The following is a 72089-nucleotide window of genomic DNA, read 5'->3' as shown; positions in this document are numbered from 1 at the left end:
AAAGCTCGGCGCGGGCCCCAGGCGAATAACTGGAGTGCACGCAGGCGCAGGAGGGTAGGGTGAGCCCATTGAGGCCCCCCGGCCAACCCCTTTGTGCCCTGCGAGGGCAGCTCGTCGCTGGAAATTGGGCTCTGTTGCGCCCTCGCGTTCCTGCGTGCTGGGTGACACCTCACGTATATGTGTTACAGGTATCCGGGAACCGCCGGGACCTCTTAACGTCACAGCCCGGCCCGTACGTCCGATGATACACTCGAGTATTTACGAACATGTTGAGGAGATCCGTTCTTCTTACGCATAACTTTATTCTGGGATGTAGACGGGGTCATCTTGTAAAATGTACCAACCTTTCTGTCAATATTGGATGTCGCCTTCGTGCTACTGTAGTATTTACACTACTGACCATTAAAATTGCTACACCACGAAGATGACGTGCTACAGACGCGAAATTTAACCGACAGGAAGAAGATGCTGTGATATGCAAATGATTATCTTTTCAGAGCATTCACACAAGGTTGGCGCAGGTGCCGACACCTACAACGTGCTAACATGAGGAAAGTTTCCAACCGATTTCTCATAACCAAACAGCAGTTGACCGGCGTTGCCGGAAATGTTGTTGTGGTGCCTCTTATAAGGAGGAGAAATGCGTACCATCACGTTTCCGACTTTGATAAAGGTCGGATTGTAGCCTATCGCGATTGCGGTTTATCGTATCGCGACACTGCTGCTGGCGTTGGTCTAGATCCAATCACTGTTAGCAGAATATGGAATCGGTGGGTTCAGGAGGGTGATACGGAACGCCGTGTTGGATCCCAACGGCCTCGTATCACTAGCAGTCGAGATGACAGGCATCTTATCCGCATGGCTGTAACGGATCGTGCAGCCACATCTCGATCCCTGAGTCAACAGATGGGGACATTTGCAAGACAACAACCATCTGCACGAACAGTTCGACGACGTTTGCAGCAACATGGACTATCAGTTCGGAGACCGTGACTGCGGTTACCCTTGACGCTGCATCACAGACAGGAGCGCCTGCGGTGGTGTACTCTACGACGAACCTGTGTGCACGAATGGCAAAACGTCTTTTTTTCGGATGAATCCAGGTTCTGTTTACAGCATCATGATGGTCGAATCCGTGTTCGGCGACATCGCGGTAAACGCACATTGTAAGCGTGTATTCGTCATCGCCATACTGGCGTATCACCCGGCGTGATGGTATGAGGTGTCATTGGTTACACGTCTCGGTCACCTCTTGTTCGCATTGACGGCATTTTGAACAGTGGACGTTACATTTCAGATGTGTTACGACTCGTGGCTCTACCCTTCATTCGACCCCTGCGAAACCCTACAGTTCAGCAGGATACTGCACGACCGCATGTTGCAGGTCCTGTACGGGCCTTTGTGGATACAGAAAATGTTCGACTGGTGCCTAGCCAGCACATTCTCCAGATTACTAACCAATTGAAAACGTCTGGTCAATGGTGGCCGAGCAACTGGATCGTCACAATATCCCAGTCACTACTCTTGATGAACTGTGGTGTCGTGTTGAAGCTGCATGTGCAGCTGTACCTGTACGCGCCATCCAAGCTCTCTTTGACTCAATGCCCAGGCGTATAAAGGCCGTTATTACGGCCAGAGGTGGTTGTTCTGGGTGCTGATTTCTCAGGATCTATGCATCCAAACTGCGTGAAAATGTAATCACATGCCGGCCTGTGTGGCCGAGCGTTTCTAGTTCCGTCATTCTGGAACCGAGCGACCGCTACGGTCGCATTTTCGAATCCTTCCTCGGGAATGGATGTGTGTGATGTCCTTAGGTTAGTTAGGTTTAAGTAGTTCTAAGTTCTAGGGGACTGATGACTTCAGATGTTAAGTCCCATAGTGCTCAGAGCCTTTTGTAATCACATGTCAGTTGTAGTAAAATATATTTGTCCAATCAATACCCGTTTTATTATCTGCATTTCTTCTTGGTGTAGCAATTTTAATGGCCAGTAGTGTACGTCGCTGTGTTGATTCAGCCAATAACGATAACAAGAAGAACATGTGCGAATACGTACCAGGCTACTCACAGCTTCGAACAGTAAAAAAATTTTTATTCGAGTCAGAGATACATGAAGTACGTGGTAATTACCATTAGATGAGGAAGAATTATCCAGTTACACTACTCTTCACCAAAATCTTGCAACTTCAGCTGCACACGGAGACCCAAGCAAACAAGCTTCTGTGCAAGCGCAGGGAGTAAATGAAAAATCCTGTAGGTCTTCCCTCGCCTGTGCTTCTCCGCATTCACAGTTGGTTCTATCTAAGGTCCAGAAATCCACAACTGTTTCCTTAATATAGCTGCTGCTGGTGGATTCGAGGACACTATTTCTGGACCTCAACCATGGTGCTGGTTGGACGTACTAATGTACTGGATGGCTTTCGCGATGAGTTTGATTTATTCTTTCCGTATTCGGAGTTGCTTCACGATGAAAATTTAGTGGTGCTACTCCTGGGAGCTGTGTTGTTTTAGAAGTGGCATATCTTTCAGATAACCTGTCATGAGACTGTGTTTCGTTTAGCACCTTTGCAACTATGCGTATATTGGTAGATTTGTAGCAGATTGGTCACGCATAATCTGTAGCACTTTAAATTATTGTCATCTGTCGTTTCGACAATTTGTGGTCGAGACTCTTGCGGAGGATGTTACTTCTAGCTTCCACTTTCACTCTCGTAGTGCGGCTTGTACGTTGGCAAACGATTCAGAGTGACTCTAAGTAATTTTGGGAGAGCCGTATTTACTAATTGTTTTCCTTGCTATGTGATTTTAAGTTTGCGACGTGCCTGATTGTGCATAAGATGAAACGTATATAGCTGAAAATGGATTGTATGTTATCAAGTGTTTGCGTTGATCATGAAGTAGGCTCCTCTTTGTCAGTCCTTTTCTTTGGAGAAGTAGCATCAGGTCATCATCTACTGGTTTATGGAGAGTAACGTAGGGGTATGGGGGTAAAAGCTGTGCAGGGGGACCGAGGGAGAATACAGTAAGCAGCTTCAAATGGATGTATTTTGCAGTAGCTTCGAAGAGATGAAGAGGCTTGCTCAGGAGGGACTAGAGTACAGTGCTGTATGAAACCAGTCGTCGGAATGAAGACAGCAATAACAACAACAACAACAACGTCCCTGCGGTGTCGTATACACTATGCCACTGAATGGCATCTACTGACTTTGAGGGGTTTTTGACGCTGTCTTGAGAAACAAATTGCGGATAGTTAACCTTGTTCGGAAATGTCATTCAGGGAGGCTAAAGAGCGTAGAAAATTCAAGGGCTAACGTCAGCCGCTGGGGCATTTCTTAGAGGCAAACGTAATTTAGTACGCTGTCGGTCCGAAAGCGGAACTTTTCCTTGTGGGCCTGATAGCTTTCGGGATGTTACGTCCTGCCGAAGGTATCCACCTGTCACAACTTTATGGAACGTACAATCACTTGTTTATTGCCCAAAGAGCGGCCTAGCGACAGACATTAGCTCCCGTAAATTTGATACTCAGTGGTCTCATAGGATTACGTTTCAGACTCGGTCCCTTCGCCCACTTCGTTCCTTAAAACATCCTATTTCATGTATTCAGCCTTAACTGTATCGTTCTGTTACACACTACTTTCCATCAAAATGAACTGCAGTTCCGTTGTGTCGTAACTACAAGTCCTGAATAAAATAGGAATAATATTTACTGCATCCTAAATATTAATACAGCCTTAATGTTAATGACTTCGACACACATATAGACATTGCCATTTGGCAGGAAAAAATGCAGTTTGAAGGAACTTTGAGACTGTTTTTCTGAAGTTTCGACTTAACACTCTGTGACCAGTATCACGCCCACTGTAGACTCTAACGAAACTATCAGTTCTTCTTTGAATATCGTGCAATTCTCTCGTTAATCCAACTTCCTTAAGAATTCCACACCGTAGAATAATACTCAAGCACTGTTCGAACAACGATGTGATCTCTTTCGTGAGTCGATCACACATTCTTAGAATTCGTATTATAACCCCATCTGGTATCCATGTTGCACTTCCATGTTTTTTTCTTTTCTTTTTTTTTTTTTTTTTTTTTTTTTACATCATCTAGTCACTTTTCTTGAAGTTTTCTTGGTCTGTTGATGTCTCTTGCAAGCTTAATAAATAACGACACGGTCACAAAGCCGGAAACGCTTTACTGAAGATAACATGCGCCGCGAAAGTCTACGCTCGCACGCTGTTAACCTTAATCTCGTACAACACGACAGCTGTAAATTGTAATTATGGTGGCCTACGATTTCCTAGATGCGCGTTCGTTAATTATATCGAACATGGCTTAACAGCCAGCTGCTAACATTAATGGGTCGTAAAAAATTATCCTTCGGAACACTCGCTGCATAAGTTGAGTGTTACATGAAGAAGTAGTTAAATTGGAGTCGAAGGGCACAAATATAAATAAGTCAGTTGCAAAACAACATCTTAGTTTACTGCGTCTGTGTCAGGAACTCTGTCTTCAGTGCTTCCCATGTGCTTCTTTCCTTCGTGAATGAAGCAGAGGCTTGTGCGTCTCAGTGACCTGGTGCAAGTCTTTCAATTGGAAGCCAATTCGGCGTGTCCCTGAGTTGCCCCGGTAATCTAACCTATAGCGTAAAGAGGCATCCGAACTACATGTCATTTTTGGCGAATCTGTACACCATTGAGAGGTGAATGCTAGGTTCAAAGACTGAAAAATTCGTGGTTCCACCAGGAATCGGCCCCAATCCTATCGGTCTCCAGGAATGCGTTTACCGTTTCTTTATATAGTTACTTGACTTGCCATAATAAGGTGTAAATTTCCTTCTGAAGTTCAAAATGGTTCAAATGGCTCTGAGCACCATGGGACTTAACTTCTGAGGTCATCAGGCCCCTAGAACTTAGAACTACTTAAACCTAAGTAACCTAAGGACATCACACACATCCATGCCCGAGGCAGGATTCGAACCTGCGACCGTAGCGGTCGCGCGGTTCTAGACTGTAGCGCCTAGAACCGCTCGGCCACCCCGGCCGGCCCTTCTGAAGTCCTCTCATATATACGTCGGGGACCACCACGCACGACCATTCGTGACTACTATTAAGTTGTTAACATAGAACATGTAAATGCGTCGAGTAATGCTTAGGGCGACGAACCATGCAATCGTCAGAACAGGGGCATGGTTTAACTTGAAGCCATTTTGACTATTGTTCGACCGTGGCAGTCTCAAGAAATATGTAAAGGTTTTTTAAATTACCGCTACCGGTCACAAACTTTGTCAACTATTGTATTACTTATTTATTTAGCGACATGTTTCGAGGGAATACCTCATCTTCAGATTAAATGGCATTACAAAAAAAACTTTACAATGAGGTCATACTGATGTTACATGGTCTTTTCGTAAATGCTGCGGTCATCTTTGTTCTTCTGTCGTGGCAGTCCCGCTGTGATGCGTTGAGGTGTTTCCAATTCCGTGAGTCTCTTGGTCACTGTTACAAATTGTCACTAACATACCAGAAATTTGGAAACACGATCACAAATCTGTAGTGTAGTGGACAAGATGGCGGTCGAAATACAGCTGGTTTCGATTTAACTATCGATTTGTCGATCTATGTGGTGTCAGATGTTTACCTGTCTTCTGCACGTCTTGTTATCGTATTACAGATATAGGTTGACGAAATACATTACTAATTGAGCAACTGTTACAGTATTATTGAACACATCATGATGTAAACTATTTATTTTACATATTTCTAAGCTATTGCAGGCGCTAGAGTCGAACGACTGTCATGTTAGGTATCTTTTATTCTAGGAGTACTGTAGTGACATTAGAAACGAAAGCCGGCCGCGGTGGTCTAGCGGTTCTAGGCGCTCAGTCCGGAGCCGCGCGACTGCTACGGTCGCAGGGTCGAATCCTGCCTCGGGCATGGATGTGTGTGATGTCCTTAGGTTAGTTAGGTTTAAGTAGTTGTAAGTTCTAGGGGACTGATACCCATAGAGGTTAAGTCCCATAGTGCTCATAGCCATTCGAACCATTTTTTAGAAAAGAAATGTGAATTTCTGTGCTCTGTTTAAGAAGGCTCTCAATGAAGCTTATTTATGTGAGTTGGGATGTGAGGAAGATTTATTAATGACTGTGTCTGTGTATGTTGGTTTTCTGTGTACATTGATATTTAGGGTTTGTCTGTGTTACTTATTGTCATGTTTAGAAAATTAATTTTGTTATCTTTCTCATGTTCTGTGGTGAACTGGATGTTGTTGTGAAAACTATTGAATCTGTTTAATAGAGTTTATATTTCTTCATCAGTTTCACTGTATACAATGAATGTGTCATCAACATATCTGCAGTAGTGTACTATTTTCTGAGTTATTATGTCTTTGTTGTTGAGAAGTTTATTTTAGAGGTGGTTAATGAAAATTCTGCAGATGATGACAGTTTCAGTTGTCGAAAGCGGCCGTCGCTAATAAATAATAATTAATGCGTTCTCCGCTATAAAAAGTTTTTTCACGTTATACATCGCTCATTCCATTTTCTCAATATGAGAAATTTCAATAATGCTGACCAACGCTGGGAATGTGATGAACTACAAGATCCATGCTACTTGCTAATCTACAGAACATGTGATGAATCGCGTGTCTTAGATAACTTGATTACAGCAAATAACATGGCTATTAAGGCTGTTATTTTCTGGAATAATTTTGGAATACCTTTGCGGACACCATTTTCATTACTACATGACATATTGTTTAAGATGTTGTAATGTGTTGGTTCGGTTGTGTTAACTAAGTGTGTTTTAATACTGCAAATTATTATTTTACTTAATAATTTTATTGTTCGTATTGTATATTGTCTTGAACAGAAGTTAATAAACAGAGTGATATATGCTTGTGAAGTGGTTTTCCTGTTGATCGCTCGTAGCACCAGAAGAAATCCCAATGTGGTAGCACAGAGTGAATTTTTAGTGATGTTGTACATTGGTGTCGTTCACACTAAAGCATCAGATCATCCGTCTGAAAAATTCTGCTTTGACATTTCGCAGAAAATCTAGCGAAACATTCTTAAAGCTTTGCCACACTGTTCTGTCCCTATGCTTCAGCATTAATTTAAACTCAATATCTTTAAAAATCTCCCTGAATGGTTTACGGATAAACACACCTGCTTTCTTTTTATCAGAACTGAGCTTGAGGAACTGTCGACGTAAGTGAACGCAGAGCCATTTACTTTTAAAACTGTTAAAACTTCCTTCACAAGACCGACTTTTATATTAGCCCCTTGCTTGACTCTATTAATGGTCCCCGCACAGCATTTTTCACCCCAGGAATTAATGACTGTCTCTTCACATAACATTACTTTGAATAGTGTTCTTCCGAACTCAGATATCCTACTGCAACGAGAAGCAACAGTACTTGGTGTAGTCTGATTGTAGTCTTCATAATATGACAGCAACTCAATGCCTGCAACGTATCCACTGGTATTTCGTGCATAATCTGGATGTCTCTCACATTTACACATATCTGGTTTGTATACAGTTCTCATTAAAGCACTTCGATAAGCGTAAAACTGGTAGCAACTGAAAATCCTTACCCTGCCACATCGCTGTTTGATCACGTGATGAACACATGCAGAGAGCATGTAAACTATTACGTGACGATAGTAGGGAATGAGTATTACGAAACGCTAAAGCATGGCAACAACTGCTTATGTGAGGAGGGGGAGGGGGAGGGGGGGGGGGGTGCTCTATTTGGCAAAAGACAATGTAATTACAGGTATAGACTGCAATTCCAAAACTAGAGCTGACATGCGAATTTTTACTTCAGTTTCGTGAGCAGTGGGACAGATTAACAAAGTTTAGCTCATTTAAATCTTTTTACATAGTTATTGAAGATATACAGCATAAGGTCTCAGACGCGAATGATTTTCTCAGATCGTTCATTTACAGTCACCGTTACTGAGTAACAACTGTGTTCAAAATTTTTAAGTTGTCAGATGTGTTAGTGAGTCGAAGACTTTTTAAGAAACAGAACCCAGTATGTTGTCCCGAACGACTAGTGTTCATCGGAGGCAGCTGTAACGTCAAAAGTGTCCCACGGTAGTGACAGGACCTCTCTTACTCTGTGAAGGTTAGGTGAGCTTTTCGCCGACGACGCTGTAGTCTACGACAAGTGATTTGTTTGGGCGACTTTAGGAGGATACATGAGAACTTGCACGTAGCAAAGCGACATATTTGAAACGATTACATATTAGTAACTTCGGTCCACTTCAATTTATAGGGTGTATTGTAGGAAGGTGTAGCTCATGTATAAATCAGACCGCATACAGAACAATGGGTGAGAGCTATTATTGAGAACTTCTGGAGATCTCCACCATGTCTGATCGAAAGAGTTCAGTGACGTGCTGCTAGATTTGTAACCGGTAGGTTCGATCAACAAGCGAATGTTATCGTTATACATGGCGAATTCGAATGGGTAGTCTGCAGTTCGTGGTCTCGCGGCCGCGTTTTCGCTTCCCGAGCACGGGGTCCCGAGTTCGATTCCCGGTGGGGTCAGGGATTTTCACCTGCCTCGAGATGAGTGGGTGTTTGTGCTGTCTTCATCATCATTCATGAAAGTGGCGAGAATGGACTGAGCAAGGGTTGGGAATTTGTACGGGTGCTGATAACCGCGCAGTTGAGCGCCCCAGGAACCAAACATCATCATCATTGAGTGGGTATCCCTGGTGGGAAGAGGAAGAACGTCTTTTCGTGACACGCTATTGAAAAGCTGAAGAGAACAGGAGTCTGTGACAAACTGTAAAACGATGACATAGCAACCAACACGCGTCATGCGTAAGAACTGCGAAGACATGATGGAAACCGCAGCTCCTACGAAAGCGGATAGACCGTCAGTTTTTCCTTAGTTCCGTTTACGAGCGGGACAGGAAAGGGCTTCTAAACAAACTGAGTGCCTACAGTGTATCGTCACAGTTGTGCGATTGAATTCGTGATCTCCTGTCAGAAAGGACAGAGTCCAAAGTAAATGGTGAAAGTCATCGAGTAAAACAGAAGTGATATCTGGCGTTCCCCAAGGTAGTTTTACAGGCTCTCTGCCGTTCCCAGTCCATGCAAATGATTTAGCAGACAATCTGAGCAGCCTTCTGAGATTGTTCGCAGACAACGCTGTCATTTATCATCTGGTAAAGTCGTGGTCTTGTGATATCTTTCTCGCTTCCCGCGCATGGGGTCCCGGCTTCGATTCCCGACAGGGTCAGGGATTTTTCCCTGCCTCGAGATGACCGGGTGTTGTTGTGTCGTCTTCATCATCATCATCATCATCATCATCATCCCCATTACGGTCGGAGGAAGGCAATGGCAAACCACCTCCGCTAGGACCTTGCCTAGTCGGCGGTGCGGTTTTCCCGCATCGTCCCCTGCGCTCCTCCGAGTATGGGACCTCATCATCATCATGAACGTCATGGGAAAGTCAAAATCAGATGCAAAAAAGTAGGAAAGATATCGGTATGGTTTAAAAAATGGCAATTGACCCTAAATAATGAAAAGTCTGAGGTCATCTTCATGAAACTAAAAAGAATCGCACAAACCTAAAGAGTGTCAAATCAAGTAAATACCTAGGGATTATATTTACGAACAACTTAAATTGCAACGATTACGCAGATAATGTCGTGGATAAACTGGCCCAAAGGCTCCATTTTATTTGCAGAACATTTAGAAAATGCAATAGGCTTACCAAAGGGACTCCTATACGACGCTTTTCCGTCTTCTGCTAGATTACTGCTTACCTGATAGGATTGACGGAGGACATCGAATAAGTTTAAAGAAGGGCAGCTCGTTTTTTACTATCGCGAAACAGGAAGGAGTGTGACAGATTTGATATGCGAGCTGGGGTGGCAGTCATTAAAAACAAAAGCGTTGCGACAAGATGTTTCACGAAATTTCAGTTACCATCCTTCTCCTCCAAACGTGTAAATATTCTGATGACTCTCATTTTGATAGAGAGAAATGGTCATCGTAATAAAATAAGAGAAATCAGGGCTTGCACAAGTGTTCGTTTCTCCCGCTTGTTCTTTCCGAGTAGAGCGGTGTAGAAATAGTGTGAAACTGGTACGGTGAAGCCTATGGTGATCTTTTAAGTGTGAATTTTGCAATAGTTATGTAGATGCAGATTTATATGATTTGCAGTGGTATAAGTTCCCCTCCATGTGGTATCATTGAGAGTTCATGGTCCCACGCCAAATTCGGCAACACGTTTTTATACTACAGACGTTCGTGAGATCTCGCTGCAATCCGGAACCACGTATGGTAGGCGCTCTTGAAGACCACGTCTCCCTTTCAGCACAACAGCGCCCTCGCACCGGAAGTCAATATAGAGCCGAGCATGGAAGCTCTCTGCCCCAATATTTGATCTCAGCTGAACTAGTGTCTCAAAATTTAAGATGGACTTGTACTTTTGAAAATGTGGTACACTGTATGTCAGTTAATAGTGCATCAAGTGATGTCTTAACAGTCAACGACAGTCGCAAATTATGAAGCACTCCTGTAGCAAAGAACTATGTCAAGTTAAGTAAATATTTTTATCAACTACGTAAATGGTGACAAAAGTCATGGGATACCTACTAATGTGTTGGAACTCCTTTTGCCTGGCGCAGTGCAACTCCTCGATGTGGTGTGGACTCAAGGAGTCATTGGAAGTCACCTGCAGAGATACTGAGCCATGCTGCCTCTATAGGCGTCTATAGTTACGAAAGTGTTGCCAATGCGGGATGATGTGCACAAACTGACCTGTAGATAATGTCCCACTGATGTACGAGGGGATTCGTGTCGGACAATCTGGGTAGCCAAACCATTCATTCTAACTGTCCAGAATGTTCTTCAAGCCAATCGCGAACAATCGTGGCCCAGTGAGATGACGGATTGTCGTCCATGAAAAATCCACCGTTGTTTGAGAACATGGCGTTCTTGAATGGCCTCAAAGGTCTCAAAGTAGCGGAACATCTAGAAGACCCAGTCCATTTCATGTAGACACAGCCCACACCATTATGGAGCCACCACCAGCTTGCACAGTACCTTGTTGACAACTTGGATCCATGGCTTCGCGGAGTCTGCACCACATTCGAATCCAACCATCAGCTCTTACCAACTGAAATCGGGACCATCTGACCAGGCCACGGTTTTCCAGTCGTCTAGGGTCCAACCGACATTGCCATAAGCCCAGGAGAGGCGCTGCAGGCGATATCCTGCTGTTAGCAAAGGCACTCGTGTCGGTCGTCCGCTGCCATAGCCCACTAACGCCAGATTTCCCCGCATTGTTCTAACGGATACGTCCGCGGTACGTCCCACATTAATTTCAGCAGTTATTTCACGCAGTGTTGCTTTTCTGTTGGCACTGACAAGTCTACGCAAACGACGTTGCTGTCGGTCGTTAAGTAAAAGCTTTCGGCTACTGCGTTGCGACACTGTGGATCTCGGAATATAGAATTCCCTAACGATTTCCGAAGTGGAATGTCCATGTGTCTAGCACCAACTAATATTCTGCGTTCAATTACCGTCGTGCGGCCATAACCACGTCGGGACCCTTTTCATATGACTCACTTGAGCACAAATGACAGCTCCACCAATGCTCTTCCCTTTTATTCCTTGTGTACGTGACACTACGGCCATCTGTATATGTGCATGTGGCCATCCAATAAAGTTTGTCTGCTGAGTCCAGTTCCTGTATGCCACCTTACCAAACAATCAAAAAACCCACCGTTATGGCCAGGCGATAGTTGTTTCATCAGGTCACAGTACTCCACGATACACCGTGGGATGTGCATCTGGTTGGAGCTGTAGATGTAGGTATAGATATACAGGGCGGTCCATTGATCGTGACCGGACCAAATATCTCACAAAATAAGCGTCAAACGAAAAAACTACAAAGAACGAAACTTGTCTAGCTTGAAGGGGGAAACCAGATGGCGCTATGGTTGGCCCGCTAGGTGGCGCTGTCATAGGTCAAACGGATATCAATAGGGCTTTTTTAAATAGGAACCCCCATTTTTATTACATATTCGTGTAGTATGTAAAGAAATATGAATGTTTTAGTTGGACCATTTTTTCGCTTTGTGATAGATGGAGCTGTAATAGTCACAAACATATGGCTCACAGTTTTAGACGAACAGTTGGTAACAGGAAGGTTTTTTAAATTAAAATACAGAACGTAGGTACGTTTGAACATTTTATTTCGATTGTTCCAATTTGATACATGTACCTTTGTGAACTTATCATTTCTGAGAACGCATGCTGTTACAGCGTGATTACCTGTAAATACCACGTTAATGCAATAAATCATGTCCATCAAACTCAATGCATTTGGCAATACGTGTAACGACATTCCTCTCAACAGCGAGTAGTTCGCCTTCGCTAATGTTCGCACATGCATTGACAATACGTTGACGCATGTTGTCAGGCGTTGTCGGTGGATCACGATGGCAAATATCCTTCAACTTTCCCCACAGAAAGAAATCCGGGGACGTCAGATTCGGTGAACGTGCGGGCTGTGGTATGGTGCTTCGACGATCAATTTACATGTCATGAAATATGCTATTCAACACCGCTTCAACCACACGCGAGCTATGTGCCGGACATCGATCATGTTGGAAGTACATCGCCATTCTGTTATGCAGTGACACATCTTGTAGTGACATCGGTAGAACATTACGTAGGAAATCAGTATACACTGCACCATTTAGATTGCCATCGATAAAAGGGGGGCCAATTATCCTTCCTCCCATAATGCCGCACCATACGTTAACCCGCCAAGGTCGCTGATGTTCCGCTTGTCTCAGCCATCGTGGATTTTCCGTTGCCCAATAGTGCATATTATGCCGGTTTACGTTACCGCTGTTGGTGAATGACGCTTCGTCGCTAAATAGAACGCTTGCAAAACATCTGACATCGTACCGTAATTTCTCTTGTGCCCAGTGGCAGAACTGTACACGACGTTCAAAGTCGTCGCCATGCAATTCCTGGTGCACAGAAATATGGTACGGGTGCAATCGATGTTGATGTAGCAATCTCAACACCGACATTTTTGAGATGCCCGATTCTCGCGCAATTTGTCTGCTACTGATGTGCGGATTAGCCGCGACAGCAGCTAGAACACCTACTTGGGCATCATCATTTGAGACGTTCGGTCGTAAAACATGGTAACCAACAAAATGAAAACTTACGGGAAATCGGCTGTTAAGTTTTGCGGAAAATATCAAATAGTTAGCTCTAACAAAACTCACATAATTATGTTGCGCAGATACTCTATGTGTACTGAAAAGTAAAATTCGTCTTAGCAGCTCCTCATAACATTTTGTTTGCGAATATAAGAACTAAAATCAGAGGAAAGATGTCCGTAGATACCATATTTTTCATTTACGTATGAGACATTGCTACCTTGTTATCTGCCAGATACCATGTTTCACAACAACTGACGTTAAATGTTACTTCTGATACGTGGCAGTTACCACATAGATGGAACCTTACCAGGATGTTTACAGCGCAGTGGTGTAACATGATAATCACATTGGAAATAAAATAAAGTAGCCAAAAGTTGCATTACCAATTGTTTTATTAGTAGTTTTTAGGTACAATAATTTTACATTTAATGCTCAGGAACTAAGCTCGTGTAATATCCGTGATATGCCTTTGGAATATACTTGAACAGGCTGAGGACATCGCGCAATTTTTCCTTATTGACTGGTATTAGTGTATTATACAGCAGTGGAAGAGGGGCGTTAAATTTCCCCAGAAAATCTTCTGTAAGAGGACGACCTTTCAGCTTCAATGATATTTCTTCACCAGATCCGAAATATGATTTATAAACAGTCAGAGAATCTGTTTCTTCGCGGACCAACAGAAGTTTGACAGAAGCAGCAACTACATTCTTGGGTGCTCTAAACAATGCCTTCAGTGAAGAAACTTGAAAGAAATCTCCCTGCTGCATTTGTACACAGTAAAGGGAGGTGAGCGTTGGGCGTTTTTCAAGATCTGTCCCCATTCCTCCGGGCAGTACACATACTGAATGTGACACCTCACATACTGCTCTACTCGGCCGAACTCTCTATCTGATGGCAACGTAGTATGTCCAACTACTGGAAAAACATGCTCAACACGTTTTACACGGCCACTTGCCAATAATTTAAGCCAGAGAGCGACTATTGTCCAGTTTTTATTTTGACCACAGCAGTTATCTGATATTACTATCAGTTTCTTGCACTGTATGTCATTCACGGTGAAGTGTTTCAATATGAAACTTGCAATTTCATCACTTCCTCTCGTAGCAGTAGCCTCGCCCCAGTAATAAATGTACCCTACGTTATTGGAGCAATCATGAATGCTGAGGTTGTAGCAAAACAATTTTCTTTTGTAAAATGCAGGTCCAGTGGATAATTTTGGAATGGGTAACGGCTGCTGGAGATCAAATGTTAGAACAAGGGCTTCTTTGTCCTCTGGGGCAACTTGCAAAAATTTTTGGCCGGTAGCGGCATTTAGGTGGTGTTTTTCGATTTTGTGTCCAATTTCTTGGACTTTAGCGTCACTTTTATCGTTTTCGGCTCGTTGCAGTTCAATTCTCATTGAGTCGCAGTCCTTACATGTGTATGTCTTAGGAGACTTGAATCCTATATTAAATTCTTCCGTAAATATTCTTCTGAACTTGTCTGAAGATACAGGACTGCTACCACCTTCTGAACAGAACTGAGTATATTCTTCAAAACAACGTTTAACTGTGTATTCCATAGACATAAACATCTTACAATGATTTTTGTGCCTGGTGTAGTGACTTTCGTATTTGGTAAGTTTTGATATAAAAGTATGCACATTTTCTATATCGTCTTCTGAATACTTTTTCTTGTAGTGCCAATGTGCACCTCTTTTATCTGATGGTGGAGTATAAGCGCCATTGTTTTTTTTTTAAACCAAAATTTCGACTCTCTCCCCAACTTTTTGCAGTCCGTGGATGTTGAGGAAATCAGTTTTACATACTTCTACTTTTTGCCCTTCAACCAAGATATTGTAAGTAATGGTAAATTTTCTTCGAGAGGGACTTCCACTCTTTTTCTTACTTCTGGCAGTTTTCTTAACATCTATTAGACCACATAGATAAGCGTTTTGGATGTTGTAGTTTCCCATTCTATTGAACTCTTCAAACACCGAGTGTCGTTCGTCAGCATCAATCTTTGAAAAACAGTTTTTCTTACAAAGGCAATCTGGGCCTGCTTCTCGAGGTGCTTGTGGATTTCCTTTTCCTCGGTAAGACAAATAGCTTTTACCTAAATTTCTTAATTTTTTATTTTTTTCCTCTTGGTTTACCCCACATTTCCTTTTTCTACCTTTTTTGTTTGATTATTCCTGATCATCTACAGTATCCTTTTGTTCAAGAGGTACCGACGATCCTGCATAACGGACTCTACTAGGAGCATTAGATTTTCCAGAAGAAGTAGGTGACCTTACATCCGCATTGTTTTCATCATGACTGTTGGTTGTAGACCTACTGGTACATGGTTCCGATTCACAATCCTCGTTGATATTGGGCGCGGTCGATTTCTGAAACAAAACAAGGAATACTTGTAACGAAAAGCTCATTACCCTTCTTTCTAAAAAAAGAAAAAGTGCAAGGGATAATAATAAAAATCTCGTATGCCTCCCGATTCTGTTGCTAGTCTATCAACTTGAAGCCACTTGGGAGGTTCCCGTATCCCCAACCTGCAAGAGAAGGGATCTACAGTTCATCGCGGAAGCCGAACCGCGGCTGTATCTGGCGTAATTCGTATCTTATTGAAAACGATCGGTCCGAAGATTAACTGAAAACGCTTCGTGATCCGACCAGGATTCAATCTCGTGACCTTTGGCTTGGTAGTCAAGCGCTTAAGTCGCTACACTACAGGACGTAAGGTAAAAGTGTTGTGTTTACGTTTCAGGTAGACATTTCTTCTGAAGAGCTGAGTTACACCACGATAATAGAAAAGCTCCTGAGTGATTTAACGTAGTGGGTGTAAAACATGGCAACTCTAGCAGATACCGTGGTCACCTTCGCACATATTTATAATTTGCGAGTCAAAATGAAACCTATTTCGGTTATTTCTATATAATGCATTGTGTTTATGTTTTGCGAAGTTTGGCTACCACGTACGCAGTACATATTTGATGAAAGGGACGTTCAGAATTTCCGTTTTTGAAAAGTTTCAATACGGAACAGGCAGTAAAACTTGGTAAGTGCAGTACATACCATCTTTTACTTCAAACAGATTAAGAAATAAAGGCATCTGTTCTTACCTTTTTAAGGAGTAATTTGCATCCGATTTGTTTGCACTCATAAACAGGATAATACTCTGGGCTTTTATCTCCGTCATTACTGGAAGAACTGTGGTCAGAATTATCGTTAGCGCTCGAAACTTTCGATTCAAGTTCCTCATTACTACAGAACAGACTGTGTCGGGCCGCCATGTTCGTTACTTACAATGTTTTACCTTCAGTCAGGTGTCACTTACCATAACATAGGACCAACATAATTTCTTACAACGTACACATCTCTCACAGATTCCTTCACCAACCTATGAAATCAGTTGTAAGGAGTCCGACGTTGCCAAAAACGCCAATTGGCAAAAATTGTTAGATACCATGTTTTACGACCGAGTGCCTCATTTGTGGTTGACATGTGGCTGAACTCTTTCTGTTTCTCCTTAAATAACGTAACTATCCGGCGAACTGTCCGGACACTTGGATGATGTCGTCCAGGATATCGAGCAGCATACATAGCACACGCCCGTTGGGCATTTTGATCACAACAGCCAGTCATCAACACGATATTGACCTTTTCCGCAATTGGTAAACGGTCCATTTTAACACGGGTAATGTATCACGAAGCAAATACCGTCCGCACAGGCGGAATGTTACGTGATAACACGTACTTATATGTTTGTGACTATTACAGCGCCATCTATTACAAAGCAAAAAAAAGTGGTCCAACTAAAACATTCATATTTCTTCACGTACTACACGAAGATGTAATAAAAAATGGGGGGTTCCTATTTTAAAAAAACGCAGTTGATATCCGTTTGACCTATGGCAGCGCTATCTAGCGGGCCAACCATAGCGCCATCTGGTTTCCCCCTTCAAGCTAGACGAGTTTCGTTCTTTGTAGTTTTTTCGTTTGATGCTTATTTCAGCCGGCCGGTGTGGCCGAGCCGTTCTAAGCGCTACAGTAGTTCTAAGTTCTAGGGGACTGATGACCTCAGAAGTTAAGTCCCATAGTGCTCAGAGCCATTTGAATCATTTTTTGATACTTATTTCGTGAGATATTTGGCCCGGTCACTATCAATGGACCACCCTGTAGATGTAATTTTCGGACATGATGAGTATTGAATATTGCTATCAGCCTGCGTCGTCACTGGCGGTAGGAGACTCTGTACCCTCCCAATGGGCGCCGTTTGGTGGCGAGGGGTTCAGACACATGTCGCCGGAGCGCGCCAGGAATATTTGCGGGCGCCCAAGGCCAGCGCGGCCGCGTTTAGCGAGGAACGCCGGCCGTGGCGCTGGCGGCCCGGGAATCCGCCAGATAACAAAACGATAAAGCGGCCGTGCGAGTGGGCAGCCGAGCCAGCCAGCGCTGCCCGTCTGCCGCTAACGACCGACCGCCGCCGCCACGAAAAACGGCGCCACTTTTTACTGCAGCCGCAGCGCCACGCCGCGCCGCTCTCAAGACACGGCCGAGCTGGTTGCAGCAGCTCCACTGGCGCCAGAGCGTAGGCTCCTGTCCTGGACGCCACTGGCCATTTGCGCACCTACGGGGGTTCTCTGTAATGTTGCCGGACGTGTCCGAAAGAACAGATACCACCCATTCATATGACTGATTAGCCTCGAAGGACAATGAATACATCACCTTTAGTGCCGATGCACAGTTATGTTCGACCTCGTGCGAAAATCTCAAATTAACGAGAGTGGAGGACACGGGCTGGGACTACGGTAAGGTGGCGCTAGGGGGATGTGCGAGTTGGTCAGGAGACATACCGAGGTAGTCAGTGCAGTTGCGATAAATACTGTGCCCAGGTTGCAAAGTAGTTAACAGAACTGCCTAATATGCAGCAGATCCCAGGTTCGAATCCCAGTCTGGCACACATTATCACTCGTCGCTGCTGATTCTGCATAAAGTACCAATGCAGCTGACATCAATAGTTCTACATTTACATCTACATCTACATCTACATCCATATTCCGCAAGCCACCTGACGGTGTGTGGCGGAAGGTACCTTGAGTACCTGTATCGGTTCTCCCTTCTATTCCAGTCTCTTATTGTTCGTGGAAAGAAGGACTGTCGGTATGCTTTTGTGTGGGCTCTAATCTCTCTGATTTTATTCTCATGGTCTCTTCGCGAGGTATACGTAGGAGGGAGCAATATACTGCTTGACTCCTCAGTGAAGGTATGTTCTCGAAACTTCAACGAAATCCCGTACCGAGCTACTGAGCGTCTCTCCTGCAGAGTCTTCCACTGGAGTTTATCTATCATCTCCGTAACGCTTTCGCGATTACGAAATGATCCTGTAACGAAGCGCGCTGCTCTCCGTTGGATCTTCTCTATCTCTTCTATCAACCCTATCTGGTACGGATCCCACACTGCTGAGCAGTATTCAAGCAGTGGGCGAACAAGCGTACTGTAACCTACTTCCTTTGTTTTCGGAGTGCGTTTCCTTAGGACTCTTCCAATGAATCTCAGTCTGGCATCTGCTTTACCGACGATCAACTTTATATGATCATTCCATTTTAAATCACTCCTAATGCGTACCCCCATATAATTTATGGAATTAACTGCTTCCAGTTGCTGACCTGCTATATTGTAGTTAAATGATAAGGGATGAATCCTTCTATGTATTCGCAGCACAATACACATGTGTACATTGAGATTAAACTGCCATTCCCTGCACTATGCTTCAATTCGCTGCAGTTCCTCCTGCATTTCGGTACAATTTTCGATTGTTACAACCTCTCGATATACCACAGCATCATCCGAAAAAAGCCTCAGTGAACTTCCGATGTCATCCACAAGGCCATTTACGTATATTGTGAATAGCAACGGTCCTACGACACTCCCCTGCGGCACACCTGAAATCACTCTTACTTCGGAAGACTCCTCTCCATTGAGAATGACATGCTGCGTTCTGTTATCTAGGAACTCTTCAATCCAGTCACACAATTGGCCTGATAGTCCATATGCTCTTACTTTGTTCATTAAACGACTGTGGGGAACTGTATCGAACGCCTTGCGGAAGTCAAGAAACACGGTATCTACCTGGAAACCCTTCCTTTCCTTTCCTCAAACCTTCAGCTAGTTTGCCACATAATAATCTCCTCTTTCCATTGAATGCCTCCTTCACCTTCGCTATAGCAATACGAGTTTTCACCTCCTGATGGCATTTCAAGTCTTCAACAACCGTGATGATGATGGTGAAGTCCCATACTCCTTGCAGAGCGTAGAGGACGATGCGGGAGACCCGCACCGCTGTACTAGGCAAGGTCCTAGCGGAGGTGGTTTGCCATTGCCTTCCTCCGACCGTAATGGGGATCAATGATAGTGATGGAGACGTCACAACAACACCCAGTCATTTCGAAGCAGGTGAAAATCCCTGACCCCGCCGGGTATCGAACCCGGGACACCGTTGTCGGGAAGCGAGAACGCTATGGTGAGACCGCGAGCTGCGGACTTCCAAGATATTTAAATGTCTAACAATAACTTGTTTTGTCTCAGTCTTTTCCCATCTAAGGCTTTCACAAAAATCTCTTCCCGGTATAAGTTGACCAATAAAGGGGAGAGGCAATATTATTGTCTAAAGCCCGTTCCTATGCTGCTTCCTTCAGACATTTCATTTCCATTCCTTATTCTTACTTTTCTTTTGTAAATGTACGTTTTGTACCAATCGTCTCTCCCTCCAATTTTCTCCTTTCGTCTTCAAAATACCCATCAGCTTGTTTCATAGTGCAATTTACTAATTAATGAAAAGAGCATAAATTTCTCTGCTTTCCACAGTAAATTTTCTCCTACGATTCTTAACAGACTGCTATCTTCTGTTTTCCTTTTTCTCTCATAAATCCGAATTGTTCCTGTTGTGACTTGGCAAGACAGCCAAGCCACTATGAGATAGCCGAAAGGCACGTGTTGAAGCTCACGCAGGCTAACGTGAGGTCTGGGACAGTTAAAGGAGTTGTGTCTAGTAAAAAAAGTATGTAGCTTCTGGAATACTTAACTTTAATCCATAACTGGTGAACATCGGTCTGATGGTACATGCATCACAAGATAAATAGCAAATGATAATGGCGCCTTGCTAGGTCGTAGCAAATGACGTAGCTGAAGGCTATGCTAACTATCGTCTCGGCAAATGAGAACGTAATTTGTCAGTGAACCATCGCTAGCAAAGTCGGCTGTACAACTGGGGCGAGTGCTAGGACGTCTCTCTAGACCTGCCGTGTGGCGGCGCTCGGTCTGCAGTCACTGACAGTGGCAACACGCGGGTCCGACGTATACTAACGGACCGCGGCCGATTTAAAGGCTACCACCTAGCAAGTGTGGTGTCTGGCGGTGACACCACATTCCTCCCCCGCAAATCGGCGGACGGTTGTGGCATAAGGCTTCCGCCCGCCGTGGAGAGGACCCCATGTTGACGTATGCGACGAGGTGGGGAGCCTAACAACAGGCGAGGCTGTGCCACCCGCACCCTGCCATTCGGTCCGAGTGGAGCTAGGAAACGCCTGAAAACCTAGTCCAGGGTGCACGCCAACATGCGGTGTATGCGCCCGCAGAGAGACAGGAGGGGCCGAAGGGTCGACCTCCATCGGGTCGGGGCACCCGACGGGCGAAGACGACATATGGTCCGGAGCGGGCAAGAAGTCCATGGCGGAGGACAACTGGTTACGGGAAGCGATCGGTGGCGCGTGACCCATGGAGGCGCCCGGCGGTTGCAGCGACGCGTCCACTGCGGGCGTCGCCGGCTAGAGAACAGGCGGCAGCGGCGGCGCGTCGCCATGGGGCAAAATGGAAGGCAGCGTCGGGAACACCTGGGGCTGAGGCGAGCCAGTAGATGGGTCCCCAGGGCGCTGACCGGACGGCAGCGTCGCTGAAAGCAGACGGGGAGCGGCAGATCCCGTGCGACGACAGAGGCGCAGCTGATTGAGATGCCGACGCACCTCACCAGAGGCCCCCAAAACCAAATACATAGCGCGGCCGAGGCAGCGAAGAATGCGCCCTGCGAGCCAACGCCGTGAACCTCGATAGTTGCGATAGTAGACAACGTCGCCTGGGGCAAAAGCAGGTGTCTGCCGCCGCACAGGAACCTGATGCGGCGGATGTAGCAAAGACATCAAGGTTCGATGAGGGCGACTGTGAAGCAACTCAGCCGACGGGCGACCATCGCGGGGCTGAGAGCGATACGAGGACAAAAAGAGCAATAACGCGTCCTCCCGAGAATGCGACTCTTTCAGCTTCAACATCTGTGACTTGAAAGTTCTGACCAAACGTTCAGCTGCACCGTTTGACTGTGGCGAAAACGGCGCGGACGTCAGATGTTGAATACCATTGGCCTTGTAGAATGACTGAAATTCTGCGGACATGAATTGTGGGCCATTGTCGGAAACAATAGTCTGTGGAAGACCTTCAATGCAAAAGATAGCAGATAACGCTTGGATGGTGGCAGATGACGTCGTGGAAGACATCTGAACAACAAAAGGAAAATTACTGAATGAATCTACCACAACCAACCATCGAGCATTCCAGAATGGACCAGCAAAATCTATGTGTAAGCGTTGCCAAGGGGAAGTGGCTTTTGGCCATGCAAAGAATTGCCGCGGTGGTGCGGATTGTTGTTCGGCACACGCCATGCAAGAAGAGCACATATGCGTAATCGCAGCATCGATTCCGAACCAAGTACAGTGCTGACGAGCAAGTTGTTTCGTTCTCACTATACCCCAATGTCCTTGGTGGAGAAGCCGTAAGACAGAGGACTGTAACGAACATGGGACCACGACCCTGGACTGATCATTATCAGAACGCAACAGCAAAACACCACGTCGTACAAAAAGTCTCTCCTTGTGAGCAAAAAATCGGCGAACCAACGGATCCTCGATCCGTGACTTTGACAAGGGCCATTGTGAAGCAACAAAACGCAGAACGGAAGCAAGGACAGGGTCTGTAGCTGTGGCTGTAGCTACAGGATGAAAATCAATCGGAAACGATTCGACCACGTCATCGGTTTCCGCATCAATGAACATGCAAGCAAGTTCGGAGGAATCGAATGCTCTATCCTCAGCAACAGGCAAACGGGACAATGCATCGGCGTTTCCGTGCTTAGCAGTGGAACGATACAAGATATTGTAGTGGTACTGTGAGAGGAAAATAGACCAGCGAATGAATTTCTGCGCTGTACGCGGAGGTACAGGCTTGGTCGGATGAAAAAGCGATGTCAAAGGTTTGTGGTCTGTGATTATGGTTAAGTGACGACCATACAAGAAATCATGAAACTTAGTAACACCAAATACGAGAGCCAATGCTTCTTTCTCGATTTGTGAATAATTTCGTTGCGCAGACGAGAGCAATTTGGACGCAAAGGCAATAGGGCGATCGTGCGAACCATCTTTATGCGCAAGCACAGCACCGATGCCGAAATCCGATGCATCCACCATTAACAAAAGGGGCTTCCGGGGATCGAATGGCGTAAGGCAAGTATTGGAAAGCAACGCCGATTTAAACTGGCGAAAGGCGCGTTCGCATTCCGTCGTCCAGATGAACGGAACACCTTTACGGCGTAAGCGATGAAGCGGAGCTGAAATGGAAGAGGCGTGGCGCACATAGCGATGATAATAATTTATTTTTGTATGGCACGGAGGTGCTCTGGACTCGGATGTATGCCTTGGGCATTGAGGACATGGCCCAGATAGGGTAAGTCACGAGCAAAAAACACACATTTGTCCTTCCGCAAGCGAAGACCATTTTGTCGCAAGACCTGAAATAATGTTCTGAGATTGGCTAAATGTTCTTCTTCCGTCCTTCCGGAGATCGCAATATCGTCCAGATAGTTTGCTGCAGTACGGACCGACGCACAAACTGTTTGCAGATATTGCTGAAACAATGCAGGGGCGGATGCACACCCGAATGGCAGTCGTTTGAATCGATACAAACCAAGATGCGTGTTAACCACCAAAACGCGCTGGGATTCTTCGTCCACTGGTATTTGCAAGTACGCATCTGCTAGGTCCAACTTCGAAAAATATTTACCCAGACACAGTTTGTCAAAAAGATCTTCCGGGCGGGGTAAAGGATAAGTTGCAGTCACTAGTTGTGGATTCACTATTGCCTTGAAGTCCACGCAAAGTCTCTATTTTCTGGAAGGTTTTTGCAAAATTACTAAGGGTGATGCCCAGAGAGAAGCCTGTACACGTTCAATTACACCTTGTGATTCCAAATCGTGTAATGTTCTTGCGACCTCATCACGCAATGCATGGAGAACATTGCGCGCTCTGAAAAATTTCGGTTGCGCGTTGACTTTCAGTTCCAAATGTGCTTCATAGTTCTTAGCGCAACCAAGGCCCGGTGCAAAAATGTCTGCAAATTCTTCACATAGACGAGAAACACTGTCTGAAGGCACAGTCTGGTTCACTGATAGGACCTGATTTACTATAGACAAGTTAAACAACTGAAACAAATCGAAACCAAACAAGTTCACTGCAGAAAAATAACGAAGGATGTACAGTGACACAAGTTTTGTTTGTCCCTTGTATGTTGCAAGCAGGCTGCACTGTCCTAACACAGGGAGCCCGTGACCTGACTATGTAGTTAGCTTGACATTTGCAGCACGCAATGGAGGTGTGCCCAGCTGTTTGTATGTGTCTGATTGATCAATGAAACTGCAGTTCCGGTATCGAGCTGGAATGGTATCACTGTGCCGTGAATGGCCAAGTCCACAAAAAGTTTATTGTCCTGCTGACGACAAGAGCGACTGTCTCATGCAACGTGAACTGACACTGATACAGAATCACTTGCGACTTGACGGGATTTCCGGCGATGTCGACACACACTATTTGTGGCACGAACACAGTCACTGTTAGAGAGAATGGCACTGGGCGGAGTGGCATGAACTACATGAATTTCCACAGACGAAGTATCGTGAGCCTGAGTATCCTTGGTTCAACTCCGATTCCGGCGCGAAGCAAAGGGCCTGGAATGGTTTTGAGCTTCCGATCGGAGCTTTTTCTGGCAAACACTTTGAACATGTCCTTTTTTATTACAGAAAAAGCAAATAGCCTGGCGTGACGGGCAATTCTCAAGCGAATGTCTAGTAGCACACTGCGGGCATGATTTCACTGCATGTGCTTGCCGACGCGGGACACGAGGCTGAGAGCCAGGCGCTTTGGCGCGGCCGGGCGCGAGGACTGTTTACCGTTCCATGCAGCTCGCCCGGCGGGCCGGGTAACGTGACACACAGGTGGCGAAGTTTCAAATGATGCCTGAGCAAAGTCAAGTGTGTCCTGCCGATCCAATATGTCCATCACTTGTTGAAGGGAGGGATTGACTAGTTTCAAAATCTGTTCCCTTATATGAACATCAGAAACGTTCTGTGCAATTGCATCACGTACCATAGTACCTGAATAAGGGAGGCCACATTGACACTCAAAAGCACAATCCATAGTAAGGCCTTGCAAAGTTGCAACCCACTCCCGATTAGATTGACTGGCCGTATGTTTTGTACGAAAGAACGTATACCGTTTTGCAACTACATTGACTGATTCTTTGAAATATGCATCAAATGCAGACAAAATTTCGTAGTAGGACAGCGTTGCCACGTCGCGTCGGGGAAGTACTCGTAATTTCACTATCACACGGTAGGTGGACACTCCGACACAAGAAAGCAGAAAAGGCTGCCGCTCATTACCTTGAATTCTGTAGGTGGCGAGATGGATTCCAAATTGGCGTGACCACTCGGTCCAGCTTTCCAGTGCAGCATCAAAATGACGAAAAGTTGGTGCAACAGCGTGTTGTGGCTGCGGTAGCGGTGGAGCGGATGCCGCCGCATCGTTTTGCATTGCACGTTGCCCCTGGACGAGCTATCCAAGGGCATCCAGTAAGGCCTGCGTCTGCTGGTTCTGTAAGCGATAAAATTTGGACAGTACATCTGGAGATTGTGGCGAAGCCATTACACAAGTAAACCAAGGCAGTATTGGTACAAACGCGAATTGGCTCGCCGCCAATCCTCGGCGCCAAACTGTTGTGACTTGGCAAGACAGCCAAGCCACTATGAGATAGCCGAAAGGCACGTGTTTAAGCTCACGCAGGCTGGCGTGAGGTCTGGGACAGTTAAAGGAGTTGCGTCTAGTAAAAAAAGTATGTAGCTTCTGAAATACTTAACTTTAATCCATAATTGGTGAACATCGGTCTGATGGTACATGCATCACAAGATAAATAGCAAATGATAATGGCGCCTTGCTAGGTCGTAACAAATGACGTAGCTGAAGGCTATGCTAACTATCGTCTCGGCAAACGAGAGCGTAATTTGTCAGTGAACCATCGCTAGCAAAGTCGGCTGTACAACTGGGGCGAGTGCTAGGACGTCTCTCTAGACCAGCCGTGTGGCGGCGCTCGGTCTGCAATCACTGACAGTGGCGACACGCGGGTCCGACGTATACTAACGGACCGCGGCCGATTTAAAGGCTACCACCTAGCAAGTGTGGTGTCTGGCGGTGACACCACAGTTCCTTTCCTGTCCTTGCATCCAGCTCGTTGGGAGTGTCATTGAATATTGCGAACGACCACATTTTCGCCATGGACTGCACCATTTATTATAATACGCACAGTCGAATCGTTTATTTTTAGAATGAGACAATTCACGATTGATAATTTTTTCAGGACAAATAAGAAACATTCCATTCAATTGTTTAGAAATTTAATGGCGAAGTTCTTTCTGAGTTGTGAAACAGTTCACTTTCCGGACTGAGTAAGTTTGAAAAATATTTGTGGCTGCAATGATGATTTTTATGGTATGGAGTTGTTCTATTACAGTACTGAATGAGAGGCCAAATATATTCTAATGCCTTTATTTTAATTACGCGAAAATAGGAAGTTATGATTTACAAAGGGCAGTATTTCGAGCACAATAAATTTAATATAAGGTAAGTATGTCTGTCCTGAGCGTTCTATTACACACGAAAGTACATTATTAATGTATACAATGACGTACGTTTAAATAAAAACGAAATAACCTACGGTTTGTCAATGCTGTGGAACCTAAACCACTGCATATGTTTAACATTAACCTCATAACAGTTACGTGATCAGGAAAATGGCTTCACAAATTGCCTATTGGCTTCCGTCTCAGGTTCTTCGCCTGAAGTTTGTTTGATAATTTTTTGAAGTTTCGCAGCACGAGTAGGTGGCATTGCTGGTGGTGGACTGAAGTCGTGAATATACCAAACACTAAGTACATGTCGAAAAGTCCATGTGGGAATGACAGGACGATCGATCAACACCTGGATAACAGAACATAAGCGCCGTTGCAGGTGATCGTGGCAGAACATATATACAATTCGCCGACATGGAAGTTCTTGCTGTAGAGAAGAGCTATCGCACCCGTCTGTTCAGGGAAGGCCCAGAAACACACAAACATGACAGTAGCTTCAACGAGGAAGAATAAGGCCTCAAGGTGAACGGATCCTGATGTCTAGTGCCGCAGAGAACGACCGTCGCTGTTTGCAAAGGGAGAACCCAAATGGTAATGATCACGGTGAAGTCTTCGGAAACTGGCGCGCCACGTGCATATTATCTGCGACAACGAGTTCGTCGCCAGTAAACCACCACCAATGAAGGGTGAAGCTTCGACAGTGCCAGCCACTCGCGCTGGCTAAACGTCAGAAAAACTGTCAAACAAACGCAGGTCGAAGAGCGCGAGACAGAAACCAACAGGCAATTTGTCAACACGTGGCCATAAAGCCTTAACAATTTTGTAAAATGACTTCTGTTCATACAGGAATGAATGTAAAACATGCTACAAAAGATAACTGGCCACTTGTTCACAAAACTATTTTAACATCATACAAAAATGATACAAAATATTTTGCGAACTCTGTGACAGAGAGTCTGTCCCATTGTACCAGTTATTACTGCTTTTTTTCGTTACATTCACGTATGGAGCGTGGGAAGAATGATTTTTTTTAATGTCTCTGTGCGTGCTGTAATTAATCTAATCTTGTGCTGAAGATCGCTATGGGAGCCGTACTTAGGACGTTGTATATTCCTAGAGTCATAAGTTATAGTTGGTTCCAGAAATATTCTAAGTGGTTTCTCAGAGGATTGTTTGCGCCTACCTTCAGGCGTCTGTCAATTCAACTCTCTCAAGCCTCTTCGCGATACCTTCCAATGCGTCGAACAAACCTGTGAGCATTCGTGCTGCCCCTCCTTACAGCCGTTCATTACCCACTGTCAGTCCTGTTAGGCATGGATTCCGCACGTCGAGCAATATTTTAGGATGAGTCGCACAAGTGTTTTGTATGCAGTCTCCTTCGTAGACTGATTTCGCTTACCTACTATCCTAGCAATGAACCACAGTCTGCCACCTGCATTTCCTACGACTGAGCCTATGTGGTCATTCCATTTAATATCCCTACAAATTCTTATACACATGTATTAGTATGAGTGGCCCGTCTCCAGCTGTGACCCACTGAAATTGAAGTCATAGACGACTACGTTTGTTCCTTTTTGTGAAGTGAACAATTTCACATTTTTGTACCTGTTGTTGTTGTTGTGGTCTTCAGTCCAGAAACTAGTTTGATGCATCTCCATGCTAATCTATCCTGTGCAAGCTCCTTCATCTCGCAATACAGACTGCAACCTACATCCTTCTGAATCTGTTTAGTGTCTTCATCTCTAGGTCTCCCTCTACGATTTTTATCCTCCGCGCTGCCCTCCAATACTAAACTGGGGATCCCTTGATGCCTCAGAATATGTCCTACCAACCGATCCCTTCTAGTCAAGTTGTGCCACAAATTTCTCTTCTTCCATTTCTGTTCAGTACCTCCTCATTAGTTATGTGATCTACCCATTTAATCTTCAGCATTCTTCTGTAACACCACATTTCGAAAGCTTCTATTCTCTTTTTGTCTAAACTATTTATCGTCCACGTTTCACTTCCATACATGGCTACACTCCATACAAATACTTTCAGAAAAGACTTCCTGACACTTAAATCTGTACTTAATGTTAACAAATTTCTCTTGTTCAGAAACGCTTTCCTTGCCATTGCCAGTCTACATTTTATATCCTCTCTACTTCGACCATCATCAGTTATTTTGCTCTCCAAATAGTAAAACTCATTTACTACTTTAAGCGTCTCTTTTCCTAATCTAATACCCTCAGCATCACCAGATTTAATTCGACTACTTTCCATTATCCTCGTTTTGCTTTTGTCGTTGTTCATCTTATATCCTCCTTATATCCTCCTCTTATATCCTCCTTTCTGAACATGTGCTCATGTAATAAGACTCTGGCAGCGTACAAGTCATTCGCCTGGTGGGTGGCTATGATTAAGACGGTTTTTGGTTTTAGAAAAGACCACAAGTCCACTGTCCTCAGGATTCAGTTGTCGAACACGTCTGTGACAATGCCATAGGAACCAAATTTTGGCGTTACTAAAGTACCATCTAGTAGGCTGAAATGAGTAGCAAACCAGACGCTTCTTATATAATGTCCACATTTTATATCACAATGCCCAAACCACTGAATTTGCACACAGGTCAACGTACGCGGTAAGTTAGATGAATATAGAAAAGTTACTTTTGCTGCCAGCTCGGAAAAATGGGTTTCTGACAAGTATTACCCTAGAGACCCTCAGCTAATAACGGCGAAATGAATCCAGCAACGAATGATCCCTCAACAACACAGAGCTAACTGTATTGGTTATCTGTTACCCTTTAGCCATACTAATTTGAAATACTGAAATATTTTCGTTCTACTTAGGTTTCCTGGGAATATCAACGTATCATTCGAGGACTAGGAACGACCTCCAGGCATGGGGCAGCCCTTGAGAGTAGGCCGCCTCACCTGGCTGTGATTACGTAACGATCGAGTTCTCCGCAGAGAAGTACACGTGTCATAGTTTTTTGTATCAGGTGTTCACATTTTAATACAAACATTATTTCACATTATTAATTCTCCGCCACTATCAGACATGTAGACAGACCTATCCGTAATATTAGCAGAAAGAGAACAGGATTCTGTCATTAAAAATTGACATGCTTGCTATAATAGAAATAAGTGCACCAGTGATATGACAGAAAAATTTATGGAGCAATCACGGAGTTACATCAGCACACTGTCAACCGTAGTCGGAGGAAGTATTGGCCCTGCGAACTTGTGTTACAAAATTAAAAAAAGAGGGCCTGGAGCACATGATTCGAACACAGGTGAACTAAAGGCACTGATGCAAGAATCACATCTTCAAAATTTTGCACGGGAGGAAATATAGCAGTAACCTTTAATAGGAATAGACCGATATTCAAGCCAAACAAAGCGTTGCAATCAAGTTTCAGTTAGAATCGTTAGCAACAGCAGTAATAAAACACACAACATCTCGTGGCAGACAGGTTGACACTGCTCCATTAGAGAGAGAACTAATCGTAACAAAATGCCTGTTAGTACCATCTGATGTCAGACCAGGGACTATGTCGGAAGTCACGAAGCATAAGCAGCGAAACGACACAAGACTAGCCTTGTCTGTCAATGAATCGTAGAGTAATAGCTTCTAATCAAGAGAGATGCCTAGTTTGTTATCTGCTTCGTCACTCCGAACATAGCTCCTATGGTAAATCCGAAAGGTTGCAACGATTGGTGTTTACACCCCGTTATCATAAACTGAATACATGCTTTGACTGAACAAGGATTTTGAAGGTAGTTGGCATTGTCATTGTCCTGCAAAGGATTAATCCAGGGTTTTGGAAAACGACCGAAAACACAAGGCAATGTTACCGGGCGGCAATCTGAAACTACCTTCGCGTGATTTTGAATCCTGGATGCTAAACATTCGCCGGCCGCTGGTGCCGATCGGTTCTAGGCGCTTCAGTCCGAAACCGCGCTGCTGCTACGGTCGCAGGTTCGAATCCTGCCTCGGGCATGGATGTGTGTGATGTCCTTAGGTTAGTTAGGTTTAAGTAGTTCTAAGTCTAGGGGACTGATGGCCTCAGATGTTAAGTCCCATAGTGCTCAGAGCCATTTGAACCATTTTTTTGCTAACCATTCGGTCACTTACTACGGTGAAGATCAGTACGTGGATGTCGGAAAGAAGACCATAACGTAATTTCTACTTTCCACTGTTGAAGACATGTGAAAATAACAAAAAAGAAAGAAATAAGACTGTAAAGGAAAATCGTATCACATCCTTGTTAGAGAAAAGGACACTGCATCTGACGAGGTACCAGTTACAAAATCTGGAAAAACTGGCCGCTCTTCTAATAACAGTTGGTAATAGAGTCCTGGAACAACGAAGCAAAAAAAGAAAAAAAACACAGAAAAGACACGCCATTCAACGGAACCTACCGGCCACCGTGTCATCCTCAGCCCTTAGCCGTCACCGGATGCGGATACGGAGAGGCATCTGGTCAGCAGACCGCTCACCCAGCTGTTGTGTTTTCGTGATCGGTGTCGCTACTTCTCACTCAAGTAGCTCCTCAACTGGTCTCACAAGGGTCGAGTGCACCTTGCTTGCCAACAGCACTCGTCAGACCTGAACGGTGACCCATCCACATGTTAGCCAAGCCCGACAGCGCTTAACTTCGGTGATCTGACAGGAACCTGTGTCACCGCTGCGGTACGGCTGTTGGCATTAACGAAGCGCACCTAGTGACATGAAAATGCTGCAGGCCGTTCCCATTTACAGGGTGGTCAGAAATAGTCTGAAAAGCTTGTAAAGGTGTTGTAGTATAGGTTGTGCTGAGAAATAGTTGTTAAAAAAAAATGCGACACTTAGCGCCGTTTCCTAGTTAATTAACATTGAAGTTAGACAATCAAGCCGTTGCGCGAGCAAACTGAAGCGGCCCACCAGAGATGGTATCGCTAAACGTGTTCCTCGTCTGGTTTCCATAAACCAAACAAAAGACCAATATAAAAATTGGGCAAGGGAAGGTGGCAAGGATCGAACCCCAGTGTCGTGCGCTATCATCTACCAAGGAACCGTCTCAGTGCGAGGTCGCAATAGTTCAATGATGTTTACGGCATTCGACGCCCCGCATGTTGTCTACCATGCAACCACAACATTGGCTGCTAATGGCAACAGTGGGCGGGACTGGAGGTACAGGGTGATTCAAAAAGAATACCACAACTTTAGGAATTTAAAACTCTGCAACGACAGAAGGCAGAGCTAAGCACTATCTGTCGGCGAATTAAGGGAGCTATAAAGTTTCATTTAGTTGTACATTTGTTCGCTTGAGGCGCTGTTGACTAGGCGTCAGCGTCAGTTGATGCTAAGATGGCGACCGCTCAACAGAAAGCTTTTTGTGTTATTGAGTACAGCAGAAGTGAATCGACGACAGTTGTTCAGCGTGGGGCACTGAGAATCCGCGGGAAACAACTCAGTATGAACGTGACTCGCCTAAGGTGAACGTTTTCTGTGCCATTTCAGCCAATAAAGCTTTGGTCCCTTTTTCTTCGAAGGTGCTACTGTAACTGGACTACAGTATCTGGAGATGTTAGAGAATTGGCTGTTCCCTCAGCTCGAACAAGAAGCACAACAATTCATATTTCAGCAGGATGGAGCGCCACCACATTGGCACTTATCTGTCCGTAACTACCTGAACGTCAACCACCGGAGGCGATGGATCGGCCGCCAGGCAGCCCGTGACAGAGCACTTCATCACTGGCCTCCAAGAAGCCCTGATATTACCCCCTGCGATTTTTTCTTATGGGGGTATGTTAAGGATATGGTATTTCGGCCACATCTCCCAGCCACCATTGATGATTTGAAACGAGAAATAACAGCAGCTATCCAAACTGTTACGCCTGATATGCTACAGAGAGTGTGGAACGAGTTGGAGTATCGGGTTGATATTGCTCGAGTGTCTGGAGGGGGCCATATTGAACATCTCTGAACTTGTTTTTGAGTGAAAAAAAAAACCTTTTTAAATACTCTTTGTAATGATGTATAACAGAAGGTTATATTATGTTTCTTTCATTAAATACACATTTTTAAAGTTGTGGTATTCTTTTTGAATCACCCTGTATACAGTGGCGAGCACAGCATGAGGCTGCGGAGTGTAGTTGAACTGCTTAGTCGACGAGTAACTCACAACAGTGTTACACTGCTAGGGGCGTTGATACAAAGCAGAACAATGGCAACACTAAACAATGTAAACATAGCATTATATCTACAGCAAAAGTTCCCAAAGTTTTTATTTTGTCAGAAAGAAGTCCAAGGAACTTCGCGCAGTGAAAAAGAGGTGTCAGATCAAATATTAGCGTTACTGCAAGCTGAGTCCGTGGGATGTGTGGTGTCAAATACGCTCGACTGTGCGGACAATGTATACGAGGAGTACAGTGATAGCTGTACGTGCTTAACAAGTGATAATAATACTGTTTAAGTAGGCTGTTTATGTGTATGTATGTTGGCAGCGCTATGTAGTGCTCTGCATTAATAACTCTGAGAGCGCTGTGCGCACTATACAGGAGACTCTGTGGCCGGTCGGACTAGCAGTTGGAAGTTAACAGTCAGCGGTGATGGAAGAAGTTGGACGTGAAGAGCCAGCAGTGGTGGACGTTGGGAGTGAGTAGCCAGCGGTGATGGAGGTTAGAGGTTTGAAGTGTTGGCGCCAGCGGACGATCTGGACGTGTGTCCTTCATGGAAATATAATTTGTCGATGATTATATAATTTTTGGCACTGGATTCATGGACGATTATATAATTTTTGAACTGGTTGTCACATTATTAAGGTAAATACATTGTCCACTCTGCAACAAAATCTTTCCTTTGCTAACCACTTGCCTATCAGTAGTTACAACCTTCAGTAGATAGAATCCTTTATTTAATTGACTGTATTGTCGCTTGCTGTATTTCAGTAGTTTGTGTAATGAAGATTTTTGTGAGGTAAGTGACTTATGAAATGTATAAGTTATTGTTAGGATTTCTACTAATTCAGGACCATTCTTTGTTTTAATTATTTGAAGTCAGGTTATCATTTCTGAGCAGTCATATTGCGTTGCACTGGGATATTATGAGTAATTAATGAACACGAAAAGTTTGAGTTGTATTTGTCAGAAATAATTCTGTAGGTCTGAAATGAAACGATGAAAGAAATAACAAAGTGACACTTGCAGTCATCTCAGTTAAAGCAGTTTAACTAAAAATTAAATAAAGAAGTTTCAACTGAAACAGGTGTCGAGCCATTTAGGTGATCATCCTTGTCTGACAGAGGGCCAGAAATCCCGTCACCAGTGAAACGCAGTAAAAGCAGATCGCTGTCCAAGGAGCGGCTAGTAAACATGATTAAGCGCGTGAAGGATCAGCCAGAATATAGTAAAAAAAAAAAAAAACAATTACGAACAGATTTCGAATAAATCCGCAGCAATACGACCGTATAGTGAATAAGAAAATCTATTGTTATTGAAGGGAGCACGAGCCCCACTTGTTACCAAAACTATTGTTTGAGCGTTTTAGGGATGCTCGATACAATTTAGAGCATGTGCGTGATAGAAGTCTACTCCGTTACACACATCAAATTGAGTGTATCATAGATTACAGTGATTTCGTGGGAAGCAGTAAATGGTTGCATAACTTCAGTGCTGCAGAACTGGAAGACGTAATATAACAAAACTGCAAACAAAGTGTCAACCTGACGATGCACAGCAAACTGCAGAATCGGCCAGCTCGGTAAGGAACTTGCTTTCAACTCCGACCAGTCGGAATTTGAAGAGGAAATACATATGAATGGAACCCTGGAAATTAAAGTTACCAAGAGAATCGTACCAAGTCCAACTAACATCAGTACCCTAACGCATTTGTATACAAAAGTTCTATGCGCACCACGCGAAGCAACAGTCTTGGATAAAACACTGTACAGTCATTATTCGTAAAGCCAAGAGTTCTGACCAATTTCCAATGGTTTTAGTAGCATTCGCTCAAAAATTTAAACAGGAAACATTTGGTTCTCTCATTGCAGCGTGCCAGTTCTGTCCTTCGAGTTATTGTTATGCGTGGTTTTACAATATGGTGTCGTTTTCTAGTAGTTGTTACGTGTAACTATATGAATAAATAATCGTCAGAAGGTTAAACGCTGTGCGTCAAATAGCCTACTCCTCTCGGATTTTGCAATGCCGACTGTTGATCGGGATGGTAAATTGGCTGGAAAGTTATTTGTTGTGCTGCGAAATATTGGAGGTGTTTACCCCCTACGGTTCTTTCTTGTGTGCGTGATCTTGCTGGAGCAGTAGGGAATGTTTACGTTGCAACAAGCAAGAGTGGGAAAATGGGCGTAAGAGAACTACAACTACGGTATGAGCACTGGTTTTGGCCAATAACTGGCCAAAATAACTTACTTTTGCTTGATTCTTGGCTTGTACATAAAAATCATATTCCTTTAGAGCGAACTATCCATCCAGAAAAGTGTGTGACATTGCAATTCACACTACCTGGAACCAATGGACAAATTCAGCCTCTGGAAGTTTATTTTTTCCGTGCCTGTAAAAAAACATTATCGCACTATATTCAGCTGCACCTTAAAGGATAGGCAGTTTCACAATAAGCTCCATGACAGTCTGTTTCGCATTCGGTTGCATGTCAACAGATTCCATTAGTTCTTATCACGTTACAGCAATATGATTTTATATGCATCCTTTAAGAGTAGATACCCAGCTGAAAGTCATGCACCGTTTGTAACTCCCAAGGAGTTCGCCTTCGATCTTGACGGTGCAAACGTTTGAGATCACAGTGGCATGACATTTTTCACTCGGTGTTCATCGCTCAAGAATTGTTTTGAATATTCCTTGAATGACGATGTCCATTTTGTGGCATACATACATCCCATAGGAGGTTCATCTCTGCACCTTCCGAACACTAATTTTCTGTCACCCTCCTGATGCACGTGGAGAGTGATTAGCAGCTAATATTTTTCCTGTCATAATCGTTAACACCACACTTTCAAATGGGTCTTACTAAGGCTTGAACTTGAGACTTCGCTCTAACGGGGTTGCTTGTAAACTGTGAGAACATCTAACACTAATAGTATACGGCGGACAGCTTGAATTGGCGCGCTCAACTTGTTCCTTCGACATATTCAGGCGCTCATTGAAGTAAATGACAGAATGCTCTTCTTATGATATATCCCTGTTGCAATGTGTATAGCTCTGTCTTCATAAATCTGAGAGGAGTAGGCTATTTGACGCACAGGATTTTTATTCACATAGTTACACTTAACAACTACAAGAAAACAACATTACATTGCAAAACCACGCATAAAAATAGCTTAAAGGACAGAATTGACACGCTGCTATGAGTAAACCACATGTTTCCTGAATGAGATTTTCACTCTGCAGCGGAGTGTGCGCTGATATGAAACTTCCTGGCAGATTAAAACTGTGTGCCCGACCGAGACTCGAACTCGGGACCTTTGCCTTTCGCGGGCAAGTGCTCTACCAACTGAGCTACCGAAGCACGAGAGAGCTAGGAGACGAGGTACTGGCAGAAGTAAAGCTGTGAGGACTGGGCGTGAGTCGTGCTTCGGTAGCTCAGATGGTAGAGCACTTGCCCCGCGAAAGGCAAAGGTCTCGAGTTCGAGTCTCGGTCGGGCACACAGTTTTAATCTGCCAGGATGTTTCATATCAGCGCACACTCCGCTGCAGAGTGAAAATCTCATTCTGGAAACGTCCCCCAGGCTGTGGCTAAGCCATGTCTCCGCAGTATCCTTTCTTTCAGGAGTGCTAGTTCTGCAAGGTTCGCAGGAGAGCTTCTGTAAAGTTTGAAAGGTAGGAGACGAGGTACTGGCAGAAGTAAAGCTGTGAGGACCGGGCGTGAGTCGTGCTTCGGTAGCTCAGATGGTAGAGCACTTGCCCGCGAGAGGCAAATGTCCCGAGTTCGAGTCTCGGTCGGGCACACAGTTTTAATCTGCCAGGAAGTTTCACATGTTTCCTGTTTAGCTTATTGAGCAAATGCTTCTAAAACCATTGGAAATGGGTAAGAGCTCTTGGCTTTACAAATAATGACTATACAGTGTTTTATCCGAGTGTTGCTTCGCGTGGTGCGCATAGAACTTATCATGTAACTATACATTCAGTGTGACTGCTCTAGCGATAAATTTTGAAATCTTGAACCGAAGAGCCTTTCGGCATGCAAATTGCACTACCAGTGTTTACAGGCATTTAGACCACGCCATTGAAATGGTGCGCTACACGTAAAATGGCTTTTGCAAAATATCTCTTTAGGTCTAAATAGACCTCAGAAGGCGTAGCGCGTGGAGAGAACAAAACGTAATAGTTCACTCTGTCACGTGGATTACTGCGAAACTTGTAGTGGGAAGACTTATTTGACAGATGATACAGTGACGAGTAGTTTTGCATGTGCTTGCGGCATGTTTACTGATAAATTTAACAGTGAACTAGACACGTAAGCTTTGTGTAGGCCTGGGAACTTCGCCGGGTGACAGGAGCATGAAACATTACAACGGGAAGCTCCCAATTATAGGAGGCGCTGTCACTAGGCTGACAGTCTAGTACGTCACATTACGCAAAAATTTCTTATCTCGTCTGTCTCGTGTAGACCGACTGCGAAGCAAAATTATATCACAGTAAATTTCAAAATTTCTCGTACATAACCCGTTTTAACAAAGGAAGACTTCCACCCACAGAGCTCAGAACACCGAGTTTTTCGCGTTACAAAACTGTAAACAATGTGTATCGTTAATTTATTGTTCAGTAATATATGGAGAAAATAGGAGGGGCGTTCAATTAGTAATGCAACAAATTTCCTTCTGAGTGCAGGTTGGTTTCATTCAGAACTCCGATACACCATATTATTCCTCCTTCTTTCGGCTACAAAGCCCTATTTTTCAACATAATCTCCGTTCAATGCGACGGCGTTACGCCACCATACTGGGAGGACTGGTAGCCCGCGTGGTACCACTCCATTGAACGACGTCAGAGCCAACGTTTTACTGCCACCTGCTGCTTCTCACGGAATGCAACCTTCATTGGACCAAATATATGGTAATTGAAAGTACGAATCCGGGCTGTGGGGCGAATGAGGAAGAACAGTCCAGTAAAGTTTTCCGAGCTCCTCTTGGGTGCGCAGACTTGTGGGAGGCCTTGCCTTCTTATGGAGACGGTGAAGTTCTTTTTCATTTTTGTGGCGATGAAGACAGTGACGTCATTTCTTCAGTTCCTTGGGGGTAGCACAATACACTTCAGAGTTGACTGGTACACAATGAGGGAGGACATCAAACAGAGCAGCCTCTTCAGAGTCCCAGACGACCGTTGCCCTCAAACGTTGCTCTCAAACTGGGGAACAATCAAGAATGGGGTGCCGCAAGGTTCGGTCTTGGGTCCTCTGCTGTCCTTAATATATATTAATGGCTTGCCATTTTATATTCACGAAGATGCAAAGCTGATATTTTTTCCGATGATACAAGTATACTATCACACCCAACAGACAAGGATTAACTGGTGAAATTGTAAACGATGTTTTTCAGAAAATCATTAAGTGGTTCTCTGCAAATGGGCTCTCATTAAACTTTGACAAAACACAGTATATACAGTTTCACACAGTAAATGGAATGACACCATTGATAAATATAGACTTCGATCAGAAATCGGTAGCTAAGGTAGAATATTCAAAATTTCTAGGTGTATGCATTGATGAGGGGTTGAACTGGAAAAAAACACACTGAGGATCTGCTGAAATGTTTGAGTTCAGCTACTTATCCTATTAGGGTCATTGCAAATTTTGGCGATATAAATCTGAGTAAATTAGCTTACCATGCCTATTTTCATTCACTGCTTTCCTATGGCATCATTTTCTGGGGTACCTCATAATTGAGTAAAAGAGTGTTCATTGCACAAAAGCGTGTAATCAGAATAATTGCTGGAGCTCATCCAAGATCATCCTGCAGACACTTATTTAAACAGCTAGAGATCTTCACTGTAGCCTCACAATATATATTTTCACTTATGAAATTTGTTATTAACAATCCGAACGAATTCAAAAGTAATAGCAGTGTACATGGCTACAACACTAGGAGAAAGGATGATCTTCACTACGCAAGGTTAAATCTAACTTTGGGTCAGAAGGGGGTAAATTATGCTGGCACGGTAGTCTATGGTCGCTTACCTAATAGCATCAAAAGTCTGACAGATGGCCATACAGCATTTAAAAGGAAATTAAAAGAATTTCTTAATGGCAACTCCTTCTACTCATTAGATGAATTTTTGGATATAATAAGTGGGTAATTTCCCCAACCACCACAAAAAATTAAAAATATTAAGTGTCATGTAATATTTTGTGTAATGTAATATCTTGTATAGACACCTTTTATTAACCTGACACGTTCCACATCATTATAAAGTGTCGTATTCATGATCTATGGAGCAAGTACTAATCTAATCTAATCTTTATCGGCTGAGGGTCAGGTTTTGAACTTCTTCGGAGGAGGAGAGGTGGTGCCGAGCCACTACATGGATTGGCGTTTCGTTTCTGCTTCGAAGTGTTAAAACACATGTTTCATCGCCTGTGACGATGTTCGAAAAAACTGTCACGATCAGCCTCGTAACGAGCGAGAAATTCCGCACATCCTTCGTCGCTCCTTATAGTCTTCTGTTGGACGGTTAGGAGTGCTGCAGGCACACACCTTTGGGTAGCCAAAATGTTGGACGAGTGTACCAGCACTACCAACAGAGACGTCCTGTTGAGCAGCGAGGTATTTCAAAGCGATCCGTCGATCACCTCGAATGATAGCATCCGTACCTCCCACCACTGCAGGAGTCACAGCTGTGTGGGGCCGGTCGGCCCTCGGGAGATCGGACTGGTTTGCGCGGCCTTGTTGCGATGGTGACAGACGTCTGCCCAAGGACTCACCGTGCTTTTGTTCATTGCCAGGTCTCCGTTAACATTCTGCAAGCGCCTATGAACATGTGCGATGCTCTGGTGATCCACCAAAAGAAGCTCAATGACAGCTCTCTGCTTGGGACGCACCTCCCGTTACAGACGCCATTTTGAAGGTTACATATAGCGCCTCCACATTCGGAACTTCACGAAACTGCAAGGGTTGAAGCGGGAATATGCCACGATATCCTACAACAAATTCCGTATTTTTTCAACAGAAACTGGCCAAGAAAAAAATGTGTTGCATTACCTATTGAGTGTTCCCCGTAATACTGATAAATCGCTCTACACAAACAATAAACTGGATCATGTTGATTAATCGGGTTTCTGCCGGTTATTCGCGTCTTTCTTGCACGATATGTCAACTGCCTGACTCGCAGTCTTCTTTAGGTGCTGTCTGATACTGATTCTAGCGTCATCAAAGAATCTATTGAGATTAAGGTTGCTGAGAATCTCAATAACCGGGACACCGGTTTCCAGCCGAGCTCGGCCTGCAACCCAGCACTCGATCTTCTGAAGACGCAGCGTAGACAACATCCAGACACCAAGGGACGCAAGTATAAGGATGGAATTAGAGATAACAGCCTAGTACATGTAACTAAGAACGTACACGAAATACCACCTCAGACAAAAGACAAAGTATCTGAGGACGCTCTTCCGAGTCTCGAGCGACGATTTGAACACAATCGGCGTGAAAATGACGCTGCAGCCGCTCCTGGTGGACAAGAACTTCGGACGGAACGCCTGACACGACACAGCACGGTAATAGAACGTCCTAATCCACAGAAGGACTCAAATGACGACAATCGGAAAATAAAACGTAACCACAAAGTACGGGCACTGCTTTCGGAACAGCCGCGGCTAGAAGAAAATGCTGGCCTCCAGCCGGTGCTATTGGGCGGCGCACACCACCGACAGAACGCAAGACGCGGCGCCGACGGCAGAGGGAACGTAGGCATATATACCGGACTCGTTCCACATTGGAATCACTATCAGACAGCACCTGAAGAAGACTGCGAGTCACGCAGTTGAAATATCGTGCAAGAAAGACGCGAATAACCGGCAGAAACCTGACTAATCAACATGACAACGCCTCGCCAGGAAAGCTTGAAGAATTACAATAAACTGGATCATTGCAACTTGTTGGGGAAGGTGTGGCTCTCTGAAAACTATTACGCACGTCACTCAAGAAACGGAAAAAAGAGGACAAGTACACAATGTGGCTTCTTTCCCCTAAGTGAGTATAATTTATCATGAAATTGTTAGGTGATGGTGTTAGACTTTTCCCTTACTGCTTTATACCGTCGTAGTAGGGAGGTTGTTTCAGTTCATTCTTCTCCGCAATTAGTACAGAATCTCACACTGGCATTGGGATGGTTGCATTTCAGCCGGCCGCTGTGGCCGAGAAGTTCTAGGCGCTTCAGTCCAGAACCGCGCTGCTGCTACGGTCGCAGGTTCGAATCCTGCCTCGGGCGTGGATGTGTGTGATGTCCTTAAGTTAGTTAGGTTTAAGCAGTTCTAAGTCTAGGGGACTGATGACCTCACATGTTAAGCCCCATAGTGCTTAGAGCCATTTGAACCATTTTAGTTGCAATTCGTTTCAGCCTGTAACAGCTATACGATGATAACTTCTTACTTAAAAGAAGTACTTGTGATTTGAGTCTGCCAGCGAGTCACAGGAAAGGGATCATACCTGCAGTCAAATGTGGAAACTGAAACACTGCACAACTCGGTATTTACGCACACAGGAAGTTTTCAGAATTAAAAATTATTTGCAAGACAGAAAATGGAAGTGAGATAGGGACCGTAGAGCTTTCTCTGTATTGTTATATAGAAGACTCACATCCGGAACTATCGAGGATCATAGCTTACAAGCTAAGTATTTCCTAATTATTTCTTTACTGTGAGCTTGCATTTAGTTATCCAGTACAAGAAGCAAAATTTCATCATGAAGGTAATGTGTACGGAATAATTTGTGGAATACATGTAAGATACTTTGAACTCCATTCGGCTGCACTACGCAACAAAAGAAAAGTGTTACTGTTGTTCCATCGACAGCTCTTTGATTTTATTGGAAAAGAAGTAAAGCGGATTAGGATTTAAGACTGTGTCGATGACGTGGACATTAGTGATGCAGTATGAGCTGGGACTCAGCAAGAATGCGGAAAGAAATCAGCGACAGCCTCTCTAAAGGAACCAAAGTGAACTTATTTCTCGTTAGGTTCGTAGCATCCATGCTGGGCATGCTCAAGATCAGCTGTAGAAAAGGCTCACACGATATCTAACGAATAGGAACTGCAAGAGGTTTGCGTTCGCGCAATGGCAACCAATTTTCTGTGCTGTCCAGAGGGCAGTCGTAGAACATCAGGACCCACAGTCACTTGGAGCTGTCAACATACCCTCGCTCAGCCGTTCGCTAACCAGAGAAAAAGAAAGCAACACTGACGGAACAAGAAAAAGGCGTGTCCGATCAGTGACCGCAGGCGGGGAAAGGTTGTGTGATCTTCGTCTGACTAACGAATCCGAAATACAGCGGGAACTGTTACGGCTGAACGGCCCAAATAAAGTTGTTAGCTTACTTACAGCACCTGTGACGGACATTCACAGTCAAAAGATGAAGATCTTTTGATTAATGAGCGAAAGGTGTTTACTTTTACGAAATATTGTTAAATATTTGCATCATGAAGAGCACAACGGCGTCAATACTATTGTCTGTCCGCCAACATACTCCTGCACAATGCATACTCCTGCACAGTGGCTGTTGGTCTTATCTGATATACCCTGATAAGCCGAAACATTATGACCACTCAAATGTTTTTTATTTCACTCTTTCATCACAATATGAATTCTTTAGACGATGACAGGTTTCATGACCACTGTCCACCGCGACGTTGGATGCCGCCTGCTGGCGTTGAGAGCAAGTGAGACAATTAAAAAAAAAAAAGTAAGAGCAGGAAATACGACGGGTCATCACCATAGCGAACAAATGGGCTGCAAATGGGGAAATCCACTGAGACTTTGGCGACGGGTACATTATTAATATGCAGAGCTTGTGAACAAGTGTCTCAAAAACAGTGAATCTCGTCGAATGTTCAAGTGCTACTGTCATGAGCACCTACGGAAAGAGGCAGAAGGACAGTGAAACTACCACTCGGCGCTAAATGGTTGGACTTCCACAGAACGTGGTGTTCGGAGGCTTGTCTGCTCTGTGAAGAACAGATGCTGGTCTGTGGCATCTCTGCCGAAAGAGCGCAATGCTGGTGCACGCACAAGTGTTTCGGAGAACAGCGTTCATCGTACATTCTTGAACTTGGAGCTCCGCAGCATACCACTTCTAAGCGTTCACATGTTAACCCGACGACATCGGCATTTCCGATTGCAGTGGGCACTGGGCCATCGGGATACGACGGCCGATCAATGAAAATTGGCGACTCTTCGGGAGAACCACGTTTTTGCTACCCTAGATCGCTGGTCATCCCCACAAGCGTCGTCATCGAGGTGAATGGCAGCTCGAAACATGCAGCGCGCCATGGACGCAGGCTGGTGGGGGCACTGTTATGGGTGACGTTCTCTTGAGCTTGCAGTAATCGAAGACACGCTGACGGCTGCGAACCATCTACATCGCTTCACGCTTGATGTCTTCCCAGACGGCGATGTCATCTATCAGCAGTATAATTGTCCGTTTCTGGGAGCCAGAACCGTTCTATAATGGTTTGAGAAGTATTAGAGTGAACTCACTTTGATGTCTCGCCGAACAAATTCGCCTGGTGTAAATCCTATGGAACCCCTTTGATTCGCTATTGGGAGCCATCACAACGTACGCAAATCAGCAGTCCGATATTTGTACGTATTACATGACCTGTGAGTAGACATCCAATGCCACGTAAGTCCAAAAACCTACCAACAAACAGTCGGATCCCTCATATGCAGAATCAGTGATATATTTCGTTCCAAAGACGGACAAACAAGCTATTAAGCAGGTGGTCATAACGTTTTGGCTCATCAGTATATCTCACTTTAATCAGAAAATTATTTTGTCGATAAATATCTTAGCCGTGTCACTCTTTCAACGCTGATTCGTCTTCGTTAGGTAACAACACCGTTTCCTTTATAACAAACAAAAATATTTTAAATCCTTGAACGATGCCCTCGAAGAACAAACAAGTTACTGTGATTTTAATGTATGTGCATATATGTGGAATATCGAGATAAAACGAAGAAAGTAAGAGCATATAGCTACAGCATTCACTGTGTAACAAAGAATTGCACAGGCCTGTCGTGGAATACAGGAAGGCATATAATTGCATTTTACTGCTTAAGAAAATCGTTAACTAGTAAAATTCCGATGAGCTTCGATATAAGGTCGGGACCGAGAAAAGGAGATGGTTATCACGAGTCTTTTTAAGCCTTACACTAGAAGAGATAACGAAGGAAAAATTAAAAAAGAAAACTTCGGTGAAGTTCTTGGCTGAGAGACGAAAAAAACTGACCTGGCATACGCCATACTGCATAGATGTAAGCGGAGAACTGGAACTAATGAACGAAGCTTTGAATACAGCGAGGAGAACTGACCTTCTCATTAAGGCATAACAAACAAAATATCTCTTAATCATCAGAGGTCGAATTGGAGCAGTGGTCTGACGGATCTACGAAGCGGTCAGCGAGTTCTAGTGACTGGGAGCAAGATGCACTACTAAGTAGTTGAATTACGGTGAATATATTATTTGTAATGGCGTTCATAGACATGATAAATTTTTTGAATGATATCAATTTGCTCCTCTGTTTTTTTTATGGTTAAACCAAAACTTCTTTAAGTTACATGGTTTTAGAAGCAGAGCGTGATTGACCAGACGTTAGAGTTATTGGCATGACACCAGATGTTACAAAAACAGGAGTTACACAGCCGTAGACCGTAGCTCAGATGGGGTGTCAGATATTAAGGAATTATTTACCTTGAACCACTGCTGTGGTGCATTGTAGCAACTTGTTTTTCTTTCGCAGGAGCTGCACATGATGAGCGACAGAAAGGATATAACTCACGTGTCTGCAACCTACCCTTGAAGATTTTCGAGTGACCACTTGACAGCATGGTAAGTTTTAAGAACAATAGTCATGTAATGATAATTTAAGTCTGAGTTCGAAGGGCGACTAGGGTCTGTCTCGTCGACGTTGAGGCCATTCGAGATGACCCTCGAGCTCAGATTTGGGAAAGAAACCGGTCACGTCTTTTTCAAAGGAACCTGTTTCCTTAAAGGATTTAGGGGATCGACGGAAAACCGAAAGCTGGATGGCAGGGCTGGATCTGAACCGCCGTCGTCCCGAATGTGACTCAAGCGCGTTATCATTACGCCACCACACTCAGTACTCCAGGTCTGCTTGTTTGGGAAGGCGGGTTTGCAACTGAAAGCGAAACTAAAGCAGTGGTATCTAAGAGAGTCGTTACTGCCAAGACAATACCGTGTCTGGGAACAATCACTGTGTCTTCAGCGGAAGATTTAGCTACTGAAATGAGACATGATAATTTTCCAGCATCACCAAAATATGTTCTCGGGTATACCATAGCTTTATTCATGACGTGGTGGAATTCATCGTGCCAGACAGAAACTGAAACAAAACCGTTCAGTTCACGTGATTAAGGAGGCATTCACGATGAAGTAGATGGAGTAGGAAAAGACAGCAACATGGCACAGAAAAGAATATTTATACTGCTCCAGTATTCCGACTTACTGTATGCTTCAAGAAAAGATGTATACTTGGAATGGGAACAGCAGTGGCAAAAGTCACAGCAGAGAAACGCGTGAAGGTACGCGACAAAGACGAATGACTGCACTACAATTTCAATCGCAAGCGAGTACTTTGAAGCGCCACTGTTTCAGTGAGTTTTCATTTCTCAACATCTAATTTTAAGCATTTACAGTAAAAGCGAAGATCAACATAAAAGAATATTAGGTAGAAATAAGTTGCAGGTGTTGCTTTCTAATTATGAGTGCTATATCAGGGTTATAATGTGAACGTTAGTTTCACCTGTAAACAACAAAAAAGACAGTGCAGAAACAATAATTTCTTTGAAGAGCGAATGACGAACAGTGACATAAGACAGCCAAGAGTACACTGTACGACCCAACGCGTGGACATCCATTGGTGGATATTAATATGGGAAGGTCTACCCTTCGCATTTACGAGGGCTTGAACTCTGCTGGAGAAACATTCAGAGAGGTGTCTGAATGTCCTTGGAGGAAGGCAACCCATTATTCTTATAGAGCCGAAACCAGAGAACGCACTGACTCGGACGCCGTAGTTTAGGGCGATATCAACGTTTTATGTCATCCCAGAGGTGGTCCATTGGGTTCAAGTTGGGACTTTGGGCAAGCTAGTCCACTTCAGGAATATTATTGTTCACAAACTATTACATCACAGATATTGCCTTGTGACAGGGTATACTGTGAAGCTTATACAAACAGTCATCCTCTCCAAACTGTGTCTCTACTGTACGTAGTACTCAATGCTGTAAAGTATGTTCGTGCAGTTCCTAATTTGGCGTTTCCTTTAGCGCAATGAGGGACCACACCCTAGCCACGAAAAATAGCCTCATACCTTAACACCACCGCCTCTATACTTCACTGTTGGCACTACGCATGGCGACAAGTAACTTCTTCCAGACATTCGCCAAACCTAAACCGTCCCATCGAACTACCACAGGGTATAGCGTGTTTCATCGCTCCATATCACTCGTTTCCAGTCATACAGTGTTCAGTGGAGTCGTTTTTCGCACCATCGAGAGCATCGCTACGGAAAATTGTGTCTTATGAGGAGTTGCTCGATGATGGTACCCTTTCCTTTTTATCTGCCTAGGGGCAGTCATTGTGCTAGGTGGACTGCTGATATCACTTTGTTCCTTGTCTGATTTCTTGCGACTTTTCACAAGCACACCCCGCTTTGCTCGACGGACAGTCAGTATAAGCGTCTGATCGTCAATACATAAAGTCTGCCTAATGTTCTACATCTACATCTACATGGTTACTCTGCAGTTCACACTTAAGTGCCTGGCAGAGGGTTCATCGAACCATTTTCATACTACTTCTTTACCATTCCACTCTCGAATGGCGCGTGGGACAAAGGAACATCTAAATCTTACCGTTCGAGCTCTGATTTCTCTTATTTTATTATTATGATCGTTTCTCCCTACGTAGTTGGGCGTCAACAAAATATTTTCACATTCGGAAGAGAAAGTTCGTGATTGAAATTTCGTAAATAGATCTCGCCGCAAATGAAACTGCCTTTGTTTCAGTGACTGCCACCCCGATTCGCGTATCATATCAGTGACACTCTCACCCCCATTGCGCGATAACACGAAACGAGCTGCCCTTCTTTGCACTTTTCGATGTCCTTCGTCAATCCTACCTGGTAAGGATCCCATACCGCGCAGCAATATTCCAGCAGAGGACGGACAAGTGTAATGTAGGCTGTCTCATTAGTGGGTTTGTCGCATCTTCTTTCTGCCAACAAAGCGGTCTTTGTTTCACCTTTCCTACAATATTATCTATGTGGTCTTTCCAATTTAAGTTGTTCGTAATTGTAATTCCTAGGTATTTATTCGAATTGACAGCCCTTATATTTGTGCGATTTATCGTATACCCAAAATTTATCGGATTTCTTTTAGTACCCATGTGGATGACCTCGCACTTTTCTTTGTTTAGTGCCAATTGCTACTTTTCACACCATACAGAAATTCTCTCTAGATCATTTTGTAGTTGGAATTGATCGTCTGATGATTTTACTAGACGGGAAATTACAGCGTCATCTGCAAACAGTCTACGGGGGCTGCTCAGATTATCACCTAGATCATATATGTAAATCAGAAACAGCAAGGGCCTATGACATTGCTACTGTTGTTCCTTCACGTTTCCACTTCAAAATCACGTCACCAACAGTCGACTTGGGCAGATTTGGGGCTGAAACATCCCTCATAGGTTTATTACCCAAATGAAATCCAATGACTATTCGACATTCGAAGTCGCTGAGATCACCTGACTTACCAGTTCAGCTGTTGCTGCTACTCTACTGACAACACAATACTTCTTGCTTCCTTTTACACTGGAGGGTCCGCCTCTCGTGTAATCTAGTAGTCAACTCTGTATTACATATGGGTCTCCGGATATTTTGAACCTGACAGTGTACAATTTTTATGTCCTATACAAAAAAAGCATTCACCTGCATTTCAGCAACGAGGGGTCATATACAAGATAAAAATATGGTAATCTGTCGTTTTGAACTAGTTCACGCACAGTATAGCGAATATCGTTGGCTCACACGTTTTCCGTTTGGAACAGGGCAGATGGAAATCGAGTAATACGCGAATTACCCTCCGCTACGCACGGTAAGGTGTCCTTCGGACACAGATGTAGAACGCAGGCGGAGGAAACTGGGGCATTTATAAGTTGCCCTCGCCATGTGCGGCAACCCGTATCCGGTGCCGAAATGCTGCTGCCATCGCCTCCGACTTAAAGCTGCACCACCACTGCAGACCTGCCGACGGCTGGTCCCAGTAGCATGCGGGCTACGAGTCAGACTGCGACAGTTCCGATTATGCGGGTCACAAAACATTTTAATGCGCCTGATTACATCGACAGCGTAATCGACAGCTAACAAGGTTCATTTTTCAGGAGCCTACTCGTATATATATATATATATATATATATATATATATATATATATATATATATATATATATCTTGTTGTACAACACTGAAATAAAACCAAAAAAGAACGTTTCTGAAACGTTAAAAGTGTGTGCTTGACCAGGTCTCGATCAAGGACGGTTAACCTCGTGGTCCAGCCACAAGCGACGAGCTGGATGAAAGCGTAGGCCCGCCACTAATGCATTACACTGAGATGACAAGAGACATGGGACACCTCCTAACATAGTGTCGGACCACTTTTGCCCGGCGTAGAACACCAACTCGGCATGGACTCAAAAATTTGCTGGAAATGCACTGCAGGAATATTCAGAGACGCTGCCTCTATAGCCATTGATAATTGCGAAAGTGTTACCGGTGCACGTTGTTGTACACGAACTGGTCTATCGATTATGTGCAATAAACGTTCGATAGGATTCATGTCGGACGATCTGGGTTGCCAAATCGTTCACTGGTAGTGTCCAGCATGTTCTTCAAACCAACAGCGAACAATTGTTGTGTTTGACAGTGCCTTATTCTGGCATGTATTAGTTTATTTTATGCTTCTGAAGAAGACTAGATTACTCTAGCTGCAACCGGGGTAAAGACCAGTAACTTTTCGCAACTGAGGCGGACCTTTGACGATTAATTTATCACAGTTGCTGACAGGGCTGCAACATGTTAAAAATTCTTTGCGAACAATTGTAGCCCGGTAAAATGAGGTCATTGTTTGGGGACATGAAGTCTGTGAATGGCTGCAAATGTAGCCGAACATATCCAATTCCGGTCAATGATCGGTTCAATTGGACCAGAGGACCCAGTCCATTTCACGTCAGCGCAGCCCACACCATTATGAAACAACCATCAAAGTGCACACTGCCCTGTTGACAACTTGGGCGCATGGCTTCGTGGGGTATGTGCCACACTCGAATTCTACCATCACCTCTTACCAACCGAAATCGGCACTCATCTCGTGAGTCGACGGTTTTTCAGTCGTCTAAGGTCTAACCGATATAGTCTCGAGTCCAGGAGAGGCTCAAAAAATTGTTCGAATGGCTCTGAGCACTATGGGACTTGACATCTGAGATCATCAGTCCCCCAGAACTTAGAACTACTTAAACCTAACTAACGTAAGGACAACACACACATCAATGCCGGAGGCAGGATTCGAACCTACGACCGTAGCCGTCACGCGGTTCCAAACTGAAGCGCCTAGAACCGCTCGGCCACAGCGGCCGGGCCAGGAGAGGCACTGCAGGGGATGTCAAGCTGTTAGCAAAGTCACTCGCGTCAGTCTTCTGCTGGCATAGCCCATTAACGGCAAATTTCGCCGCACTGTGCTAACGGATTCGTTCGTCGTACGTCCCACATTGATTGCTGCGATTATTTCACGCAGTGTTGCCCACTTGTTAGCACTGACAACTCTTCGCTAACGCCGCTGCTCTCGCTTCTTAAGAGAAGCCCGCCGGCCACTTCGTTGTCCGTGGTGAGAGGTAATGCCTGAAATTTGGTATTCTGGGCACATTTTTGGCACTGCATCTAGGAATATTGAATTCCCTAGCGATTTCCGAAATGGAATGTCCCATGTGTCTGGCTCCAACTACCATTCCGCATTCGAAGTCTGTGGCCAAAATCATGTCAGAAACATTTTCATGTGAATCACCTGTCGTCAAGTAACAGCTCCGCCAATGCACCCTTGTATACCTTGTGCATGCGACATTACCGCCATTCGTGTACGTGCACAAAACTGTAGCAATGTAAGATATCTTCCTATTTTCTGGTATAAAGTGAATAAAATTACATTCAAGTGCAAACGCTAAATATTGTAGAACGCGAGAACTACAGATAAATGAAGGGTATGGTGTAGTGAACTGTACAGCGTTAGAAAAATATTTTCTGCACCTTGTAATTCTCAAAACAACATTTGATCGATAGAACACAAATACTCTGGTGAACTATTACAAATTTCAAATTGGAATGATGTGTACTAAATGCCTGAATATACAAATTTTTAGTATTTCAGCTTAACTGTGGAAAATAGGTAGGAGCAGTGTTATATGCATTATATGTATAAGGAAAAGTAATGCAGTGGTTTTCTCATTTTGAGCCAACATTTTGATGGTGTTTGTTCATGAGAAGATCATATTATGCCTCTTGTAAGAAGGAGAAACGTCTTCCAGCACGAAGTGGAATCCGACAGCGGCAGGATTGTGGCACATTGAAACTACAGTTTATCGTTGTAGGATATTGCTACTTGTGTTGAGTGGTATCCCACACCCGCCATACGAATAGGGCCTCGACTGATTCAGTAGCGGAATATTCCACTCCATACACGATCTTAACGGCTCCATGTGATTAGCGCGCGAGAGGATTTCACTCTATACACAATCTCAACGGCTCCATGCGACTATCTCACGAGAGGATATCATTTTCTTGGGCAAGCAGAATCGCGAAGCAGTGTCAGGTACATTGAGTCAGAAAACGAACTTGTTTGCAGCTAGGTAAATGTCCACGCAGACTGTGCTATGACGTTTGGAGGACCATACCATACACTTCCGTCACAGCAACCAACGTTGGTGCTTCCTTTGACGCGTAAGTAGACAAAGGCTTTCCAGACGAGTCTCTGTTGTGCATATATTATCGCGATGGAATTATTAGTCCACGGAGGTTCCGAGGATAACCACAGTGGCCAGTTTACATTGGTCATCATCGTCGCTCATCGTGTGGCACGTGTGAAATGATATTCGATACAGCAGGCGATCAGCTATGTTTCGCATAGGTGGTAACTTGGACAACGGCTTTTACGTTTCTGCTGGTAAACCTTTCGAGATATAAATTCATGTTCCACGAAACTCTTCTGCTCCAAATGTTTCATCCAGAAGAGCGCTAGACATCTTCAGAGGCACTATTTCTCCGTTGAATCCTGTCGAATGATAGGGTCGGACGTCTGAGAGCGACATATATACTGTAGAAAAAAGGAGTGTTGCCAGAGTTACACGTTGTAACCAAAGACGATCCTTGTCAAAGATGAAACTTAACTAGCAATTGTCGTCTTGTCAAAGATAAAAAACTGTTTAGCGATTCTGCAGAGCTACTCTCCGTGTTTCATGGTCTCTCTCTTCACATTAAATTTACCCCAGTGTTTATATATTTCAACGGCTTCTCTACATAGCCGTGGATAATTGTTCGTCATCGTAGATAAAATTTTTGTATCAGAACACTTCGTAACTTTCTGGCTGAAGAGCATGCTCTGCTACAACCGATTTTCCCTAGTCGCCAAAGACCTTTGCGTTCCCTTAGGCGTGTATTCACGCTTCTCTCGGTTGTTCCAAAATAAATTTTACGACACGCTGACAGAGCAGGGCGTTTGTCCTTCACAAATAGGAATGCTTGACCTATCCTCTTTGTTGGTCTAGAAACCGGTCTAAAGTCATGTTTCTGTAAAATCTTTCCGATTTAATGTGCTACTTTTTCAATAAAAGGGAGAGAAACTGTATTCTGAAACCCTGCTTCAGATGTTTTAATTCGGCTGCTAGGTGTGCAGTCCGGAGTGCAAAGCCTTTTTGGCTCTATCGGCAAGACTTTAAATGGCACCTCTCTTTTGTTGTGGATGGTGATTATCGGAAATTGGAAATTCGTGGTAAGGACTATGGGACCAAACTGCTGAGGTCATCGGTCCATAGGCTTACGCACTACTTAATCTAACTTAAACTAACTTACACTAAGGACAACACACACACCCATGCCCGAGGGAGGACTCGAACCTCCGACGGGGATAGCCGCGAGAATCGTGACAAGACGCCTCAGACCGCACGGCTACCCCGCGCGGCTGATGATTAAGAGTTCTTACGTCAATATCTGGCCTTGTGCGTGTGCGATAATTTTCGAAAAACCTTATGTTTAAAACTTTCATCGGTCTGTCTCTTCTGGGTTGAGGCCAGTGTCTGAGCTTTATAGCCGAGTTTTGCGTAATGTTATCTTTCAACAAGATAACGAAAGACCACATGTCGCCCATGCTATCCCGGTGTTCCTCGGTACAAAGGGTGTTGGACTGTTGGCCTGGTTAACACGTACTTCATACTTCTCATCCACATTAAGTAAAATTTAATTATTTTCTCATCTTCCTAGTGCTGAAATTTTGATGGTCGGCAGTGAACATGGGTATTCGGTGTGAAACAGAGGAGGAATTAGAGAACAGCCTACTGAGCTCAGAATGCAATTGAACAAAAAAAGAAACAAATTGAGCAGTTGCATAGTTTAGCGTAACAACTGGGGCACCATATGCTAGACAAAGTGAAAGATTTCTCCTACACTGGAAGCAGAGTGTTGCTTGACGGACCAAGCATGGGTGACGTAAGAAGTGGATCATCACAGGCAGAGAGACGATTCCACGTTAAAAGAAGTCTAATAATGTCAGGCAGAAGTCTTAACTTGGGAGCTAACTCTTAAGACAAGAAAATGGAGCTTGACCCGGATCAGATTCGTGCTGTTAAACGACCGTGGGCCTGTACATCGGCCAGCCTTAGTGTCGTTTTTAGGCTCGTTTAGGCAAATTCTGGGCTGATCCCCAAATTGCAGCACAGAAAAGAACGGTTAAGGTACGATAAACCAAAGAACAAAGTTTGCAAGGGTCACAGAGAGAGGGCGCACTCGATTTCCTCCCCTTGGGTTATCTTCACGTCTTGTGAACAAGGAAGGGCATTTGACTACATAACTAAATAACATCCACAAGTTTCGCAGGAGATCTGTGAAGTTTGGTAGGAGAGCAACGCTTGCGGAAACGTCTACGGGCGAACAGACGTGCAGCTGTTGAGCATCTGAACACCCAAACGAACCAAGGGGCTACCAACAGTGTCTTCTCAGCTACAGTTCAGCGAACGTTGCTGCGTATGGACCTGGTTTTTGCACCCGTATGCACTGATGTAATTCGGCGACAGAGGCTGGAATTTGCAAGCCGGTACCTCAATTGGACGTTCATTGAGTGGCGACAGGTGATATTCGCAGATTAATCACGTTTTATGCTCTATTGGACAGATGAACGTTGGCGTGTACGGCGTGAAACGTCTGAAAGCAAAGATCCTGCAACAATCGTCAGAAGGATCCAGGCCGGAGGGCATTCCCTGTGTGATTCTGTCATTCTGGAAGGTACAATCGATCAACACAGGTATGAATTTATCCTTGGGGACCATGCCCACTCCTAAATGCAGTTTTTTTTCAGGCACGATGATATCTACCAACAGGACAACGCAACTTGTCACGCGCCTCACAGTGTACATGCGTGATTCGAACAGCACCAGGATGAGTTTTCCTTTCTCTCCTGGCCACCAATCTCCCCGAATTTGATTTCGAGATGGATCGTCAACCTAGAAAGCTAGTGCAGGTGTCCACAGCACTGAAGGGTGCGCTCCACATACCCGGTTGGTACCTCGCAGAAACTAGTGACTCTCTTCTTGCACGTCTCGTATCGGTCCGCGCTTCAAAATGTGGTTATTCAGGCTTCTGACAGGTGGTCACATTACTGTGAGTGGACAGTGATTGCAAGCCTTCATGATGCACCATTTAGACGTTTCGTCACGTAACTGCCCGTTTACAAGGTAGGGCTCTTAGCAGTTTCTCCGTTCCTGGTGGCAGCACCTTAACCTGGACAATTTGCATTCAGAAAACCTGGTGTTCATGATGCAGAACAGGAAATGAAAAGTTTTGGAGCTAAACTGGTTCTTCTGTCCTCAGCAGGGCGAGTGCTGCAACCAGTCTTGTGGACTGCATTACAACCAAATGTAGGAAGCGAGATTCTGCCGAAATCCTTCACTGTCGCTGCCAATACCGTCGCTGTCCGGTTATCCAGCGACGCTCAACAGATGCTGTTTAGAAAGAAGTATGCCAACTTAGGGAAACCGCCTGGTCATTATCTCTACAGCTACGGTCACAGGTTCGAATCCTGCCTCGGGCATGGATGTGTGTGATGTCCTTAGGTTAGTTAGGTTTAAGTAGTTCTAAGTTCTAGGGGACTGATGACCTGAGATGTTAAGTCCCTTAGTGCTCAGAGCCTTTTGAACCATTATCTTTACAGAAACCATTTGAATGACAAGTCAAGTGATACTTCGGTTTCTTGATGTCGACTGCAAGCTGTAGAAGTACTACATTAATCTTAAGTGGCGGTAGCACTGCACCTCTCACTATCGAATATCTGAGTTCAAATGGTTCAAATGGCTCTGAGCACTATGGGACTTAACTTCTGAGGTCATCAGTCCCCTAGAACTTAGAACTACTTAAACCTAACCAACCTAAGGATATCACACACACCCATGCCCGAGGCAGGATTCGAACGTGCGACCGTAGCGGTCGCGCGGTTCCAGACTGTAGCGCCTAGAACCGCTCGGCCACACCGGCCTGCCCGAATATCTGAGTTTCAGTACGGATAAATAGGAGTTTCCTTACTGATTGAGCAAAATGTAGCCACTGGAAATTTGGAAACTAACCTCACGTCACAACGGAATCCTTAAAGCATTAGCACAACACTAGCTAAGCTTGTAAAGGAAAAGCGAAAAAAATCAACAACGTCATACTGAGACGATTTAGGGAACCTTCGGAACACTTAAATCATGTTCGTCGTACTCATCACTGAAACTCACTTTCACTGTGTGCGAGTCCTGTGTCTTAACCACTAAACCAGCTCTCTCGGTACCTGTACTTGATTCACTTCGATTTCCGAATAAGCATTCATTTATCTGGAAACCATTGGTGAAATATTACCCAGGAACTAATTGACTTTTGAGTTGGCAGATGCAGCGATTGCCATCAACAGAGTAGGATTTCGATGTCTTCAAGCTACTAATGCTCAGTGGATACAGTACTGATTCCTTGGGAATACTTTGGTGGATACGTTTCACCCTTTAGCATCCCTACCCTTTGCCGACTAAATACTATGGATGGGTAATGCTTCCACTGTCAGAATTCAAGCTGGATACTGTGCAGTCGGAAACCGTCGCTTTATCTCCTCAAACAAGTTCAGTGAAGGTGGGTGGCACGTGCGGAGCTAATCCGTTTTTAATTACTGGGAGGACTACGAGCTTCCTTAACATGTATTGTCCTAAGGCTGCAGAGCTGTCAGCTACAAATAAGGTCCCGACAAGCATAAGATAAATTACATTCATATGCGACTAGAAAACGACGTTAAATAACATGTTCCGGCCTTCTGTTTGATTAATTTTTGTAGGGATACAGTCCATGCAAGTGAGTTTTTAGTAATTAATAAGGAGACGTTTCAATGATAAAGTAGGAAAACGGCCTGAAATAATCTATTAATCAAATGAAACAGAACTGTAATTAATAATTTAAAAGGCAGTGATGGTGTATAAAATGATTACCCCTCGAACGCAGACAAAGGGATTGGATCAGATATGTAACTTTTGCCGTTAGTGGATTTCACGGATATTGTGGTAGGAAATATTATCGTCGCAAAAACTACATTTAATTATTTATTTACTCACCCATACGCATTTACCACCCTGCGCAGTTTCACCAAGGAGGTGTATGAAACATTACGTACAAGTGTTGCATTAAACCATCACGTCAACTGAACGCAGAAATATAATACACATATGAGCACTGGTAAATCATGTTTTGAGAGAAGTGAGCGGATAAAATATGTGGCGTGACATACACTAATTTTTCTATCGGAGAGTAAATGACAACTCCTCGATTAGTTCCCGATAGAGGGAATATATCATCGGGGCTTCGTATAAACTTTAACATCTATGAAATGTAGGATACAAGTGACTAACTAATCTGAAGTAAAACTCGCATTCAGAGTACATGAAATACTTAAAATGTAACGAGCACAGAACTCTCCTTGAGAATATAATTTGGTATGAAGCCTTGACATGGACAGAGCCTGAAAAGCGCGCAGCCTGGAATGAAACACGGTCTGGATATGACGTAGGCAGTCTCCCATCAAGTAATCTCAAAAGGAGTCGATACAGCGCAAGTACCATTGCTGGAGGATCGAGACCAAGTTGCCGAACACAAAATGCCAAACAAACACTTTCGATTAGCAATATACCAAGCGACAGTGGTCAGGGATGCAGAGGAACCTACAAGGGCCGGACTAAATATGGAAACAGCTGATACACAACATATTACCACACCTAACACGGTTTAGAAAAGCCGTTGTCACTCAGGACAGCTTCCGGTCGTCCCTGAATGGATAAATAAGATCCTGTATTGTTTTCGAGGGAATGTTACACCATTCTGCCTGCAAAATAGTGGCAAGTTCAGGCAACGGTACCCATCTCTCCAAAGTAGACCACAAAGACTCAATTGTATTGAGTTCTGGTGAGTGTGGTGGCCACCAAAGGTGCGACAGTTCTTCCTCGTGCTCACAAAACAAGTCCTGGTCGATGCGAGCTGGCCGGCCGCGGTGGTCTAGCGGTTCTAGGCGCGCAGTCCGGAACCGCGCGACTGCTACGGTCGCAGGTTCGAATCCTGCCTCGGGCATGGATGTGTGTGATGTCCTTAGGTTAGTTCGGTTTAAGTAGTTCTAAGTTCTAGGAGACTGATGACCACAGTCGTTAAGTCCCATAGTACTCAGAGCCATTTGATGCGAGCTGTGTTAACAGGGGAACTCAGCATCACCATTGGGGAGCAAACCTTGTACCAAGGGGTGGACCATATCAACCAAAATGGTCACATAATTCTTGACAATAATGCGACTTCGCAGAGTATTTATGAGGTCCTTGGCATACCACGATATGGCTAACCTAATCACCACCGAAACCCTGCCACGTTTCACTCTTGGATCGTAAACTTGGCCAGTAGTTAGAACCAGTGTGCAACAAGATTCATCCGGAATGAGATTTTCACTCTGCAGCGGAGTGTGCGCTGATATGAAACTTCCTGGAAGATTAAAACTGTGTGCCCGACCGAGACTCGAACTCGGGACCTTTGCCTTTCGCCCCGAGTTCGAGTCTCGGTCGGGCACACGGTTTTAATCTGCCAGGAAGTTTCAAGATTCAACCGACCAAATGACTTTCTTCCATCGCTCCATAGTCCAGATTTCATGGTTTCAGCACGACATTTTTTGGTAGAGGCATTTGCATCACTAATGAATGGTATGGAATTCGAACTCGCCGTGCAGTTCCCTATTTCTGGTGCTCCTTTTGTGTTTTTTTGGAGCTGACAGCGTTTGTGAGTGCGACAATGAGTTCTGCAGCGCCATTTGCAGCTGTGGTTCTCTTATTTTTCGACACAATCCTCTTCAATCATCGACTGTCCTGATCACTCAGGAAATGCTTTCTTCCGTGTTGTGCCTTAGCGGACCATGTTTTTCGGCTTTTATATATGCGGGATAAACCTTCGATACGGTACCGCTTGCAGCACCAAACACCTCGGCTCACTTGGTGACGAGCACCAAATATTTGCCCATATTCGAATTCACTTAGCTCCGACAAATAATGCACTCATGACTACACAGTACACTGTTCTGACCACGAGTGACACTTGCAAAATACCGAGGACAATGCACAGGTGCTGTTCCTTGTCAGACACAATAGCGCCGGTTGCAGGCTTGGGTAGCATCTGTATTCATGTTCAAGCGTGAATTTCTCGCGGTTTTACCATATTTTGCAAAAAACAGACGTAATGTCTGCAGGGATATCCCAATCACTTTTTTATGCAATGATATTTATAATCCGTCTTGATTGCAAAACATTTATTCACGTGACTGGTTTCTGTTCCTGTAGAACCATCTTCAGATCCTCAAATCTCGGTTACAGGAGTAAACCGTCCACATTCAGTTATCTTCACATCCTGCATGAGGAGGTTGCTGAGTGTGGACGGGTTAATCCTGTAACCGAAATTTGCAGATCTGAAGATGGTGCTAGAGGAACCGAAACTGGTCATGAGAATAAATATTTTGCAATCAAGACGGGTTATAAGTAACATTGTTTTAGCATACTTTTGTCCAGCCCCTATACATTTACATTTAAATATACAGGGTGAATCAGCAGGAAAGGGACATTCTTTTAGGAGTGATAGTAATAGTGATTCTGAACAAAAAACTTCATAGCTACTACGCCCAGATTCGAATGGTTTCCGATATGGAACATATTTTATACCACTTTTGCACGTTTATCTTGAAAACTGGAAACTTGAAAAACCCTCCAGTGAAAATGTGTTGCAGTGCAATATCAGACTACATTAAATTTCCTACAAGAAAGATCCGATTCGATTCATCTCTAGGACTGTCCCCCTTAGAGCAAGAATTGAAAGGAAAGCGATACACGTTTACGCATGGCGATAAACGCTTTGCTAACAACGGTAACTGCATGTAAGTGGCACAATAAAAGATGTCCAATAGGTCCGTCGCTCGGTTCCGTCACTTATTGGATGTTCCCAGAACTCTTCGCGTCGACTTCCCTGTTGTTTCATTTCTGCTAACGCCAGCCACATAGCAGTCGCAGTCTCAAAGTTGCGAAGCGAAGCTAAACATTGCGGTTAATATCGGTAGGGCCGAGCGCCGATTACGTCAGCATTTCCCTTCCGCTCACCATAAAGACCAATTTTGTCATTTTGATTTTTGTTCATTATTTTCAGCAACTGTTTATGAAGATTGCCGATGTGAAGAAATTGCACACTAATTGCATTAATAATTGTTATTTAACGCAACTGATGTGCTATCTCTTCACACTGGAACTCTTGTTATTCCATTCAAACCGCCCCCCCCCCCCCCACTCACACAGTGCAATCGAACTATCGGACTTCTTCTTTAGTGCCACATGTACGTGTTTCACAGAGTCAAAGAGAAGGATTGGGCGTGATGGAAGATCAAAATGTTGCAAGGCCCCCTCACACAGTGAAAGTAAAATTATGTTCTACTGCAACTTAAAAAGAACAACTTCAAGTATTTACCAAAAACAGAGAAAAATATAATATCGATACTCAATGTTGCATTCTGATGTCGGGCCAGAAAATATCGCCGGTAAATATCGATGTTTTGTGGAAAAATATCGATACATCGATATTTTATCAGCAGCCCTAGTCGGAGCCAACGTCCTGCTGCATCAACAATCTCCACATCATCCACTTACTGCTTGCCGCATTGGGACAAAAACACGAAAGTCGGAAGTTGCGAGGCCCGAGCTGTAAGGTGGATGAGAAAGAACAATCCAATAAGTTTTCTGAGCTCCTCTCGGCTACGCAGACATGTGTGAAGTCTTATGTTGTCATGGAGAAAGAGAAGTTCGTTTCCATTATCGTTTCTTCAACTTGTTGAGGGTAGCACAACAGACTTCAGAATTGATCGTTGCACCTTGAAGGAGGACATCAAACAGAGTAACCCATTCAGAGTCCCAGAAGATCCCCGCCTTAACTTTTTCTTCGGTGTGGCGCCACTACATAGACTGTCGTTTTCTTTCCGCTTCGACGTGATCAACCAATGTTTCATAGCCTGTGACGATGTTCGACAAAAAATTGTCACGATGAGCCTCGTAAAGCGCAAGCAGTTCGGTACAGATAGTCTTTCGTTGTTCTTTATGGTCTTCTGTTACGCGGGGACGAACTCAGTGGCCACACACGACTACCCCATTTGATGGACGATTGTGTCAGCACTACCAAAAATAACGTCCAGTTACGTAGCGATGTGTTTGATTGTGATCCATCGATCAACTCGAATGAGAGTGTCCGCACGTTCCAACATTGCAGGCGTCGCAGCTGTTTGCGGCCGACCTGCACGTGTAAGATTGGACGGATTTGCACGACCTTGTCGCGATGATGACAGACGTCTCACCCAACGACTCAATGTGCTTTTGTTACCTGCCACGCCTACATTGAAATTCAGCAAGTGGTTATGAATATCTGCGATGCTCCGGTTTTCCACTAAAAGAACTCATTGCAGCTCTCTGCTTGGAACGCCACACTTCCGTTACAGACGCCATTTTTAAGGTTAGGTATAGCGCCGTCACCTGTCGGAACGTCATGAAGCTACAGGGACTGGAGCGCGAATATTCAACGGTGTCCCACAACAAAATTTGCATCTTTTCAACCGAAACTGGCCGAAGAAAAAATGAAATGTCTTCACCCCTCGTACCTTGTACTACTCTATTACAGCTTCTAATGTCGAAGCTCATACAAGCTTTCGGGAAATTACTGAATTTTGTTGACATTCATCATGCCTACTGCTGACAAGACCATACACTGCTTAAGACACGTAAGTAGCTTTCGGGAATGGTAGTAGTGAGACCCATTCAAAGTATAGAGATTTACGATTTCAGCAATTTAGGCTATGTTCTCGAAGGTTCGTTTGGCAACGACGCGGCCGATTTCCTGCCTTTCTTCTGTGCATACCTAGCTCGTGCTCCGTCTGTAACGATCTTGTCATCGATGGAACGTTAAGCACAAGTCTTCCTTCTTGCATGTCTGTAATTTATACTGTATGTCCAACCAAATCCTCCGGTTACATAGGACAAAGATAAACTGATAAACCTTCCCAGAAATAAAAAACAATTACAACACATATTTCTAAGTAAGACTCGAACATTGATGAATGAGACAGAATGTAGATACTCGTTCGCAGCATATGTGGTGCGCTGTTGTACTCGTAGAAGGTCATATTAAACCCGAAACCAAGTTCCCATTTGTTTTCTGTTCTTTTTCAGGTACTAGCCCCACGGCTTCATTAACGATGAAGGCAGTGTGATTGGATACCAGAATGACATGAACACGCGAGACTATCTGGATATGGCTTGGACGCCTACAAGTAATTGCTGTCGTCGAGTGTGGCGAGCGTTAAGAAAACGACAGCCTGCAACAGTAAACAAGCTGCAGCAGCTGTCACAGCGCACAAGGACTCCGGTAAGGATAATGAATGCATTCGCTGCTAGCCAGTAGCCTAGAGAAATCAATTCACGAATAATCATTACTCTCGTCCATCAATGAGTTAACCGAGAAACAATCTGATGGACTGTTGCAACTGTTGATGCAGGCGAATCTGTGAGCAAGAAACATGCATTTCACAAATTTCAATTAACTGACATCTAGGTAAACAGATATATTAACCGAAGAAGCATCTTTATCAAACTACAAATACTATTAAGATTTCGAAAGAACCCACTTGGGCCGCGTGGTGGAGACGCGCGGTTTAAGGCGTCTAACCAAGATCCGGGCGGCTCCCCCGTCAGAGGTTCGGGTCCTCCCTCGGGCATAGGTGTGTGTGTTGTTGTTAGCGTAAGTTACTTTAAGTTAGGTTGAGTAGTGTGTAGACTTAGTGACCGATGACCTCAGCAGTTTGGTCCCTTAACAATTCACACACATTTGAACATTTTTTTGAACCCACTTGGGACCATTTTTATTTTGTTAATTTCGGTCAAGTTCCATGGGAATACTTGAGTCCAGCCTACTCGGACACACAACAACACATCCCATATTAAAGAAGGGAATCTGGCTTGCAGTAGTGACACTGGTCTTCAGTACACAGTTTTTCGCGGATCTGTGATGTTAGCGATGCAAAGTTGTCAAAACAAATGTTCTGTATGGAAACTGATTTTTTTGCAACTTGCCCTCGTAGACAGGGAATTTTCAGACTACAGACCGCGAAGCAGATGATTGATAAAGAAGTACCAGTGTATGGCAAATATGGAAGCCCATTTCTTCTGCCACTATGCAGGTTAATATCTGCCGCCAGATTTGTCTGAAACTGTGTAATCACGCTTGCCAACAGCCTGACACTAACGCATTGATAAGGAAAGTGTAAGAGAAAAATGCGTACCTCCGATCCATAATCCGTAGGTAGCGGTCGTCCACAGCAATAGTAGCCCTTGGGCAGCCTGAGCGGGGCATGTCATCTACAGTTCCTGTGTCTCTGTATCTCCTCCATGTCAGAACAACATCGCTCTGTTTCACTCCGAGACTCCTGGACACTTCCCTTGTAGAGAGCCCTTCCTGGCACAAAGTAAAAATGCGGACGCGACCGAACAGCGGTATTGATCGTCTGGGCATGGTTGAACTACAGACAACACGAGCCGTGTACCTCCTTCCAGGTGGAGTGACTGGAACTGATTGGCTGTCGGACCCCTCCGTTTAGGCGCTGCTCATACATGGTTGTTTACATCTTTGGGCGGGTTTACTGACAGTCGAAGGGACTGTGTCTGTGATACAATGTCCACGTCTATCTTCAGGAGTTCTGGGAACTGGGGGGATACAAAACCTTTTTTGATGTGTCTAATAAACTGAGGAATAAAAGTTGGGTGAGTCATGGGTAAGACAGTACGCACAACAGAGTCAGTTACAGATAAAGCTTTTTGCGTTTAAGAATAAAATATAGCGAGCACCACATCAGATAATACATAGTGCTTATACGTTATGTAGTCAATTATTAAAATGGACGGCATGTGTTAAAATTCCAGGTAGAGAAAACTCAAAACAATAATTTCTTTGAGACTGAAGATGAGAAATGAATGGTTTCGAGGGATTGTTGAGACGCAAATCGTTGTCTCGCTTGAGCAAATTGTCTGCCAACAATATTTCCACAGATTCATTGGCCACTGAATCCTAATGCAACGAAAGCGTGACTTTCCTGTAATTCATGGAATGGCCAGCGGAAATACTATGTGTAGCCACTGCAGATATGTTGTACTGTAGAAGGCGGGTGTATCGCTGACTTTCGGTGCACCCTTTTGATGCAATGCGTGTTGTTTGTCCTATGTACACTACTGGCCATTATAATTGCTACACCAAGAAGAAGTGCAGATGATAAACGGGTATTCATTCGACAAATATATTATACTACAACTGACATGTGATTGTATTTTCACGCAATTTGGATGCATAGATCATGAGAAATCAGTACCCAGAACAACCACCTCTGGCCGTAATAACGGCCTTGTTACGCCTGGGCATTGAGTCGAACAGAGCTTGGATGACATGTACAGGTACAGCTACCCATGCAGTTTCAACAAGATACCATAGTTCATCAAGAGTAGTGACTTGCGTATTGTACGAACCAGTTGCTCGGCCACCATTGACCACACGTTTTCAATTGGTGAGAGATCTGGAGAATGTGCAGCAAGGGCAGCAGTCGAATATTATCTGTATCCAGAAAGGCCAGTACAGGACCTGCAACATGCGATGCGGTCGTGCATTATCCTGCTGAAATGTAGGGTTTCGCAGGGATCGAATTAAGGGTAGAGCCACGAGTCGTAACACATCTGAAATGTAACGTCCACTGTTCAAAGTGCTGTCAATGCGAAAAAGAGGTGACCGAGACGTGTAACCAATGGCACCCCCTACCATCACGCCAGGTGATACGCCAGTATGGCGATGACGAATACACGCTTCCAATGAGCGTTTACCACGATGTCGCCGAACACGGATTCGACCATCATGATGCTGTAACCAGAACCTGGATTCATCCGAAAAAATGACGTTTTGCCATTCGTGCACCCAGGTTCGTCGTAGAGTACACCATCGCAGGCGCTCCTGTCTGTGATGCAGCGTCAAGGGTAACCGCAGCCATGGTCTCCGAGCTGATAGTCTATGCTGCTGTAAACGTCTTCGAACTGTTCGTGCAGATGGTTGTTGTCTTGCAAACGTCCCCATCTGTTGACTCAGGGATCGAGACGTGGCTGCACGATCCGTTTCAGCCATGTGGATAAGATGCCAGTCATCTCGACTGCTAGTGATACGAGGCCGTTGGGATCCAGCACGGCGTTCCGTATTACCCTCCTGAACTCACCGATTCCATATTCTGCTAACAGTCATTGGCTCTCGACCAACGCGAGCAGCAATGTCGCGATACGATAAACCGCAATCGCGATAGGCTACAATCCGACCTTTATCAAAGTCGGAAACGTGATGGTACGCGTTTATCCTCCTTACACGAGGCATCACAACAACGTTCCACCAGGCAACGCCGGTCAACTGCTGTTTGTGTATGAGAAATTGGTTGGAAATTTTCCTCATGTCACCACATTGTGGATGCCGCCACCGGCGCCAACCTCTTGTGAATTCTCTGAAAAGCTAATCATTTGCATATCACAACATCTTCTTCCTGTCGGTTAAATTTCGCGTCTTTAGCACGTCATATTCGTGGTGTAGCAATTTTAATGACCAGTAGTGTATATCGGTATGGTGCGACATATTCTAGTGTAAGTCTTAACCACGTCGTCAGTTTACTCACTATACGGTACAAGACTTTTTTCTTACTAACTTTGAAAAGATACAATTTGCTCACACCTGCTCCTAGACATGGTTTCAAGTTTACTGTCAAAACTACGAAACTGCTGTAAATTCAGCCTTGCAGTTACCGAGGCAGAAACTCAGAAAGGCTTTGACACCCTCCGTCTGATTCTAAACGTGCCCAGTCGAGTGACAAGCCGGGTGACCTCGTTTACAGAGGAGTTTCGTTGCCGTGTCGTAAAGCTGAGCGAGTGCCGCTGTGGCGAACGTGTTGGTGAGCACGAACTCGCTACTGGCTGACACTGAATCCGTAGCGTGGAAAACACAGCACGTGGGCCAAACGAGGTTAACCAGTCGTTAATACAGTGCTTTCAGGGGGAGCGGGGTCCAAGCAGCTTCACAGTCATCTAGCTGCAGGATATAATTACGACTCCGTCTGTCGTGTCTCTGGATACAGCCGAGCAGAACACATTGTCGGTAGAATCCCGAACAATTGGACAATCTTACATGAAGTTTACAAACTTCCAGCATGCTGGAGTAGCTGTGTATCAGCAACGTCTGTTAATTTAGTACAACGAAATAACCAATTCAGAGTTGCAAATTTTACTTTGTTTTATTCATTAGGTGGCTGGTTTCCGGCCGAGACCATTTTCAAATCATCCTAAAATAGTAAAGGGCGTATTTCCGAAGATGTGAAAACCATGTCAAAAATGTGCAACCAACAGTTAGTCTCGCGATACGATAAACCGCAATCGTGATGGGCTACAATCCGACCTTTATCAAAGTCGGAAACGTGATGGTACGCATTTCTCCTCCTTACACGAGGCATCACAACAACGTTTGACCAGGCAACGGCGGTCACCTGCTGTTTGTGTATGAGAAATCGGTTGGAAACTTTCCTCATGTCAGTACGTTGTAGGTGTCGCCATCGGCGCCAACCTTATGTGAATGCTCTGAAAAGCTAATCATTTGCATATCACAGCATCTTCTTCCGCTCGGTTAAATTTCGCGTCTGTAGCACGTCATCTTCGTGGTGTAGCAATTTTAATGGCCAGTAGTGTAACTTTTACCACATAAAGTTTTATCGTCTGACGCTATCTTGTCGCTGTGTTACCTCTGGCGCATGCACATTCACTCCATATTTCATCATTGGTTAGGTAGCCTTAATTCAGTTACCGACTCCCCATGAAGATTGTTGTACGGGGTAACAGCCGAAATATCGGAAGGTGAAATATTGCTGTCTCGGCTGCATTCCCGAAGGACTATTGATTATTTCACCTGCCGAGCAAGCTTTAAGAAACACGTGACATGCTGATAATGCACTAAATCTCACGATGTATCCCTCTGTATTTTATGTGCTTCTGAGTATTACCCGCAGAAACTACTTAGGTCGTGACAAACTGTGTGCCTACATCAAGGCAAATTTCAGTGTTCCACAATATTTTTCTGCAGGCAGCAGAAGAGGTAAACTGTACAAGGAGTGGAAACTGCTTGATCCGAATCGCTGTCATCATTTTCCGTCTTTCCGTCCTGGTACCCTTTTGACCGCAATTAATATCCGCTTTCAAGAGGCGAGAGATTCTAAGTTGACCAGTAGTAATTTCCTCACATTAGAAAAATTGTTTCGTGAAAACGGTGAACTGAATTAACTTCAAACAGGAAAATCGTGGCGGACTTACAAGTAAACCAGGCGACGTCTTGGAGAAGTGTCGCCCCAAGCGCTCTTATCGTATGAGACACGTAGCAGAGAACCCGAAACCGGTAAGTCTGCACGGGTTTCTCTCGAAAGGTCGCACCATTTCTTGGCAACTGGAACCCGACGCTGGAGACGCAAGGTCGACCTTAATTACCGGATGAGTTATGCGGCCAACTCTCAGCAGGACAGCAGAGTCCAGATTGGAAAAGTTAATCACTGACTGACATGCCAGCGGACAGTGGAGGTTCGCTAGTTTCCTAAACCACGGCCACGCTTCGCATCCGGTGACCTACATGACTCCCTGTAGCATCACTTCACAAACCTAGTCATCCCTTCAAATGCAAGCCAGTACTATACGTCGTAACAGTGCAAGACAATCGTCAGCGACTGTCCTATCACACAAGATGCAGTTGTATTCTTCGATGAAGGTTTGCAAATTATAACGAGAGAAGAATTTACTTACTATGGTAAGCACCAGGTAAAAACGATATTTTCGGTAAAACACTTTTTGATCATTCCTTCAGTGCACGGCAGATGACCCAGGCAGAAGTTTTAAGATCACTTGTCACATCATGGATTTGTTACATGTGATCAAATTCGCAAGTTGGTGAGAACTATTTGCAAGCTAGAGCTGCGAATGTGAGAGGTATTTCACTGATGATGGCGCAGTCACTGAAGTTATCAGCTGCCTCTCAGCCACGTTACTTATTGCTGCCGGCCGGTGTGGCCGAGCGGTTCTAGGCGCTACAGTCTGGAACCGTGCGACCGCTACGGTCGCAGGTTCGAATCCTGCCTCGGGCATGGATATGTGTGATGTCCTTAGGTTACTTAGGTTTAAGTAGTTCTAAGTTCTAGGGGACTGAGGACCTCCGCAGTCCCATAGTGCTCAGAGCCATTTTAACCAACTTATTGCTATATTCAAATGGTACTGGACTGATTTTACAGGGTGTACAACTTTGCTTCCGCCGTTTGCCGATACATGGCGACAACGGTAAATAGAGTTCGAAAGAAACAGATCGCAGATGTCAGCGTGGACCTCGGTCAACATAACCTCATTCAAACGTTAATCGATTTGTGTTTGCATCATAAAGCTGTTCTTGATTGAAAATGTCAGTTTACGAGCCAAATTCTCGTCATTTGCAGGAAGTATTACTGTTTTGTTTCAATATGAAGAAAGCAACAGCTGAGTCTCATCGGATGCTCTAAAGTACGTATGGTAAGGACGCTATTAGTGAAAGAACGTGTCGTGAGTGGTTTCAACGCTTCAAGAACGGTGGCTTTAACGTCGTAGACCGGCATAGCGGTGGAAGAGAGAATGTTTTCGAAGATGGAGAATTGGAGACATTGTTGAGTGAAGACTCGCGTCAAACGCAAGAAGAATTGGCACGATTAGTGGGAGTGACACAGCTCGCCATTTCAAAAAGTCTCAAGGCTATGGGCATGATTCAGAAAGAAGGAATTTGGGTGCTGAAACCAAGAGACGTTGAACGGCGTTTGTGTGTTTGTGAACAGTTGCTTCAGAGGCAAAAACGGAAGGGATTTCTGCATCGCACTGTGACCAGGGGCGAAAAATGGGTTCATTACGATAACCCTAAACGCAAATAATCATGTGGATATCCCGACCATGCTTCCAAGTCGACGGCCAAATCGAATATTCACGACCTCAAGATCATGCTCTGCATTTGGTGGGACCTGCTCGGTGTCGTGTACTATGAGGTGTTAAAACGAAGTGAAACAGTCACAGTTTCTCGTTATCGAACGCAATTAAGCAGAGCATTAAAAGACAAACGGCCGCAATACAGCGAGAGGCACGATAAAGTTATTTTGCAGCACGACAACGCTCGACCCCACGTTGAAAAAGAGGTCAAAACGTACTTGGAAACTTTAAAATGGGAAGTCCTACCCCATGCGCCGTATTCTCCAGACAATGCTCCCTCTGACTGACACCTGTGTATGTCAATGGCGCATGGCCTGGCTGACTAACATTTCCGATCTCATGAAGAAGTCACAAATTGGATCGCTTCAAACGATAATCAATTTTTTTCGACGCAGGATTCGTACACAGCCCGAAAGATGGGAGAAAGTAGTGACCAGCGATGGAAAATGCTTTGAATGATACTTGTGTAACCAATTTGTTTCATTAAAGCCTCAAATGTTTGGGAAAAAACGGCGGAAGCAAAGTTGTACACCTTGTAATATCATCGGTTTCCGAAAAGAATATACTATCAAATGTGTATACTAAAGATCCTTAGCAGAAGAAGGTACAGGCACATCTGCTAAGGCATCCAGAAGTAGTTAGCTTGGCGCTACCTGAACGAGTAGGGGGGAAAAATATTAGAGGCAGCACATTACTAGAAAAAGAAAAACAGATTACAGAGTTTGTTGGTTGTAGTAGTTACGTAGAGACGATAAATTTAGCACAAAGCAGGGAAAGGTGGAGAAGGCCATTAAACCAGTTTGAACTGATGGTTTCAGACCCCTGTGTTTCAGGATCTATTGACGCTTACATTCCTGCATTCCACCCGGTTTTTTCAGGGAGTTTTTGTGCCTCATCTCGATTATTCAGGTACCTAAATATGAATCGTAGTAGAACTTTAACATCGAAATAAGCAATACAGTTGAGAGGAAAATATATTTAGCATAATAAAACAGAAAACATAGGCACCTGTACCACTCTCACTTACCACTGAGCGACACCACATGCTTTTGAAACGACGTCCCCAGTGCTTCGTCACAAGGACTCCCAAACCGAGCTCTGTTATCCATAAGAATGTTCAGTAAGTTTCACTTTTATCTGAGCTGTCATAAGGAGAGTAGTATTTTGTACACTAGAGCGAAACTATTCTTTAACAGAGCATTAACGATTTTTTAAATGAGATATGTCGTGGGAGATGAAATTAATTACACTTGGTTATGTTACTGTTTCAAGAGGAATAGTTACTGGAATTTCAGCAGTTACTGTCCAACCGAAACATAAATTTTCAAAGGAAAAGCTTTTATAATAATACCATTCAAAGCAGATCTTCGTGCTAATCTAGAATTCCATCAGTGTCATACAGCTCAAGATTTTAGGAAATATGTAAGTGTCAATTATTAGAAACTCTTCAGTAAACTGAGTTCCTGCGTACCTGAAATAACGAAAAAGAACTGAATCCTCATTCAGATTTGACAAGAATTTATTTTAAATACAAGGAAAGCCTTGAACAACGGGAACAAACTCCGTGATGAAGTCCAGGAGACAAACGCAGTGTTGCATTGGACGGAGGTATGGAAGGGGTTTGAGCACATCGTTATCCCGATCGTACATGTCGTTTTATGAAACCGGAATGTATTCCTCTCCCTGGTGTACCTTCTTATTTTTTCACTCAAGATTCCAGCCCTCACACTATGTTCAATAGGAAGCGCCGAGTAGAATCTTGGTGCTCATATGTTGCAGTCATAGACACTGACACAATGTTACGGAGATGTATAGATTTCTCACAATGATTAATCCATTAGTTCAGTTGAAATTTGAATTACTTGAATAATTATGTTCTTTTCATAAATCTTAGATTTCTTTGGTCGTAAGGATATTCGGCTTAATGCTTGTTACAAAGTGACTCATCAGCTCAGCAGGTAAGCCTAATGCATCAACAGATCTTCGTTTGACGTTACAGATACCAACCTGTTGTGTACTCTAGCTCATCACGGATTGCTTAATGTTGCTTAAGGTTCCCCTTTGTTTCAAATAAATCCTGGTAAATTTTGGATAATGGTTGAAATACGTCGGAACAAACGATCATATGCTTCCAAAATGTTCCGTTCTGTGTCACTGGTGTAAATCTTGTTTTCCACATAGATTACATAATTTTCAACTTAGTAATTACAGTACTACAAAACTTTTTATCAGAAAATTGAAGTTTGCTTACGCTACTAATTACTCTACTAACAACTTGCACATAATTAATTTGTTAGACTCAATGTGACTTCCAGAAAATTGACTATGTGATATTAACAATAATACTTTTGTTTTCAGATCGCATGGATGCCAGAGAGAAGAATTCTCGTGCAACCTGGTGAATGCTGAAGTTTACAAGCGGACTTCTATCACAGCGACCTACGCAGGCTCTGTTCGCAAATATACAGCTTCCCTTTAACAGACATTCTTATTTTGAACACAAGCCTGTGATAATATTTTTAATATGTAATACTTTCATTTATTTAGTATCAACACAGTGCAAAACTGGATATATTTTGTGGTGATACTTAACCATGTGTGTATGTTACTTGTGACACACTGTTTAGTTAACTGAAGGCTAAATAAATTAAGGAAACATAAACTGACTAAATTCACACGTCTCATATATATGTTCCGTGGATAAACTTTAATTCAGATACTTAACCATAAGCGCCTTATGTGTGTTACTTGTGACACAATGTTTAGTTAACTGAAGGCTAAATAAATTAAGGAAAGATAAACTGACTGAATTCACAAACAGATAACCTGGAAGAAAATTCATCACTTCTGAAACGATGCTAACATTACTTTTTGAACAACAGGCATGGAACTTGTTCACGCAGTGCAACCGGAGAACAAATTTGTATTGTAATATCCATGCAGGAAGATTTGGATTTTGAGTCAACGATTTTTACAAGAATGTAAGTGTACTCGATATGAGACACCAGATGACCAAGTTTTTAATTCTAATGAACAGAACCCTTCATTCCCTTAATACAGGCCAGGGGTTATTTGTATAGGAGATATAAAATTACCCCCGCAAATATCATGTCAACAGATGTCTTTCTTCGACCTGTTAGTAGCGTCACATGTCAGTAGATGTAGCATTTGTATAACCATGGTGATCGTGTGTTTATTGTAGTATTTCATTAGTGTCGCCACAAAGCTTACTAGTTAAATAACACAGAAGGTGGCCACCAAACTTAACCTCTCCATCTGGACGGTGGATCGAAATACGCCGTGTGTTACTGAGGTGAAATTATAGTCTTCAGCGCACGTGAGGATTTTATGACAGCTGTATATGTATATTTCGAATTTATAAGTCCACCTATCGGATTATATCGGATTCAGTCAAAAATACTTATTATAAATGATTGCTGAAAACGTTTACTTTATATACCTTCGTGTACGGCAATAGAACGCACCTATTATACACCTTAAACTGAAACAGCAGCTGCAGCTTGGCCAGGCATGGAATGTTTCTCTACCGGTGTCTATTTCCCATTCACGTGAACTATGTCAGTTACAGGAAAGCTTTTGGGAGAACTAATACAAAAAATCAACGTTTCGAAAGCAGTACTACCAGTAAGAAACACATGAGATTTAAGGCTCTACAGAAATCATTTAAAGTATTGTAAAGTATCCCGCTTAAGATATAGCCACAAGGTAAAACGTAACGGTGAGTGACTGTACACGCATTTTGCACTAAAACTGCGGTGTTTTCACCTTCATAACATGTTCGCTGGCCTTCGAGGTGCCAGGAACAATTAATTTTCTGGCACTAATTTTGGCAGAAAGCGGGGTTGTCCTTGAAGGTGAGTGAGGTGGACTGGTCAGAGGAAAAGTTATGATGCTAGCCTGGGATCGAAGGAGAACCAATTAATAAGGAGACTATAAAAATGAGAGCTGTCACACGGTAAGAAGCTTCTCGCTTGTAAATGTACATGCAGTTTTAGAATATCCTTCTGATCTCATGCGATGGTCATGTGCTTTTCATAAAGTATACTTGAAATTTGCGTACTTCTGTTACGTAAACCATTCATTCCGCGTGTCTACTGTAGACTGACATGCACTAAGTTTGTGCTCTCATGGACAGACAACTGAATAGCTACAGAAGCCTGCGAAGATTAGTACACATTTGATCCTCTTTGGTTTTCTATAAGCTATTTTCTTTCTTTATTCGTTATTTAAATTTGTTACTTTCCTTTTCTAACCGTAGGGTAGGTCGGCGCTGTTTGAAATCCAGTCTAGCTAGAGTTCGGTTCATTTTAGCTAAATCCCAATTAGCTAGGAATAGGGCAGAGTGGATCCCAACTGGGTAAGTTTGGGAGAGCATTTTCGGTTCTGGCACTTTTCTTACAGCCAGAGTAAATCTACCGAAAAACATTGCTCGAAATCGAGAGGTTGATCGTGATCTTAATTTTTCTCTGAGGCAATTTGTCCTAGATAAAAATACGAATGCTTGTTTAGTTTATGTGTTTCTGTTAATGAATGAGTACAAGACTGAAGTCAGTGACATGCTCACCATGTGCTGCAGTGTCCCTCAGAGCTACTACCACCCCGAAGGACCTCAATCCCGTAAGATAGGAAACTTGCACGCATCCAAAAACGCAGACGCATCAAAAGACGCAAATCGTGATAATGTCGGACTGCCACTCTGTCTCTGTTAGAAAACCACTTTAAGTGTAATTTGTCAGTGCCAAGTA

The 72089-nt window shown here is 44.1% G+C and overlaps 1 long non-coding RNA gene across 1 annotated transcript; it reads left to right on the top strand.

Annotated features, from left to right (window-relative positions):
* The first annotated feature begins 44123 nt into the window (after positions 1-44123).
* On the top strand, positions 44124-69984 carry LOC124798273. Its single transcript, XR_007016931.1, has 3 exons — positions 44124-44215; positions 60454-60649; positions 69682-69984. It is a non-coding gene; the product is annotated as an uncharacterized LOC124798273 (long non-coding RNA).
* The last annotated feature ends 2105 nt before the right edge of the window (positions 69985-72089 follow it).

The sequence above is a fragment of the Schistocerca piceifrons genome, chromosome 5, assembly GCF_021461385.2.
Source record: "Schistocerca piceifrons isolate TAMUIC-IGC-003096 chromosome 5, iqSchPice1.1, whole genome shotgun sequence".
Lineage (NCBI taxonomy): Eukaryota > Metazoa > Arthropoda > Insecta > Orthoptera > Acrididae > Schistocerca > Schistocerca piceifrons.
This window is presented reverse-complemented; position numbering and strand designations above follow the sequence as displayed.